Below are 70,934 nucleotides of genomic sequence, written 5' to 3' on the forward strand. Positions count from 1 at the left end.
CAGGCTAGTGATCCCCCACCCAACTTGGCTGACATCGCTACCGTGTCTAGTGGCCAAGATGGGATGCTGGCAGGTATGGCTGTTGGGTTGGCAGCAGTTTCAGGTGCTGCGTCTTAAAGTGTGTGGAAAGGAGAGAACAGGGCTCTCTGTCTGGTAATACATGTGCTGCCCATGACAGACTGACTCATTCAGGCACAAAGCATATTACAGCCCCATGCACTTGCCCTAAACAAATGGTGCCTACATGGGATCCTTATCAATGCTGGTACCTCGGAAAATGACTTTTGGTTTCTTTATGGGGGAGACATGCAAGTCTCCTACTTCAGCTCTTTTGCTGCAGCAGAATTTAATGGTTTGGTGACATTCCCTCTGCATATAATCACTTCAAAAGTATATAGGTTAGAGTACCCTATTGTCATGCAAGTTCAGCATCTCTGGAGTGGTTAATATGGTAATACTTTCAGTGCAGTTCATGTTCAAAGCACGTTAGAGACATCTAACAGTAAAGGGATATCTTAAACTGACAAGAGTAAAGCTCATCTCCATAAAAATCAACCATTGTAACATAGATGAAGTACAGAAACTAGGGACCTTTGCTTGGATCCCCTAGAATCTTCTGAGGCAGAAAGCAAGATGGATTTGTGTAAGTTTGGAAGGATCTGGAAAGTAGAAAATCTCTGCGAAAGGGAACAGAACTGTAACTGAGGCAGTGTTATCTTGGGCTGGAGACTGACGAGAGATGCAGAAGCTCTAAGAAGTATGAACTGCCTCATGCATCTCTGACGCCTCATGGGGACAAAATTAATATTATCATTTAACTATTTCACTGCTGACCATTTTAGCAGAAACATATTTGGTATAGGATCATGAGCAGAGTGCCTTCACTTCCTCCTCCTCCCCACAAACCTTTGTTTTAAAAGAAAAGAAAAAAAACACTTTAGCAACACATTTTAGAAATTTATTGTAAGCTATTCATGAAAACAGTCAAAAAGATAAAATATTGCAAATAAAGTCAGTTCACACAAACTAGCTCCATCATCCCACTTGTAAATGAACAAATCGCTAGTAATTTGTTGAACAAACCACCTTATTTGGATCAATGTAGTTTATTTGTCAGACTGCATAACCATCAGCTGAGTTGATATGACACCTTGGGATTGATCTTGCTCCCTTTTGAAGTCAATAGGAATTTGGCCACTAACTTCAGCAGAGCTGAAGCAGGATACTTATGGCATTATCAACCTAGTGCAAGGGTTGAACCATAGCCACTCTTGCACAGAATGAGATTCTGAAACAATTCTGCAACTCCAATATTAATTTTACCTTGATCTAGGGATCCCAAAATCCCTGATCATGCATTTGTTACTCAGACACTACTTCCACTGAAATTCGTTGGGAGTTTTTCCTGAGTGAAGAATGTACACTCAGAGCCTAAAAATAAGGTCTTAAATATGGCTATAACCAGGCACTCTGTTTTAAGGCATACTGCATGTTTATAATGGTATTCCATTTGCAGTGTAAATAAAATGCATTTTAGAATTTGAGTTTTAGAACCAATTTGCTACAGATCATTGTGTGTGTGTGTGTGTGTGTGTGTTCTTCGGTCATTAGTATCTTCTTCTGAGTGTGAGATGTATTTACACAATCAGATTGCAGTATTAAGTGCTTTTAGGTTTTTTCCTTCTCCCCTTTGAAAAATCTGAACAATTAAAAAAAAAAAAAGCAGTAGCCTAATTTCTACACAATATTAAATGTTTTAATAAATGGCTTTCCTGCCCCTTTACTGTGGTTTTTAAAATTTAAAATGAAATTTTAGAGGATTTTGCTTTATGAATAAAGTGAGGGCATTTTAAGCCACTTTTTTTGTTGTTGTTGTTTTTGTTTTTTTTGACAACTGTTGACATTGGCTTTTTGATAATTAATGAAAAATGTGATATTCATTTAAAATCAGAGAAATCTAACAATACCTACATTCAGAATCTATTTATACATGAACCCAGAAGTTTGACTGGACTTGTACCTCTAACTGGCCCAGTTTGACTAGAATTGCACTGGATTTTAGAAACCTGTCCCAGGAACTTGCAGGAGTGGATCTGCATAGGTAAGAAGACACAATGGAGATTCAGTAGGCAACACAGAGGGCAACAAAACAGGCTGGCAGGAAGCACTGCCCAACCTAAGGCAATCAGGCATCTGGCTCCAATTGGTGGAGGTACATGTGAGAAGGAGGGTTAGAAAGTGCAGACATGGGAAACCAATGGACAACCTCTCCTTCTCTAGTCACAACCTGGAGTAGATTTGGTGAAGAAGTAGTAACGTAAGTGCAGGAAGCACTACTGTGCTTATTAGAGCTGGCTGCAGGCCTGTGCTACTGTTATCTATTTTCAGGGACGGTTTAGGCATCAGAGCCCCATGCAAGACCCATTCAACCATAACCAAGCCCCAGCATGCTGACAGCAGACCAGAAAAGGGAAAGAAGTTTCCATAACACTAAATAAAAGTCAAGGTCACAAGCCAAAGCTCCATTTCCTCCTGGGCAGCTCTTTTAAGCTGCTCTGACAACAGGGACCCTGGAAAGGGAATTGTGCTGGCAGTGGCACTTGGGAACCAGGCTTCTAGCACTACCACTATTTCAGAGGACTAGCTGAGGTCTGAAATATTAAAGAAGAAATTATGATTCCTTTCCCTCAAGATGATGGGTGGGGGCAAGCCTACTAAGCAGGCAAGAGGGGAGGCACTAGCCTAAAATTAATCAGAATGGAAACAATTCCCCTGGCAGCTGTGGGCACAATTGCTCCCTCATTCCTGGGCAGGTACAGGAGAATTATCCCAGGATTTTTTCATTTTTGATTGTCTGATACTTAAGCTGGTTGCTGTTTATGACAGCCATTTAATGTATGACTCTACTGCCTTCTGTTGGCTAGGCTCCTTACATCTTTTCAAATCATCCATCTGCTCCTCCGCTCCCCTCAATAGTGGTTATCAGCATCAGCCATTCAGTATCCAATGGCTACTGACGGCCACTATACATTACTAGGCAATTCCAAAAACTGGCTTCCTCACATCCCTCATTTAACAACAGTCATTACTACTTTAAAAACAGGCAGTTAGAATACTGAACTGCAGGAAGAAAGAAGGAAATATATCAATGCATATAACAAAACTGCATTTAACCAAGCTATCCAGTGGAACTGTAATATCCACTAGCCAAGTATTAGATTCCAGCCTAAGACACCACAGATAGAGATGAGTCCCTCTTGAATACTCAACTAGTAAATCACTGCTGGCACTACCCCTCTCATTAGCAGGCATTGAAAACACTTCATCTTTCTTTGCAACCAATTGGCTGTGTAAGGAGCCATTGGCTGTGCTTGCTGAAAGCTGATAACCAACATCAAGATGTTAGACACATGTATCCAGGTATGCACCCCAAATAAAATTCAAATAGAAAAGATTTCCAAAGCAGGCAGAGCAAACAGTTACAGCTTTAAAATAGAGTGCTCTGTGGGGACACATGCTAGTGGAAGACATCTGGGCTGAACTAGTGGATTCAAGTCCCAAAGGGTGAGCCAAACATGTCCAGCTCACTGGGCATGGCTGTTTCAAAATCTTATCTTGGGCTACCATCATTCCACTAGGTGCAGGCGAGTCTCCTCAACTGCCATTCTCTGCAGGCCTGGCCAGGTTGCTGGGCTCCTTTACATGCTGTAAGCGAGGGGACTTCTACCACCTTCCTTGGGTGATTATTTCCCAGTCTAAAGTGATCTTGGCATCAGGAAACTTTTACTAACATGAACCCTGAAGTTTTCCATTGTTCCATTTCTCCCCAATACTCCTAGCTATTGCCCCTTCCACCACCTTAAACAAATCCTGACCCATCTCCGTGTTTACACCTGCCACTGAGTTGTCATTTGATCAAGAAATGCATATTTAACTTTTCCCCCAGTCCTCTACTCCCTTGGGTGGCTCATCTCTCAGCTCCCTGCAATTTATTGGCAGCTTTCAGGTAATGAGGTGTTCATCCCAAATGTAAGTGCAGAAACTCCTGGATCTTCCCCCAGGAGTGTTCCTGTGCATGGGCATGTGCTCTTCTCTCCCCACCACCCAGAATGGGCAACCCTAGGACACAGTCCAGGGTTACTGAGCAAAATGGCAAAAAGGGTGGATCGATTCGGTGGCCTGCTCCTGGATAACTCAAGAGTTTAAAGTTGTCCTTCCCATGTTGGCGCAGGCGCTCAATTGCCATCTTGGCAAATAAAGAGCTCTTCCAATTGCGATCATCTTCTCCTACCACCAAGAGAAAATGACCTTCTGCTTCTTCTAGGGGGATGAGGCAGTGGGAATTAGCTGGATCCATTGGGTCATCCAGAGCGTCAAAAATATCAAACACACCAGTCTCAGAAATGCTGATCTTGCTCATGTCAAAGCGCAACCCAGGCAGAGTCATCTCACCATAGTGAAGAGCAGCGACTGTATTGGCACTACAGCCAGAGATACAGACAGCAGCCACCACCTGCGGCAGGAAAGTAATCATGGAAAATGCCAGTTCTGCCCCTTTCCCTGTCCCGATTACTCCAATCCCTGGCCCTTTCACCTGCAGATAAATAAAGAGAGGGAGAAAGGGAGTGGAGGCAAAGAGAAGCACATGCATTAATGAGACTGTGGTGGATTCTTCCAGGAACATTGTACAAAATTAAGTTCCTGGTGGAAAATTACAAATGGGAACTGTTAATGCAGACCAGGATTATAATCCTGTTTCCCCTGTTTGTGTCCGATTTTTCAGAGAACACAAAAGGTGCGAACTCAGGTAAAATATTGTGAACTCTTGCACTCTAGGGTATAACTATTCAGACCTGGCCAGCAGAAATTGCTATTTCCTAGAGTACCATGTAAATTAATGTACTATTGTTCTTCCCCCCCCACACATATTGCTACCAACACAGAACTGTTGATGAGTCTTCTCTCCAATCCCCACATCCAAACGAATGCGGCTACAGGAATTTATCTCATTACACTCACCTTTGGGTGACGCTGTAGAAATCTAGCTGCCTCCTCAAAGTATTCGAGGTGCAAATCCTTCATGACAGTGGGCAGATCCTCAAAGTCAAAATAGGGCAGAGAAAGAGCAGCAAAGCCATGGGTGGCTAGGAGACTGGATCTGAACTCAATCAATCCACCTTCATCACCAAACATGTCAATCACTCCTGGAAAGGGGCCGTCCCCTACAAAAATGAGAAAAAGAACAACAATATTGTTATCAGGCCAAGATATTAGAGGGAATATATTAAAGAATGAACTGCAAAATACAGTAGGCACAATTAATAAAAATTTTTTTATTACCTTTCCACTGGCAAGATATTATCAGTACTAGTGATACTTCCCATTTCAGCTATATGGTACACCTGCTCAAACAAGTAAACGTACTTTTTAACTGCACCCAATGTGCTTTCCAAAGGCTTTGCCTTCTCATCCTGAAGAAGCAGCTCATATGCTAAACCAATGTGTTGTTGCAGCCAGTCTCGTTGGCCCAGATCCTCAAAAGTATTTAGGCAATCAATGGAAGTTAGGAGCCCTGAATGCCTTTGTGGATCTGGGTCACAATTACTGCTCAGTGGCATGCATTTATTTTCTAGTCATGTTGCTAGCATGGTAGAGAGTGGATACCTGATGAGTTTAGACCAGGGGTAGGCAACCTATGACACGTGTGCCAAAGGTGGCACACAAGCTGATTTTCAGTGGCACTCACAGTGCCCGGGGTCCTGGCCATCGGTCTGGGGGGCTCTGCATTTTAATTTAATTTTAAATGAAGCTTCTTAAACATTTTAAAAACCTTATTTACTTTACATACAATAGTTTAGTTATATATTATAGACTTATAGAGACCTTCTAAAAATGTTCAAATGTATTTCTGGCACGCTAAACCTTAAATTAGAGTGAATAAATGAAGACTCGGCACACCACTTCTGAAAGGTTGCCGACCCCTGGTTTAGACTTTGGCCTAGGGTTTAAGAATACTGTCCCCTGGATCTGTGAGAAGCACAAGCCATCTTGGTATTTTTCTGACTGGCCATCTAAGCAAATTGCTTAGAACGTTTAAAATTAGACAAAGCACTGAAAATATATTGTAAGGAAAAATCAGGCAGAGCAAGGGCTGGACTAGATGAGCTAGTTCTCTTTCATTTCCAACATCTATGATTCTAACAGTTCTCACTTTTCCTCAGCAATAAAGTTATTCATGAAAGCAGCAGATTGAAATGGAAATCACTGAGCAGTTTCATTGCTGCTACTATCAGCCCTCTGAGCAGCTGTGAAACAGACAAGTATGTCAATTTCACCCTGATACTGCTTGAGGAATGAGGAATCAAAAATGAGGAATCAAACATAAACAGCTAAAGCTCTACAGATGTTTCCACCTGAACCTCCCCCCTATGTTTTACAGTAGTCTCTTGCTAGTAAAGTTAGCCTTCTAACAGAAGTATAATTCATTTTAAGGTCATGTATTCTGTCCAACTCCTCTGGGATTCTCACAGTGCAAGCCATGGGTAATCACAGAAGCATTAATTAAACTAAAAAAAAAAAAAAAAAATTGGTAAGTTGTAGGTGGCTTCTGTCTAACCAAAAGGAACATTTTTTTTTTAGGCTGCATGAGAGGAATGCAGCGGGATAACGGCAAATTTACACAGCTTCTGGCCCAAAATTACAGGCCAAGATTTTCATAAATGGGAGCCATAACTGAGGCTCCTGAGGCCTATATAAACGTCCTGACTTTCTGAAACGCTGAGCACGACGCAGCTCTCTGACTCAAACATCAATTTTACTGTAACTTTAATGGGAGCTTCTGAGTGCTCAGTTCTTTTGAAAGTCAGGCCACTTAGGGAAATTGACCAGAATAGCTATTCCAGCATAGCTCCATGTGTGGCCACTCTATTCCAGAATAAATGTGTTTTGATTCCAAAATTATTACACTGATTTGGATACACACTAATTATTCTGGAATAAAGTGACTATTATTCCATAATGGTGCCTATGGAGCTATGTCAGTCAATTTGCCTGTGTAGACAAGCCCCTATATAGGTACTTAAGTATGGAATTAGGAGCCTAAATTCAGGCATCAATTTATGAAAATCTTGGCCATGGATTTCTTTAAAGAAAGCACAGGTTGCAGATGGAATCTGCTTTGGCCCTGATAAGTGCCAATAGACTGGGTTGTGTAGCAAATTGAATGGAACACAACTCAAAACAAAATATATTTATCTCCAATTTTATTGCTAGCAGCAAAGAAACATATAGCTTTCTTCAGTTAGAGAAAGAATCGCCAATTTACCTCATACAGACTGCAGAAAATACAGGAAAAAAACAAGAATCTTAGGTCCTGATCTTGCTCAAATTGAATTCAATGGCAAAAAAAAAATAATGATTTCAATGGGCAAAATTGGGGCTTTAATGAAGTACACCTTACCATTGACAACAGCAGGACAAATTGCAAGAGAGGCAGACCTTTTTATAAAATGTATATCTGACTTCCTTGCTCCATCTGGGTGCAGAAAATGAGGAATCAAAATAGAATAGTAAACCTGTACATTTGGATGTAGTTTTCAGGAGGGTGGCAAACATTTTGCCTCTGCTTCTGTGAACAAGTGTTAAATGCAAGATTTTTCCTATTCCACAATGGTACTAATGACAAATTTAATAAAAACAGAAGTTAAAGATGAAGTGTGTCTTGTGAAATATAACAGAATGTTCCCATTGGGAGGGAAGATGAAGGATATAGTAAAACATTTTAGATGCATTAAAAGTTTTTGTATTATACATTTTGGAAACTCTTGAAGGTCTGAGTATATGAATAAGATACTCAATTGCCACTGCTTGTGACTGAGGGCACTATATAATTCAAGCAAAGGTACTATCTAGGCTACATATGGTAGCATCACGAAACAGGAATTTTTAAAGAGACAAATTTAGTCCTAGGTTGCAGACTTGTGGCTACCACTAAGTTCAGTGGAAACCCTGTGCATGCCTGTAAAGTGGATGTGGTTCTTAGCAAAATACCCTGGTTTCAATATTGGTGAATCGACAGTGCTGACTAAGGGCCTCCAAAGTCCATTCAGATCAATCTGAGTCTTTCTGCTGACTTCAATGGACCTTGGATCACCCTCTAAATTAACCAGAGATCATGATCTAGGCCTCAATCTAGCAAAATGCTTCCTTTATAGTATAAAACTCATGAGTAGTTTTGGTTCTGACATAAAAGAGAGAGATACATGGTATGCATGTATTTGCTATACTGTCTTCAGATGGCCTGCATATTTATATGCATTTAATGAAGAGAAGTGTCGGATAGGGCACAATCCTACTCCTGCTGGAATCCATGAGGGATTTGCCCCCGATTAACTGGGCCCATAACTATCTCCAGTTAAGAAGAAAACATGACTTCTCACTAATTCAATCACCCTTCTACACATTTTGGGAACTCCACCACACTTTACCTTACTTCAGAGTTATGGGGAATCCCAGATGCAGATGGAGTGATGAGCTGATCTATAACAACCGCCTTTCTTTTGCTCTGTTATGCATTAATAAATTGTCATCTTTTGCTTTTACCACTCTGTTATAATAAACATCTAAGATATACAGCAGGATAATTTATAGTAGTATATACCATGGGTTAGTCCTTTTCATTTTCAGCATTCATCTTATTCTTGTGAACTTAAAAAAAAAAAAAAAAGTAAACTACTGCTGCAGTATGTGTGTGAGGACATGGACTATTTTACAGTCTTGTTTTGTGCAAACAGAAATCCTGTGTGATTGTCCTCAGATAAATTATATTTTGCATTTATATCATGTCTTCCACTTATTTAAATCAGCTTTTTGGAATAAAAGGCTTCAGAGCAATTTCTAGACTATTTTTACACAATGAAATGGCCCAATCTTATAAACCTCTATTGAACTCTTGAGTCAGGAGAAATATGCTTTCATTCTCCCACATCCTCACTAATGAGATGAGATAGTACTTTGCACTTAGAAGCACCTTCTGTCAGTGGATGTCAAAGCCCTTTACAGAGGCGAGTGATTGTCATCATCCCACTTTACACGTAAGAAAAGGGAAGCCGCCGGAGATTCAATGCCTCAGCCCACAAAAGGCAGAGCTTCCCTCACTCACCTGAGGGTAGGAACAGGCTGCCTCTCACGCTGCCCTCTTTCAGCCTAATCCTTCGCACACCGGGGGCAGTGAACCATCTCTCCACATTGGCCTTGGCTAGGACCTGCCCCGGGATGGTGCCAGGATGACTGTGCCCTTGGTGGACGGACACCTCCACCTTCATAGGAGTCTTAATCTGCTTCGGCACGAGCCTCTGGTAGGGTCTCTCCATGCCGGCAGGGGAGAGGCTCCAGAACAGCCCCATGGGCTCCACCCCAGTGTAGTCCCCTCCCTGGGAGGTGTCCCTGGACAGGTCCACCTCCCCGCGGCTGTCCGCCAGGTAGTGGGCGCAGGAGTCGAAGAGGCAGCCCTGCTCGTTCACCACGAGTCCCCTCAGCGTCACCCGCTGCCCCGGGGCGAGCCCCAGCACCTTGGTCGCCACCGGCTCATCCGCCAGCCCCGCCGCGGGCTCCACGGCCACGGTCGCTGCCCCCCTGCTGCCGGAGCGCGGCCCCGGGGCCCGGCACTGTCTGGGAGGCCGCAAGCAGGCGGCCCAGGCCCTGGCTGTGGCCACTCGCCACATGGCGGGTAAGGGCAACCCCGCTCGTCGCCCCTCTCCGCGCCACCAGCCACGGGACGGCCCAGAGCCGGGCACTACACAGCAGCCTCTGCCCCGCTGCGGCCGGGCCGGGAGACCTCCAAGTCGGCCTCAATCGATCGCAGAGACACAGCGCCGCCTCCGTCCCGCCGCAGAGGCTCTTCCGGGGACGCCGCTCCCTTCTGCCGGCCGGGAAAGCCGCTTCCTGCAGCTGGGGGCGGAGGGGGAGCGTGCCCGCGCCCAGCCCCTGGAGTGAAAAGGAGAAGACGTGGGGAAGCCGCAGCCTAGATATCCCGCCGGACGGGGCGGGGAAGATCTTCGGGAGGGAATTTGAAGAAGACGGAAGGGGAAAAAACGCCCCCAGCCAGGCGTCCAGAGTAGCCAACCTCCTCCACAACTGCTAGGAGCTTAAGCCTTAAGGAACAGTGTTAATTTGTGCCCGAGCTGAGCCCAGCCACCTCTAGGCTTGACATTTCATAGCCCTGGTACCTCCAGGCTTGCCACGTCAGTTATTAAAGTAAAAAAAATTGCTTGAGACCCAGCACACGTTTCAATACAAATTAAGCACTGCTAAAGCAAAACCCTCTCAGGTCATGGCTACACTACAAGATTATGTTGACCTAAGGTAGGTCAGTATACAGCTGCCACAGTTATTACATTGCTTGTGTGGGTGTAGTATTGGCTCCTTGTGTTGGGCAATGCCTGTCTTCACCAGGAGCGCTTGAATTGATTGTATTGTCAGGGTGGGGCACTGTGGGACAGCTCCTGAAAGCCATTAACAGTCAAAGTCAGCAGTAGTGTCTACACTGGCACTGTGTTGAGCTAATTACATCGACTGTGACTCTACACCGGCTGCGGAGGTGGTGTTACTAAGTCGGTGTAGAAGGGCACTTACGTCAGCAGGAGTGAAATTTAAGTGAAGACACTTCCATAGCTAGATTGACGCAAGGCAACCTAATTGTGTAGTATCAGAGGGGTAGCCGTGTTAGCTGAATCTGTAAAAAGCAACAGAGGGTCCTGTGGCACCTTTAAGACTAACAGAAGTATTGGGAGCATAAGCTTTCGTGGGTAAGAACCTCACTTCTTCAGATGCAAGTGAGGTTCTTACCCACGAAAGCTTATGCTCCCAATACTTCTGTTAGTCTTAAAGGTGCCACAGGACCCTCTGTTGCTAATTGTGTAGTGTAGACCAGGCCTCAATCAGGCATAACTGTGCCAAAGCCAGGGCCAACTCGAGTTTTTTTGCCGCCCCAAGCGGCAAAGGGAAAAAGAAAAATCAGATTGAGCTGCCGCCGAAGAGGAAGAGAGGGAGTGAAGGACTCGCCGCCAAATTGCTGCCGAAGACCCAGACGTGCCACCCCAACAACGGACGGACTGCCGCCCCTTTCTATTGGCCGCCCCAGGCACCTGCTTCCTTCGCTGGTGCCTGGAGCCGGCCCTGGCCAAAACACAAATGGGGAGTGAGATTCAGGCTTATCCCTAACTTGAAAAGCAGAATAGATCCCTCCCAGCCCTGAGACTTTCATTTAAGATTTTTGTTTGTTTGGGAGAGTTCTGCCTTCTACTCTTTGAGCTCTTGAGAATAGCAACATGAATAAATCAAAAGTACTGATACTAAATTTTTCCCATTTCAAACCACAAACCAGAGGTTGAGAGGGAAGAAGTTGAGCTGCTTAGGTTTCCGAGAAAAAGAATATTCCTCTGAGAAGGAACTGACACCTAGAAACGTCCAGCACTGAAATCCAAAAACCCAGTGATCAATGTAGCAGACAATTTAGGATGGAGAAAGGTCTTACCTTACTAATATTTTAAGAACTCAATTTATACCTGTAAATAACCAAATATATAAGGATGTGAACAAAATTCAACTTTCATATTGTAGGAAGTAGAAATAGGACAAAAGGAGGAAATCTAATGTAGGAAGAGGCCTTGAGCCATCTTTCCTCTTACTTTCAGCCTATAACCTTTGGCTCTGGTGTCTCATTAAGAGGGAAGACAGGTGTATGATCTTTTAAAACTAGCTGGAGGCTATTATGAAAGATGGAGCCTACACGCAGGGTCCAGGGACAGCACCCTAAGAAGAATCCCAGACTCAATATTCCTGATATTTCTAAGATTTAGAAAAAGCAGAAAAAAATGCTGGTTCTTTTATTTAAATGTGTAATTGTTTTTAAATGTTTAACTTCTCCATGAACTTTGACTCTAGAGCCATTTGGACATATGCATTCTTTCACCCCTGGAGCATTGAACTATTTATGAACCCATTGTTTTACCAACCAAATCTCTAGTACCCTCTTTCCCACATGAGAGAAGACTTTAGATTCTAGACAAGTGGTCATTTACTTCTGCCACCCACATCTATTTAGGAAATCTCAGCAGCTATGCACTTTCCTGGAATGTGGTAACATGGGCAAAGCTGCAGGCCAGCATTGCAGGCTGCGTAAAAGGCTGCATTTCACCAGCTTTTGAACATTGCTGATAGGCCACATTCAAATTTCACCTAATCTCTCTCTACCTTTATTACATCAATAACATGGGATTTGAAGCCTGAGGCATTTGCCTTGTCACAGAGTCATATCAAAGCATAGCTACTCTAGGTCCATGCCTAGGACATCAGCTTCTGGAGTCACAGTCAACCTGTGGAACTCTGCCAGAGGATGGTGTGAAGGCCAAGACTATAACCAGGTTCAAAAAAGAACTAGATAAGTTCATGGAGAATAAGTCCATCAATGGCTATTAGCCAAGTTGAGCAGGGATACAAAACCATGCTCTGGTGTCCCTAGCCTCTGTTTGCTGGAAGCTGGGAATGGACGACAGGGGATGGATCACTTGATGATTACCTGTTCTGTTCATTCTCTCTGGGGTACCTGGCATTGGCCACTGTCGGAAGACAAGATACTGGACTAGATGGACCATCGGTCTGATGCAGTATGGCAGTTCTTATGAGAGCACAATCTCACTCTCATTTAAAAAAAATTCTTTCTAGTTTTCACATGTGCAAGAGAAACTTGAAAATGTGAACAAAGTATAACTGGCCTCTCTGAGCATGCAGACAGCCTGAAACAATAGCTCCAGAGAGTGTGAATGTAATGCCTCGTTCATCTTAACTCTGAAACTTGCTGCCACTCCAAGGAAGGATGGAATCCACGGGCAGGACCATCGCACGGGGACAACATGTGAAGTGTGGCTAGGGCCACTGATTGCTTTAATTCAGACCTTCCTCTTTATTCTGTAAGGTGGCTGGTTGGCCCTTCCTTCTTATACTCATCCAGCACCTTTACTTGGGCCTGCCAGATTTGGAAGAGCAGCCCTCCAAACACCACTACAGGTTAAGCCCTTCTCCAAGTTTTCTGCTGCTCACTCCAAGACTTCTGCAACCACTGGAAGATCACTCACAGGCAGTGTTTTCCCCAGGAATTGAAATTAGGTGGGGTGTTCAAATTTACGGGGGGCGGGGTCAGGGCCGATGAGGGGTGAGACCGTGAGGGTGAAGGTGGGCTGTATGGCACCATAGTAAAAACTGAAAAATGTTTCATGACCATTTTATTAGATTTTAAAATCATCACACAAATTAAAGTTGGCTACTCAAGCCTTCTATGAAGCACTACCTTCTTGGTTTCTTGTTATAATTTTGCACAACTCTGTTAATGAACTTCTTGAATGCAATGCATTCATCTTTGGTGGCTTCTTGTGTGTCCGGTACTTCCATTCCTTCAACTGATATGCTCATTAGTTCATTCACATGATCAGGCAGAAGGCGACTTCTTTCAAAACACAAAATTCTATTCAATGATGAAAAAGAACGCTCAGCTGTAGCTGTTGTGACTGGGAGTAGCAAGAGATGAATTCCTACTTCTTTCAGCCCAGGAAACATAGCATAAAGATCGGATCGAGCCACTAGTGATGATAAAAAAGAAGTTGACGTCAAATCTTCATTCATTCGTCGTATGATACTCCATTCTGTGTTCAAATTCTCTATTCTGTCCTGAGCACATGGCAGCCCCATTGCTGATAGTGCCTCACTCCACTCAACCGTCGGTGTTTTATAAGACAGGGATCTGTAAAAGCTACGTAGAGGTTGAGTAGAATCTAGACGTCGCTGTTGTAGATTTTTAAGAATCAAGTCTGTGTCTTAAACGCTTCTTGTCCTCTTCACTTAAGGATTCAATATAAATGCCTTCATTAGTCAACTTCTGGACTGAAGTCTTTGCTTCTTCCAGTACTTTTTCAATTGATAGCTCTCTGGTTGATCCAAATGTAGCTTCTATTGCTGGACAAAGATCTACTACTGTGGTAGCAGATGCCTGGATGGCATTGTTTAATGACCCAAGTGGTTTCAACAGTAGACTTACAAGAGAGAGAATGGCAATAGTCTTCTCTGAACGTAGTAGCAAAAGTAATCCACCAGCCTCACTACTTAGATCCATCCCATCTTGGTAGATACTTTCCAAAGCCAGTAATAACGGCTGGAGTAATTTTAAGACAACAGCCAAAGATCGCTCATGAGAAAGCCAGAGGATTTTCCCAGGTTAGACTAATTTGAACTTCAGTCCCAGTGTATCTTCTATATTTTCCAAGATATTCAGTCTTTTTGGACTCTTGCTGAAAAAATAATATAATGAAGACATTCAATTTATAGCTTTTTTAATGTCTTTTGAAGAGTCTGCAGCTTGTACTAGCGCTAGTTGGAGTACATGATCTCTGCAGTGTGTATAGGCGAGATTAGGGTTACACTTTCCTCTGAGCAAAGCTTGTGCTCCACCATGTCTTCCAGAGAAGTTTGCAGCTCCATCAAATGCACAAGCAGCCATCTGTTTGGGGTCCAATTGACATGCATTTAACTCTTCTAAGATGTGGGTTGTCACAGATGCAGCCAATCTTTCTTCTATAACTTGAACATCTAGAAATGCATCTACTGGCCTACCACTGACATCAAGATAACGTACACAATGACTTAATACTTGATGCCCATTTGCATTGGTGCATTCATCAGCCATGTATGCAAATTTTTTGAATGTGGTGAGAGAGTTCTTCACTTTTTCAAGTGTTGAGTCTTTCACTGTTGCACCATACGCGTCTAGCCAGTCAGTTGAGTTTCTTGCAGAAAGATAGTGAGCATTTACTGGTCTTGTTCGGAACCAGTGTTCAACTTCAGGATGAACAAGTGACAATGCACTTAACATTGGCCTCCAGTTTGTAGTGTGTGGTATCTCTTGCTTAAATAGAAAGTATGATGCCATGGCCACGTTTGTTCGCATGAACTGTGTTGTGTCTCCAGCATTCTTAACAGCCTCATTAACACTCACCAGTGTTGTCCTTGGTCAGTGGAGACTCAGAGTTCAGAGGTGCTTTCACATGAGTTCATCTCCCAGGTGGGGAGCAAGAAGGTACCTTGTTCGTTCCTCCATCTGCTCATTGTTCGGTCTGGCCACTGTTGTTCATTGTGCCACCATTCACTCCATCGCTCTGTTGCTAATGGCCCAGCACCATCACCTTCTGCTGCCACCTGCCACTGTGACCTCTGCGAGTTGATCTCTTGAGGTTCCACCAGCTCCCAGTGATTTCAGCTGAGCTCTCAGTGGGGGAACCTCGCTGCTAGTGCAGACTGGGATGTCTCTTCCACAGAAACACTCTCCCACAGCAGGTCTAAGCACTTAGACCTGATTATCAGTGATTTCAGCTGTAGTGGTCACTTAACAAAACAAAAGACTATCTATGAAGCCTAAACAGCTCTGTCTTTAAACAATGGAGAGAGACAGGTCAAATAGTACTTGTGATTCAGGCAGACCATCAAGCAAAACACCTGTCCCCACCCTCCCTCTTGATGTCCTAAATCAGCAAAGGCTAAGTACAGTTCTACTGTCCTTTACTCATACACGAATAACAACATTTCTTTATCCCCCGCATTCAAGTGATTTGTAACCCAACCCCAGCCAAAATCTATCACTTGGGCAACGCAGCTCTATTTGCTGGATACCTAGGTAGATTAGATGTGAATGTAAATACAATCTGGTCCTGAAGCCTTCCCCCCCAGCCCATCACTAGCTGTCAGGAAGAGCTCATTTAGACTTTGCTTATAAATCATAATTTGAAATTATTAGGTTGGCCAACATCACCGAAATGAATGGACTGACATGGTCATAAAAAACAATAGCTGTATAAGGAAGCTAGTCTATGTTCATATTTTTCAAATCTATTATACTTTTTCAGATACACGTATTTTATGATACACTTTATATGCTCTTAAAGTGTGTATTGTTTTAATTTCAATTCAAATTTCCAAACAATCACTAAATTGGCAACACTGGGGGCACATACAGCAAAAAACCCCAGTGGCAGTGAGGCTCGGATCCTGGCTCAGCTGACTTGGTTTCACGCTATGGAACTAAAAATACCAATGTAGGCATTCCTGCTTGGGTTTGAGCCCAGGCTCTGAGACCTTCCCCTCATGCCGGGTTTCAGAGCCCAGGCTCCAACCCAAGCCCAAATGCCTACACTATTATTTTTAGCCCCATAGCATGAACCCAAGTCAGTTGACCAGAGCTCAGAGTCTCTCTGCCATGTTGTTGGGTTTTTTTTGCTATGTAGATGTACCCTAAGAAATAAATGTGCTCAGGATTCATGCTGACTTGGACTGACACATGTGAGCAAATCTCTTCTCCAGTTCAACTTAGATGGGGCTACTATAATGTGGGTGCATAACTGGCTGGATAACCGTACTCAGAGAGTAGTTATTAATGATTCCCAATCCTGCTGGAAAGGTATAACAAGTGGGGTGCCGCAGGGGTCTGTTTTGGGACCGGCTCTGTTCAATATCTTCATCAACGACTTAGATATTGGCATAGAAAGTAAGCTTATTAAGTTTGCAGATGATACCAAACTGGGAGGGATTGCAACTGCTTTGGAGGATAGGGTCATAATTCAAAATGATCTCGACAAATTGGAGAAATGGTCTGAGGTAAACAGGATGAAGTTTAACAAAGACAAATGCAAAGTGCTCCACTTAGGAAGGAACAATCAGTTTCAGACATACAGAATGGGAAGAGACTGTCTAGGAAGGAGTACGGATCTAGGGGTTATAGTGGACCACAAGCTAAATATGAGTCAACAGTGTGATGCTGTTGCAAAAAAAGCAAACATGATTCTGGGATGCATTAACAGGTGTGTTGTGAGCAAGACACGAGAAGTCATTCTTCCGCTCTACTCTGCGCTGGTTAGGCCTCAACTGGAGTATTGTGTCCAGTTCTGGGCACCGCATTTCAAGAAAGATGTGGAGAAATTGGAGAGGGTCCAGAGAAGAGCAACAAGAATGATTAAAGGTCTTGAGAACATGACCTATGAAGGAAGGCTGAAAGAATTGGGTTTGTTTAGTTTGGAAAAGAGAAGACTGAGAGGGGACATGATATCAGTTTTCAGGTATCTAAAAGGGTGTCATAAGGAGGAGAGAGAAAACTTGTTCACCTTAGCCTCTAAGGATAGAACAAGAAGCAATGGGCTTAAACTGCAGCAAGGGAGGTTTAGGTTGGACATTAGGAAAAAGTTCTTAACTGTCAGGGTGGTTAAACACTGGAATAAACTGCCTAGGGACGTTGTGGAATCTCCATCTCTGGAGATATTTAAGAGTAGGTTAGATAAATGTCTATCCGGGATGGTCTAGACAGTATTTGGTCCTGCCATGAGGGCAGGGGACTGGACTCGATGACCTCTCAAGGTCCCTTCCAGTCCTAGAATCTATTAAATCCTTTTTATCTATTTCTATGTACAGGCTTTTTGAGGGAGTGGATCTTGCTTGTGTTGCTTGTTTGTTAAAGGACTGATAGGCCCCTCATGTCATTTAATGTAACAGCTTACTACACTGAATACAAACTTACATATAAGAAGATGACAATACAGTAATAAGCCTGCAAAGTCAAGCACTCAGAAGTTAGGAAATGAGGCAGAAGTCCAGAAGAAAAAATAGTATGATCATAATATATGCATGGGCAACACTACTTCTGACATTTCATAACTTCCGAGTGCTTGATCTTGCAGCCTTAATGTTCTTTTAATGTGGTGGTTTTCTATATAATTTCCTCGGTTGTTATTTTTTAAAAGCAAAGTACTAAAACAAAAATTCCATCATGTGAAGCCATATTAACCCCAACATAGGTCATCAACAGGATTATAACTTTTAGATCCACCACAGCATAGATCTCTATCACTTGCACCAATGGAGTAATTGGTTATAGTAGTAGGCTATTATCCTGTAGGTGGACCAGTCACTAAAGAGGCATGGAACACACTCTTTGTTAATGGGTTTGACAGCTATTTGCTGACAGCAGAGTTTTGTTGGGACTCAGGAATTCTGGACTGTATTCCATGTTCAGAAATGAGTGCATCTCTAGTGGTTATAGACCCTTCTGCTCCATCTCCCCCCACCTGGCCCCTTCTGTTTCTATCTCCCCTGCTTCCATCTCCTCCCACAGACTGTGTTCTCTTCTCATCCCTCTGAATTTGAGCAACTCAGGCTGCACTTTCCTTTCCCTCTACACAGCCAATGCTGCAGCAGTGGGGTCACTGAGATCAAAGGAGAGACACTCCCTGCTCTCTGTACTTGTGTTTAGTGCTACAGCAGGCAGGAGGAGCAATTTCAGGAAAAGTCCTGCTCAGCACATGCAACCTTGGAATGGATCATGCTCAGTCTGGTCAGCACAAGGAGCTGTATGGGGAAGGGGTGTGCTCATTGCAGAGAGAATCTTTAAAGATTAATACTGTCAGCCTCTAACAAACCTCTAATGAGCATGTGCAAACTTCAATTTCTAGAGGCTTATAATTTAGCTAAATTGGGCAGATTTTTACAAATCAACAAGAGGCATATCCCTGATACTAAGGTGATCCACCTGCCAAATTTTGAGTCCCTGCTCCAAACCATTGAGGCACTACAACTTCTGAATAAAGCAGTTGTAATATTTTAACACAGGAAAACCAAAAGAGTTCCCTACTCTTTCTTGGAAATGGCTGACCCATTTTAGCTGAAACAAAAATCAGACTGAGGCAGATGACTGGCACAGAAAATCTCAGTCCAAACAGTTTAAGTCTGGCAAAGTTACAATCAGTTGAATATAGGGCCTTATAATGGAATGTGTTAGACAACCTTAACCTGTGTCGCTGCCAGCACTTCCTATAATACAACTGCACGAAAATCCTCAAATATGTATTTATTTAATTTTAATGATAATGAAAAAAAACCTCCATAAAACACTGAGTTGGTTTTACAGTCAATCAATTTTAGCTTGGATTTGCAAGGCACTGGATTTTGAAACTTATCAAACCAACAAACAGTTTAAGTAAATTTAATTCAGAAGCAACAGACAATATTTCAATTCAGTTGCTTATAATCCAAGCCATGAGACTAGAATGAGAATCATATGTAATGGCTAAATCCCCACACAGTAGGCTGAAAGTTAACTCTACTGTGCACTAATCCTCAACTTGTGGGGTGTGACTTGCAAGTGGGTCATGTCCCATGGGCTGAGAAAACAGAAAACCCTCTGGTTCTCTAAGGTCCAGCAGCAACCTGGGCAGTGGAGAGGAGGAACAAAAAAATTCAGCTTAAAGATTTATTCACTCAAATTCCCTTTCATACTCACTGAAAGATTCTTTTACCCAAGTAAACTTTAACAACTAGTAATTTTATCTGTAAAATGCACCTTATAGCCAGGTGTGTCACAGCTTGCCTGTTACACATTGTTTACCACTGAGGTGTTTGTGGAAGAAGGCTTGGATTTTCTGCCAAGCATCCACTTGTGCCACAGAATGAGCTTTGGGCTCACCTCCCCAGATCACAGGGTTGCCAATCAACAGGTGCATTGAGGCTGGGCACATTGGGGAAAAGGGTGGTTCAATATAATGCCCTGCTCCAGGGTAACAGACTATCGCAGGCTTTTCCTTCCCATGAGCCTGCAAACGATTGGAGGCTTCAGTGGCAAAGAATTCACTCTTCCAGTTATGATCATCTTTGCCAACAATGAACAGGAAGTGCCCCTCAGCCTTCTCCAGTGGGATAAAGCTTTGACGGTCAGGTCCCTCTAGTGGGTTATTCAAGACATCCACAATATCTGCAATCCCAGATTTATCAATCTTGATGCGCTTCTGATTGATGCCAAGAGGTGGAATGGTGATATCCTTGTAACGAAGCACTGCACCCACATTGGCCACAGAGCCATTGATGGTGACAGTGGCAGTAATGCCTTTTAAGAAGGAAGCCATGGAGATACATAGGTCACCACCTTTAGAGATTCCAAGTAACCCAATTCCAGGACCTTTAACCTGAGTGGGAGAGAAAGAGAGCTCATTAGCACTGAATGGAAATTAATAATCTTACATTTCTATAAAGATCCAAATGGATAAAAGGTGCTAAGGGCTCAAACTCTGATAACTGTATGAACTTCATAGAAATCTATTCACCCTCTAGTGAATGCTGCCACATCTGGAGTGGGGTAGAGTGACTGTTTTTACATTGCGAAGTGATGGTATTACAGATAACTAATTAATATTAACTCCTAGGAGAAAAGCCACTTACTGAATCAGCAATAAACTTTCCTGTAGTAGCCTAGGTTTTCCTTATAATTCTTCCATCCATGTACTAGCTCAGCCCAATTCTGCATAGTTTATGAGATCACAGCTTGAGGAATGGCTTCAACCTCACTTCTAAGTATAACTCACTGAGGGGGTCCCTTGCATTTTAGCTGGGTTTGAGCTTACTCTCAAAAAAAACCCAAAAAAACTTGCAAACACATTTTAAAACAACTATATTCTAGGTTGTTTTCAGATCTAGTGTGTTAGGGAAAGAGGAGGACATCTATACTGAATATTAATTCCCAGATAAAAACTATGATAAACTTGTGTTAAGACTGAGTACGTATTGGCATTTTAAAGAAAAAACATTTCAGAGATGCTGTTGTACCCACTGGACATGTGTGTTATACTTCCTCCACTGTGCCGAAGGGAAAGAGGATGCAAGTTGTTTACAACTCCCAGCTATGGAACCTGGCTCTTTTGCTCAATCAGTAGATAGATTTGTGCTTAGAACTCTGGAGGTCCCTAGTTGAATCCTGGTGTCAAATAAGATGGCAGTTGTCATACTAATTATCCTCACACCAAGTATTACAAGCCCAGGAAATTCAGAGTTAGGGTTCTACTTAAAGAAATCCAAACATATTAAGATACAATAAAACACAGTTAAGGCACCCAAACAACTTTAACTCCAGTCTATATTGATGCAATACAATAACCATATTATAATTAGTGCACAATAGGGTTTGCAGCCCCAGATGAGAGTAAAACCAATTTTTAAAGATACTGTACATTCAATTTGTCCTCCCTCATAGTGGTCACTGGTGGAAGCCACCCATGACCGGTTCTAGGGGCGGGTAAGAGGGGCAGTTGCTCTAGGTACCTTCTTCCAGGGGGTGCTGGCACAGATTGGCTTTTTTTCCCTCCACTCCAATTGGTTGGCCATTTTTGCTTTGCTGATTGGTTGGCCTTCCCCTCCCCCCCCCCCCTTCTCAGCTGCTTGGGAGAAGGCACCAAAAATGTTTTCCGCCCTGGCCAGCAATGTGAAGGCAGCTCGGCATCCCTCTCATTGGGAAAATGAGAGATGGCACCCATTTTGAAAGGGGCCAGTTCTTCACTGAATTCTCTGTAGAACATCATTATTCTTCTACCGCTGCTGAAGGAGAAACGTTCAGTTAATAATAATGCTAAAAATGAACATTAATCCCGAGAATGTTTCTTCAACTGTAGCTGATGCACAAAACTGTTCAGGAAGTTTGAAGAGTCCACATTATTCTATTATTAAGATAATTTGGCATAGAAAAAGAATTCTTAAAAGGGCCCATTTTAATTATTTTTTATCTCAAACTACTCACAATGTACTTGTAAAGAAAGACATTTATAAGAATTTACTCAAAGAATAAGTGCTGTAATTTTGGAAAGGATACACTGTAATCTTCTTTAAAATACCAGTAATTGAATCCCTGCTCTTAGTTCAAAATACTCAACCGTAATTATGGAACTGTCACTGGTGCTTCCAGAGTACTTTCCTATATAGTTTCCCATTTATAAATGCAAATTCATTACAATAAAAAACTGCATGATTTTGGAGATAAAATATTTGTAAAGGATTTAATCTAACCAGGTTGGCTAACTCCATAATGATTCCAGAGTGCTCATCAAGTGTAAGACACTCAAATATGAACACTTAACTAAAGACTGTGCCATAGTTTACTAAGATTACTCTCCTTCACCACCTGTTTCACCACTAGCATAAGTGGCTGCAACTCCACTGGCTTCAAAGAACTGGAGGTAGGGGTAAAATTATGCAGGCCCTTCAAAAGATGAAGGGCATGGAACTTTAACATGATAGAAAATATAATGGGGGAGGGAGGCACTGACAGCATTCAAAGAGGGTGGGGCATCCTGTGCTCAGTATGGTGGGAGAGAAAGGGGATTTTACCAATAGACTTTTGGGGTAGATTAGAGTGGCTCTAGTGGTTGTGGCTATTATAAACTGTACAAAGACAAGGCCTCAAAATATCCATCACCAGATACTGGAAACAAATGCAGTTCCAGAATACAAAATTTTAACATTTAGTAGTGACCATAACAGCTTCTTAAACTAAAAGGCAATAACTTAGTGTTTGTGGACTTCCTTGAACTGTGGATCACAGAAGCTTGCCATGCATAAAAATACTCTGTCATGGCCAATCTACAGAAAAAATAAAACAAAACCCCTTTTGGAAGCTCGAGAATCTCCGGCAACAGCCCTCAAAAGAAACAAACACAACTTCAGTAGAATTTTATAATGATGTGTAGGTGGGTGGGTTGGGGGAGTGGAGGGGGTGTCAGTAAGACACCCCCCAGGAAATGGTACCAGCTAAAATGCAAAGCTCAAATGGACCAGTCATAGAGGATTACCAATACAAGTTGTTTACAATGGACTTTGATAGAGCTGAGATTTTAAGCACAGCAGCTGTGTATCAAATATTGCTTTACAACAGCCTTATGATGAGAGCTCCCTGTATCATGGGAACACCCATGAATAAACTGACCTGTGAGTGTTGCAACATATAGTTCACAGCTTCCTCAAAATACTCTAGATGGAATTCCTTCATATCTTTGGGGAGATCTTCATAGCCATAGTAAGCCAGAGCCAGTGTGGCAAAGCCATGATTGGCCAGCAGGCTTGCCCTATATTCAGGAAGTCCCCCTCCAGTACCATATATGTCAATGATTCCAGGAAAGGGGCCATCTTCTGTAGGAAACCAAATAAAGGGATGCAATTAGCTCAAAATTCTTCCTTTACATTCCAAATTTCAAACCATTTGGACTTACCTTGCTCTAAAAAAATTTTTTTTTTTTTTTTTTTAAAAGAAAAGCTACAAGATGAAGGTTCACTAGGCTCTCCATAAACTACTAAATACTTCGGAGATTAGAATAGAAAACCTGCTATGTCATGTGCAGGTCTGTATAATAATACATATTCTTGCAATTACTGAAGAAACCAAGGATTATTTGACAAGCCATTATTGATTGCGATTTCCCCGACATGTCTATCTTATGATTTAGGTGCCAGAAATCTTTATTATTCAATAAAATTTACCAAAAAGAAAAAAAATTCAGCCACATTGCAGACACAAGTCTCCAATTCCTTTAAACCTTCATCAGTCTCTCAGTTTGACTCCACCTTGCCCCATACTTAGAGAAGGCCTCAGAAACAGGTGGTTCTTGCAATGGGTCCTGCAGGTAATCAAATCCAAGATCTAGTGCACCAAGGCAGAAGCAGGGCCGGCTCCAGGCACCAGCACCGCAAGCAGGTGCTTGGGGTGGCCAACGGAAAGGAGCGGCATGTCCGGCTTTTCGGTGGCAATTCAGAGGCGGGTCCCTCAGTCCCTCTCGGAGGGAAGGACCTGCCACCGAATTGCCACCCAAGAACGAAGCAGCGGTGGTAGAGCTGCCGCCGATCGCGGCTTTTTTTTTTTTTTTTTTTTTTGCCACTTGGGGCGGCAAAAACGCTGGAGTCGGCCCAGGGCAGAAGACAAGTTTCAGAGTCTTGGACTTCACTGAGAACACGTTGTTACCTCCCTTTTATAATCAGGTGGTGCGTGTTAGCTGGAGTCCCTCCTGTCTTATTAAATATTAACTTTTATCATTTTTGTATGTTAAACACTCTTAATTCTATTATATGCATTTTTATTCTGTGTATCTATTTATTGCCCTACATATATTTATGTAGGGCAATCAATGAATGAATGAATGTCCAGGGAAAATAGCCCTCAAACTACTAAAAGTGTCTACAGAAGTATGTTATAAACAAAACTGGATGATTGATAAGGGATATTTGTTATTGCACATGTTTTCTGTAATGGATTAAATAAGGATCCATTGAAAGACGTTTATAAACTCAATAAGAACTGCTGATTGTCACAGCTCTCAGTAATAATGACCAAATTAGAATTCCCTTTGGCTTATTGATCCTGTAACCCAGGGGTCGGCAACGTTCGGCACGCGGCTCGTCAGGGTAAGCACCCTGGTGGGCCGGGCCAGTTTATTTACCTGCTGACGTGGCAGGTTCGGCCGATCGCGGCCCCCACTGGCCGCGGTTCGCCGTCCCGGGCCAATGGGTCGGCGGGAAGCCGCGGCCAGCACATCGCTCGCCCGCGCCGCTTCTCGCCGCCCCCATTGGCCCGGGACAGCGAACCGCAGCGAGTGGGGGCCGCGATCGGCTGAACCTGCCACATCAGCAGCTAAATAAACTGGCCCGGCCCGCTAGGGTGCTTACCCTGGCGAGCTGCATGCCGAACGTTGCCGACCCCTTCTGTAACCTAAAGATACCATAAAAGAAATCCCATAAGTAATTAGGTACAATGAAAATTTCAAAACAGAACACATAGTGCAATTAATTATGGGAAAGTATTTTCCCTCCAAAAAGGAGCTTCTTTGTCTCACACTCTATAAAAGGACAGAGGTTTGCGGACTTGGATTGGGAACGAACACTGTCAGCATTCCACTGGGTACACAGGAAGGGACCAAATTACCTTCTCTTCACCATCTTTGGGGTGGTAAAGTATGTCTTCCTGTATTCTGTGTAGTGCTGTACTAATCTCTGATTGTTAATCTTTGATTAAACGATTCCATTTGAGCCTATTTGATAATCTCAAATTATTAAATTCAAACACACAACACATTCCTGCAGTGGCCATGGTACAACATGGGAAGAGTTGGTGTCTTATGTACTCTGTATCCAAGCCATTAAGTACAGCCCTACATAGAAAGACCTGTATTCAGATAATTTTGATGTTAGATAAATTTCTGGTTATCACTGGTGAGGTCTGCATGCAAAAGAAAAGGATGCAGTCTTCTTGTCAAGTATAAATGATTAAAAAGTGGTCTTGACTAACATTGATCCCAGGGCACATGAAGAGCAACTGTAGACTTCAGAAAGACTCCAAGGTTAAGAATCTGAGAAATAAAGAGTGAGCATACCCCACCAGTCAAGGCTGCTAATATAATTTCTGGCACTGTCTCGGCTTGATTGAGTTTCAGTCCATCCCTCATCTTTGCCAGAGTCTATGTTAATCATGGCCTAAGATACTTCACCAAACTAACAAGTCAAAAAAGATGGAAATATATAGAAAACTAGTTATTGAAGGCATAGCTCAACCCTCTTTATCCCCCATACTTCCTCACTAACCTCCTGAACAGCTCCATTGTTGAGCAAGAAGGATAATGAACTAGAGTCCCCCTCCCCGCATGTGATAGCCCTCAGGCATATGAGCAATTCTCCCTTTCGGAACTTGGCTTGCAGAAAGTAAGGAATGCAGCCTGGGAATCATTGCAAAAGTCTGCAAATGTATTGACAGTTTGTGATCAATAGCATTCAGGTTAATTGACAGATTTAAGAAATTCAGCATGGACACCTTTGGGAGCCCAGCCAACCCCATAATGGCTGTTTCATACTATATCCAGGTCAGAAAAGTCAGTTAGGCCTGGATCCACAAAGGGCCTTAGGTGTTGCAATCCTTATCTTTTAATACTTTGAAAAGTCACTGGAATCCACAAAGCCTGAGTTAGGTGCCTAGTCTCAATGAATAGGGAGAGACAGGCACCTTAGAAAGCAATCTTCAAAAGCCAGCACACAAGGAGGGGAGCCACGTGTTAGCCAATGGGAGATGTGACAAGAGGTGTGTGTCCTAAGCACAACCCCTCTCAGGGCGTTAGGTGCCTATGTCCACTAGCCCTCCACAGCTGGGAACCCCTTTCTTGGAGTTAGGCCATGTTGGTGCCTAACCTGTTTCTTGCAAGCAGTTTGGATGCTTACCTACCTCCGCTCAAAATGGCAGAGGGGAGGAAGAGGAGGTGGACTCTCTTGTAACTGTTAGCCCAGTGATTATTATACTCACTCAGGATATGGGACAACCTGGTTCAATTCCTCTCTCTGCTTGTCGAGGTGAAGGGACTGGAGGGGTTTTATCTCATCTCAGGAGAGTGCCCTAACCATTGGACTATAGAATGATTCTCTCTCTGGATCAATTAATATTTAAAGGCTTTGACAAGAGAGACTAAGACCAACCTGCATCAGAATATCCCATAGTTCAGCAGTCCCCAAACTTTTGAGGGTCATGCCCCACCTTACCCCGTCCGTGCTCCCGCAGAAGCTGGGGCCAGGAGCGGGGCCGTGGCGGATGGGGGAGGATGGACCCGGACAGGGTTAAGGGGGCTGAGGCTGCAGCTGGGGATGGGAGCCAGGGACACGGCTGGGGGGCGGGACTGGAGCAGAGCTGGGGGTGTCGAGGGGAAGGGCTGGGTAACGCTCCCTCCCCACCCTCTGGTGGCTAGTCCAGACCCCACCAGACTGTTCTCCACACACCCTTAGGGACCTCGGGCGGGTTTTGGAGTGTGAGGGCCCGCAGGTCCCTCTTTCTCTCACCACCTCCACCCACCTGTCCCCAGCTGGGACATCCTGCCTGGCTGGGGCAGCCCTCCTTGGTGCCCGCCCTTCAAACGTTACAGTCACAAGTAAAGGTAAATGCCACACACTTTGAGGACCTCTGCCATAGTCAGTGGTTAGGACACCATCAGAGAGATGATAGATCCCCATTCAAATCCCTTATCAGGCAGAAGGGTGAACTGAACCAGGGTCTCCCACATCTTAGGTGAGAACCCACAGGATAAAGGTGACCACTGCTGCTGCCGCCGCCGCCACCTCCCTTCCTCGTTGTTTGGTGTGGCATTAGCCATGCTCCCAGTATGGAGTGAGTGAAGTTATGAAGGTGTTTGGAGGACTGCATCCTTGGCTCAGCCTCATTGGTGCTTAGATACTATAGCGATGGGTGTGTGCCCTAGGTTAGGGGCTCCGTGGGCCATAGGGCAGTTCCTGTGCTACTCTTCTGAGAGCCCCGGTGTATGAAGGTTTATTTTGGAAGCTGAAAACTCCTGTGTGTGTGGTAACAGGAGTACTTGTGGCACCTTAGAGACTAACAAATTTATTAGAGCATAAGCTTTCGTGGGCTACAACCCACTTCTTCGGATGCATAAAGAGTGAACCATATATTGAGGAGATATATATACACACACATACAGAGAGCATGAACAGGTGGGAGTTGTGTGTGTGGTGTTTATACGGATGTCGAATGGAAGACTGAGGTCTAGTGGAGTGACATTATGTGCGGCTTTGCGGGAGGGGGCTGCACTTTAATGCGAAGCCCGTTTTTGAATGGTTCTGGGCCACTCGCTTTTGGCGCGGGGCAGGGTTGTGTGTAACATTCAGCAGCAGTGAGAGGGGCTCCCCGGGACTCCGTCTGGAAATGAGGCGGGAAATCCCGACGCCCTGTGGAACGCGCGACTCAGCAGGCTGAGGGGCTGCGCCCTGCCCGGCTGCCGGTGGAAGCCCCGAGGAGGGAGGCGTAGGGGCAGTGGCCGGTTACTCACCAGGAGGCAGGAAAAGTGTGGCCCGGATCCTCCCCTCTCGCACCGGGATCCTCCTCACCCCGTCCCGCAGGAAGCCCCGCTCGTGGGCACCCCTGGCCAGCAGCCGGCTGGGGAGGGGCCCGTGGCCCTCGAACACCTCCAGCTCCAGGCAGAAGGGGCTCTGCACATCCCGCTTCACCAGCCGCCTGAAGGGTTTCTGGGGCTGAAGGGACCAGAACAGCCCCATGGGCTCCAGGCCGGAGAAGCTGCCTCCCAGTCCCGGCAGCGCCGGGGAGCGGGTGACGTCCAGCTCCCCGCTGCTCTCTGCCTGGTAGCGGGCGCAGGACTGGAAGAGCTCGCCCCCCTCGTCCTGCAGAGACAGACGGAGAGTGACCTCCTGTTGCGGGCACAGCCCCTGCACCGTGATGGCCAGCGGCTCATCGAACAGGCTGCGTTGGGCGGGCGAGAACTGAACACTGGGCGCCATGGAGGAAGTGGTGGTGGTGCTGGCGGCGGCGGCGGCCCCCAGTGCCCGGGCTTGGCCGCGCCTGAGCAAGCGGTGGCAGGGTCGGAGCAGCAGCGTCTGCGCGCAGAACGTACCAGCTCCATGGAGCGTGACCCGGGCGGCTAATGCCATCGTGCGGGTTCAGGCCGCCCCGCCCGCACTGCGGGAGGACTGATGCACCGATCACCTTCCGCCCGGGGGTGCGCTTGGGTGAGTGCTGGGGAGTGGGGACTGGCTCTAGTGTAACACTGACGGCAGCTTCCTTCCTCTCTCCGCTTCGAAAGAGCCACTATGAAGGACCTCATTTATACTGATGAAAATTGTAGTAATTTGTAGGGGTTGATTCCTAATATTGATGCAAAAATGGTTATTAATAAAATTGTTGTAATGAATTCTTATGTTAGGTTTTTATAAACTTGCCTGTGCCTTTATTAAAATATAAATACTTAAGTATTTGAATATACATGGTGCTTGAAGAAATAATAGCTTACATATTTGTCTTAGTTACTTGTTTTATTAAATGAAATATTCAGGCTAATTAGAGAAACAGAAAATTTCCTCTTTCTCCCAATAAGTGACAGGTACAGAAGCTTCCAGGAGAATACCTCATCCTTACCCATAAATCATCTTTTCCAGGTTCAATTATAGATTGGAATGCAGTTTATAAATTTTCTTGTAATGATTTAAGTAGGATATTGAAATGCTATTGTGATTTAAAACACCAGAATGGTTTAGACTATGTACAGTAACTCCTCGCTTAACGTTGTAGTTATGTTCCTGGAAAATGCAACTTTAAGCAAAACGATGTTAAGCGAATCCAATTTCCCCATAAGAGTTAATGTAAATAGAGGGGGGTTAGGTTCCAGGGATTTTTTTTTCTCCAGACAAAAAACTATATATTATATAGATATACACACAGTATACGTTTTAAACAAACAATTTAATACTGTTCACAGCTATGATGATTGTGAAGCTTGGTTGAGGTGGTGAAATTAGAGGGTGGAAGAGGGAGGGATATTTCCCAGGGAATGCTTTGCTGCTAAATGATGAACTAGCACTCGGCTGAGCCCTCAAGGGTTAACACATTGTTGTTAATGTAGCCTCTCATCAAGGCAGCACGAACAGGAGAGAGGGGAGACAGCATAGCAGACAGAGACAGACACACACCTTGTGTGTGGGAGAGAGAGAGATATGCACACTACCCCTTTAAGTAAGCTGAACCACTCTTAAGTGCATCGTCTTTTTAAGTGGATCAGGAAGTTGAGACAGCAGCTGCTGCCCCAAGCTCTCTCTGTCTCTCTCCATCAGTGTCCCCTCCCTGCTCTATATAGAGAAGGGGTAAGCGGGGTGCAGGAGCAAGGGGGAGGGGGACACCCTGACAGCCCCCCTCCTTCCCCTCCTGCACAGCAAGCAGGAGTCTCTGGGAGCAGCTCCAAGGCAGAGGGCAGGAGCAGTACATGGCAGTGGGGGGAGGGAGAGCTGAACTGCCGATTGATAGCCTGCTGGGCGGCTGCAGCACAGGGAACTTAGGGGAGCGGGGAGCTGATAGGGAGGCTGCCGGTCCACCCTGGTTCCAAGCCCCCACCAGCTAGCTGCAACGGGCTGCTCTTCCTGCAAGCAGTGGACAAAGCAGGCAGCTGCCAAATGACGTTAGAAGGGAGCATTGCACAACTTTAAACGAGCATGTTCCCTAATTGATCAGCAACGTAACAACGAAACAATGTTAACCGGGATGACTTTAAGTGAGGAGTTACTGTATTGCTGAAAAGGAGACATTTGCTAATCTTTGTAAACAAAGGCTAGGTCTACACTAGCATTTTGTCAGTAAAACTTTTGTCAGTCAGGGTGTGAAATGAGTTTCACCGACAGAAGCGCCAGTATGGACAGCGCTATGTAGGCGGGAGACGCTCTGTCACCGACATGCTGCCGCTGGGCAGGGAAGGGGTGGGAAGAGGTGGGGCAGGGGCAGGCCCTAATTGGAAGGGGACAATTAGCTGTCTGATTTAATGCATGGTTCTTTTCATATCAACCCTTTTTTTTTTTTTTGGACAGTATTTCTCAAATCAGGACACTTGGTTATTCTTAACTTATCAAGAATTTATTAATTCACCCAGAAACACATCAGCATACAATCAACAGTTCATCAGTCCAGTGTAATCACAATCAATCTTCAATGTAATGAACACAAATACAGTCTTGCAAGTAATCCAAGATGATTGGAGAGCACTGAAGAACGGAATTTACTCTTAAAAAATTAGCTCTAGGGTTTGTCAGTTGCCCTCTTAAAGTGTATCTGCTCTTTTCTACCTATAGCAAAAATATCCACTGAAAATCCAGAAACTTTAAGACAAATAATTCTCACACTTACAGCTAACCAAACTCAGGGATTTCAGTGGGGCTGCATGAATGCAGCTGAGAGCAGAATTGGACCCCTTATGTGTAAAAGGACATGTCAAATCAGAGATGTTACAGCTTGCTATGTGTTATGCTTAATTTGCCATTCAGATTCTTGTTGAAGAAGGTTTGGATCTGCTGCCAAGCATCCACCTGTGCTTGAGAGTGAGCTCTGGGTTCACCACCCACGACAACCAGGTTGTTCACAAATTCACATGCTGCCACTGGACATAGAGGGAAAAAGGGGGGTTCAATAATATGCCCTGCTCCAGGGTAACTGGTTATCTCAGGCTTTTCCTTCCCATGACCCTGCAAATTATGAGAGACTTTATTAGCCAAATACTCACTTTGAAAGATATGATCATCCTTGCCAACGATGAAGAGGAAGTGCCCCTCAGCCTTCTCTAGTGGGATCAAGCTTTGGCAACCAGGCTCATGAAATGGGTCGTTATACATGTCCAAAATATCTAGAAATCCAGACTCTGTGATCTGATACGTTTCAGGTCATAGGAACAGAGGATGGATGGTCACATCCTTGTAATGGCCGTCGGGGGGTGAACTGATCATGGAGCCATTGATGGAGACAGTGGCTGTGATGTTCTTAAAGAAAGAGGTTATGTGGAGACACAGTTCATCTCCTTTGGAGATTCCAAGTAGCCCAACTCCTGGACTCTTTACCTGATGGATAAAGGGAGGGAAATTCCAGTGAGCACTGAGCTGAAAACTAAATGATCTGGTATTTTTCTTTTCCTTCTCATTCTACTAGATCCCAGATTTCACACTGAGTGTGTCTCCAATGTAGAAATCTATTCAGCTATCACTGAAGGGCAGACAGCTCGGTATGAAAGTGTTTAGTAATGCAGTGTAAATACATACAAGTATATACAACAGGAAGTGAAGAATAATCCAGTATCCTGTTGAAATCACAAAGGAAATTCAGCTGGCAGAATGGAATTTCTCAAACTGGAACATAGTCAGGACCCTGGGGTTTGACTCTCTGATTCTTATGAAAATGCTGTGGCAGGGCCCCAAAAGTTTTTTATGTAGTACCAAAAAATTTTTGTGTAACATCAGAATGACAGTATCTCTGTGTCATCATATCTCCCCCTATACTCTGCTGGATTCAATACGGACTCATAGGGAAGTTGGTTTGCACTTATACTTGCACTTACACCTGCCACAATAACAAATGAATACAATAACGATGAGGAGTCCGGAGGCACCTTAAAGGCTAACAGATTTTTTGGGCATAAGCTTTCGTGAGTAAAAAAACACTTCTTCAGATGCATGGAGTGAAAATTACAGATACAAGCATAAATATACTGGCACATAAAGAGAAGGGAGTTATCTTACAAGTGAAGAATCAGTGATGACAAGGCCAATTCAGTTAGGGCGGATGTGGTCCACTCCCAATAATTGATGAGGAGGTGTCAATACCAAGAGAGGGAAAATTGCTTTTGTAGTGAGCCAGCCATTCCCAGTCCCTATTCAAGCCCAAATTAATGGTGTTAAGTTTGCAAATGAATTGTAGCTCTGCAGTTTCTCTTTGAAGTCTGTTTTTGTAGTTTTTTTGTTGAAGGATGGCTACTTTTAAATCTGTTATTGAATGTCCAGGGAGATTGAAGTGTTCTCCTACTGGCTTTTGTATGTTACCATTCCTGATGTCTGATTTGTGTCCATTTATTCTTTTACGTAGAGACTGTCCAGTTTGGCCAGTGTACATGGCAGAGGGGCATTGCTGGCACATGATGGCATATATCACATTAGTAGATATGCGGCAATGAGCCCCTGATGGTGTGGCTGATGTGATTGGGTCCTATGATGGTGTCGCTAGAGTAGATACGCGGACAGAGTAGGCAACGGGGTTTGTTACAGGGACTGCTTCCTGGGTTAGAGTTTCTGTGGTGTGGTGTGTAGTTGCTGGTGAGTATTTGCTTCAGGCTGGGGGGCTGTCTGTAAGCGAGGACTGGCCTGCCTCCCAAGGTCTGTGAGAGGATCATTTTCCAGGATAGGTTGTAGATCGTTGATGACGTGCTGGAGAGGTTTTAGCTAGGGGCTATACGTGATGGCCAGTGATTTGTCTTTAAGTCTTTAAGGTGCCACCGGACTCCTTGTTGTTTTTGTGGATACAGAGCAACACAGCTACCCCTCTGATAAATGAATACAATGGATCTGATTCACTGCTGGTGACCTGCACCTTTTGTATTCATTTATATTTGTGAAAAATGGATGTAAACCCTTCCATTCTGATGTTAGGACTTGGGATCCACATTTAAACTAATGTAAATGATTACAGAATATGCAAGTAAAGGGCAACGCTCAAGTAGACTCTGTGACCACAATCAGTGATATTACGGGTGTAAGTCATGATGGGCAGTGCTAAATTTTTCTACTACACAGAATCAGCTCAGGAGCCAGTCTTTAATGTAATTCATAGATTTTTAAGGCCAGAAGAGACCACTGTGATCTAATCTGATGCTCTGCTTTACACAGACCATAGAATTTCACCTAATAATTTCTGCATCAGCCCCTAACTCTTTACTGATCTGGACCATGTCTTTTAGAAAGACATGGAATCTTCCTTTAAAGCCTTCAAGTGACGGAGAATCCACCACATGCCTTGGAAATTTTTTCCAATCATAAATGCCATTATTATCAAAAATAAGCACTTTATGGGTTTAATCTGAATTTTTAACCAACTTTTTATGCCTTTGTCCGTTAGGTTACTAACCTCTCTAGAGTTAGATATCTCCTTCAGCGTTCCCTTTGAGAAAATTAATTGATTGAGCTTCCTAAATCTCTCAGTGAGGCTGATTTTTCAGATTCTGAAATAGTCTTGTGGCTCTTTTCTGAACCCATGGCAGTCGACTCCCCATTCTCCCCAGGCAATTCACTTGCCAGATTGCCAGGATAGCCAGATGACTGCTTATTGGGCAGCTTTGGGAGCCAGCTTTCCTGGGAGTCGAGCAGCCTGGGGAATTGGGAACTCGGGCAGCCTAGGGTGCCCGATGTCCAAAGAGCCATCTCCCCAAGCTGCTTATATATTATAGTATTTTTTAAAATTTAGTGTTTAAAATATATAATACCAAGTACCAAAGCAATTCCCATAGAATAACAACAACCCACTCTGGTCATTTGTAAGCGGTGTTAAAACTGGTAATTAATTATTAACAGAAAAGTGATTCCAGGCTATTAAACCCAGCTGCTACTTTAAATAGTAGTGAGCAAAACAGCTTAGTTTATTTGCTTGTTCAAAATGTTTCCTGTTTGTACTTCTAATTAAACATTTTGATCCTTTGAACAAGAAAAGAAGCCAAGATGTTTTACGCAGTACTAATTAGAGTAACAGCTAGTTTTAATGTCCTAGAAAAACAATTTCTGCTTTTCACAATTACCAAACCAATTACCAATTACTGATTAAAATATCAATTACAATTGACCAGTGTGGATTGTTATTCTATACTTATTGGTTTAATAGATATGGTAATTTGTGTTATATAAAAGAAATGTTAACATAAAATATTCAAAAAAGATTCAAATAATTTAAAAATAAAAATACTAATATAAAATGTATAATAAAATATAAAAATGTAAAATAAAATATAAAACATTTTTAAAAAGTCAAAATAAAAAAAAGTATTTTGATTTTTTAAATGAAATGTTTTGATATTTTCAAAATGAAATGTTTTTAGAAATTTTATACTTAGGAAATTTAGAAATTGCTACTTCTTGCTCCAAATCAGAGTGAAAAGAAATTTCAAAATGTTGGAATTTCCTTTGGCATGGAAATTCTGGTTCTAATTCCAGTCATTAGGCCACGAACTACTGACACTGTGGAAAGATAATTGATATCAGAGAGGACAGATCTGAGGGCAGATTGCAGGAACTGGTTGAGGGCTGTACGTGTCAGGGACTGGCAGATACTCGTTAGTATCAGCTTGTCAGAATGAGTTAGAAGGCAGGTCCCTGTGCAATCTGATGGCAATCTCCTAAAAGCTGCTTTGATGAATAGGCTGTGCAGTGTGTGTTACATGAAATTCCTCCTTAATTCTTTTATCACATGTTATATACTGTCACCCAAGGGCAGCTTATAAATATGGTATAGCCTATACACTCAGCACATGCTCTGAAGTGTATATTTTAGCATACTCAAACATTGCAGAATTAGCCGAACTGATCCCCGCAACCCAGAGCAACCACCAGCAATTGTAAAGTGTGGACAGGAGTATTTCATTTGCTTGCTCCTGGTCTTATTACTATGGGAGCTTTACCATTGATTTAACTAGGAGTAGAATCAAACCCTAAAATACATTCAGAGTTGGACAGTGGACAGTTTAACATGGACACCTGTGCTAGTGACCCTTGGGCATGGTTATGCCATGAATGCATGTGTATGTAACCAACAGTACACATATACACCTCTACCCCGATATAATGCGACCCGATATAACACGAATTCGGATATAACGCGGTAAAGCAGCGCTCCGGGGGGGTGGGGCTGCGAGCTCCGGCAGATCAAAGCAAGTTCGATATAACGCGGTTTCACCTATAACGTGGTAAGATTTTTTGGCTCCCGAGGACAGCGTTATATCGGGTTAGAGGTGTATTTGCATTCCTCACACCTCTTGTATAGCTGGATCCGCCCATTTTTTGCCTCACTTTGACTTCTGGGTTGCACTTTCCCAACATTTATATCACTAAAGTGACTAACCTACATTTGTGTAAAAATAACCATCCTTTATAATACTAATAGTTTGTCCCCAAATAACTAAGTACTTCAGATTGAGGTTGCCGTAGTAGCAATGAGCAGGAACACCAACCACTGGAGTTAGAGATACGGAAAATGTACATTTTTGATTAATAATATATACACTTCTATGGTGCGTTTCATCTGGGGATCTGAAAGCATTTTACAAATACCAAATTATTACTCTGCAAAACCACTGTAGATACTTTTTCTCTGTGTGCAGCTAGCTCTGAATCAGCTCTAGATAGTCATACCTTTACATCTCTTCTTATGGTATGATGCAGTACTGGGCAGTGTTTGGTCATGTGATGGGCTCAACTGTAAGGTGAAGTTTAAATGAACCATTAGGAAAACTGTTCATACGGGACTGAGGGAGGTAGGGAGATGAGTAATTCACTATGGACTTTAGTAGAGCTGGGATTCTGAACAGGCAACTAGGGATATGTCTACACAGCAATTAAACACCCAAATCTGGCCCAGGCCAGCTGACTCAGGCTTGCAGGACTTGGGCTGTGGGGCAGTGAAGTTGTTTGGGCTTGGGCTGGAGCCCAGACTCTGGGACCCTCCCGCCTCATGGGGTCCCAGAGCTTGGGCACCAGCCCGAGCCCAAACACCCTACTCCACAATTTTACAGCCCATGAGCCCAAGTCAGCTGGCCCAGGCCAGTTGTGGGTATTTAATTGCTGACTAGACATACCCTATGTGCCAAAGGGATTTCTAAAGCAGAATCTTATGAGAGCTCCCTTTATCGGAAGGAGCATTGCCAAGTGTTCCTACCTGTGGGTGTTGCAGCATGTAGTTCACAGCTTCTTCAAAGTACTCCAGATGGATTTCAGTCAACACTTTGGGAAGATCCTCATATCTATAATAAGCCAGAGGCAGTGTACCAAAGCTGCGACAGGCCAGCAGGCTGGCTCTGTATTCCCACAGACCTCCTCCACGTCCATATATGTCAGTGATCCCAGGAAAGGGACTGTCTTCTGGAGAAGAAAAGATAAAAGGATGGACAGCCTTAAAATTCACTCTTTGGATTCCAAATCTTAAACACAATTAAGAGTCTGCTTTGGTAATACAACAAAATACCAATTACTCAGATGTAGGAATATGGCAGAAGATCTAGAGTACTGGAGAGTCACAGGAAGTGAGCATGGATCGACAGCAGTACATTTTACCTAGTACATATTGCAAATCCTTGCATGGTAGATATTATGATAATAAACTGTAGTGTACTGCAACATTTTTCCTAGCGACTACTGGGAAGGTGTCAGAGGCAGGTCAGAGGCCACAGAATGCTACTAAATGTATATGCTCTCTGGGGGAGGCCCTTTACTGAAAGAAGTTGTATTGTGACGTGCTGTCCACAACTGAATGAGTGGCAATATGCTCCTGTGCAACAGTAGAAGTATGTCTTTGAGCTTGAAAGCGTTAAATGGCTTAAGGGGCTACTTGTAATGAGTCATTTCTGAGCCTGATGAGCCTGAGCCTCATACATGTTCCTGATCCTGATTACCTGAGGGTTCCATGTCAATCAACCAGGGCTAAGCCAATCCACAGCCAAAGGTCTAACCAGATGACCCCAACACCGGGGATATAAGCAACCAATGAGAGCAGTTACTCCTGTCTGCTCAATGTTGCTACGTTGCTGGGAGTATCCCCCACCACTTGGTGGTTCTGACAGACTGCTCTTGTTCCTGCTCCTGTTCCAGCCTGTGTCCGCTCCTGCTCCTGTTCCACCACCAGCCTGTACCTACTCCTGCTCCTGCCTTGCTTGTGCTCTCACCCCTGGCTGCCTGATCACTACTGCTTTGACTATTAGACCTGACTGCCACTGCTTCAACCACTCGGCCTGACCATTCACTTCTGAGTTTCTGATAGTTTGAGCAGTCTGCCCAGCTCCAGCAGCTGGGATGGAGACCCCTGGAATGTCCATCACTGAGATGACAGAGTTGGTCCCAGAGCTTTTGGGGTCAAGTTGCCCAGTTGCATCTGAAGAATGCTTCCCTCTGTTCACAGATCTCAGCAGCCATGGTAACCCCAGTCCTGCTAGCCATGCTGACTTTAAAACATGGCCTGAAGGTTCCATAGCAAGAAAGATTTGATGGGAACCACCAGAAAGTCTGTTGTGTTCATAACCACTGCCGCCTTTTGTTCCTGAAGAGTCCTGCGATGTATCCTGATGGTTGGGCCAAGGTGGGACTTATTATCAGTTTATTGATCAATGAATCACTGGATTAGGCCTTCCTGCTCCTGGAATGGCCACCCCAATCCTCAGTAACTTTGACAAGTTTATCCATGCCTTCTCCATACTATTTGATGATCAGAATCACTCCTATACCACCGAAGCTGCCCTAGCATTTCTCCATTAGGACTATTGGTCTATCTTGGCCTGTGCTGCCCATTTTCAGTGTCTGATTGTCAATACAGAGTGGAAAGAGGTGGCACAGTTATACCATTTCTGCTAGGGTCTGAATGACAATGTGAAAGATGTACTGGCAGAGTTCGAACCTCCCACTAGTTTGAACTTGTATATAGAACTGTGCCTCCGAACTGACAGTTGTTTGTTCAAACGTCACCAAGAAAAGAAGAGGTCATACCCATGACTCCTGTTTCAATCCAGCCATTGCCTCAAGCTGTCCCAGAGCCAGACCCTATGCAGATTTATTTGACGCAAAGACTCCTCACAGATCAGGAGAAGGAGTATCAGTGGCAGAATAGTCTTTGCCACTATTGTGAGGGGCAGTTTCTGAGTGCCCCCTTAAATCCAGACCTCCAGCATACACAAATATGGTTGTGTCCAGTCCCATTAGATGGTTTATAGCTGGACGTAACCTCAGAGTCGAGTCTTCAACCAGGTCTGCTCTTCTGCCCATATGCATCTTGGCAGCCACGAACTGTCATCCTCTGCACCCACAGTTCTTTCTCAATCTCTGGGTCCCAGCTACAACTAAGGTGAATTGCACCCAGCTTGTGCTAGTGGATCCTGGTGCCTTTAGCAATTTCATGTATCCTGGATTCTCTAAGACTAATCAACTGCTGGTACAAAGAAAGCCCAACCCAGATCTAGTGGAAACAATTGACAGTAGCATGTTTTGTCCTCTGGTCCAGTTACCCAAGAAAACGCCCGCGCCGCGGCCACTCGGAGTCTCCCCCTCCCTCCCAGGCTCTCAAACCTCTCAAACAGCTGTTTCGCGCGCCGCTGCTCCCCCTCCCTCCCAGGCTCTCAAACCTCTCAAACAGCTGTTTCGCGCGCCGCTGCTCCCCCTCCCTCCCAGGCTTGAGAGCCTGGGAGGGAGGGGGAGACTCCAAGTGGCCGCAGCGCGGGCGCCGCTTCTCCCCCCCCCCTCCCTCCTAGGCTTGAGAGCCTGGGGGGAGGAGGCAGGGCTGGGGATTTGGGGAAGGGGCGGAGTTGAGGTGGGGCCGGGGGTGGGGTAATTAAAAAACGGGGGGGGGGGGGAAGCCAAAATTGTTTTTGCTTTGGGCGGCAAAAATCCTAGAGCCGGCCCTGGGAGCTGGTCAGCCTGCATGAGGAGGATGAAATATCTATATAGCACTATAAAAGCTTGCATGGTGCTTTCCAGAAATAAAGTCACTATTCATGTCCCAAAGATCTTACAATGAACAGAGGAAATGACAACAGACAAAGAAGAACAAATGAAGGAATGGGGGGGGGGGGGGGAAATACCAACAAACAAGGTATGAAATGTTTTGAATGAGTGAACACATTTTTACACTGGAGAACAAGGCAAGGCAAAGGAGGAGAAATGGATAGCACTGAAGTGGAGGTCAGATAATTGAAAGAAATGTGTTTTTTAAAGGAAAGATTTGAAGGTTGAAGGCCTGATTCTCTGTTCTGCCCTGTCCCCCTTTACACTTCTCGGGTGGCATTAAGGGAGCAGAAACTGGCATAAGAGGGTTGCCTGGCTTGAGTAGACCTGCTAGAATATCTCTGTGCTGGTACCTCCACAAGCCAAGTGTGTGTTGGGGGTGTGGAGTGGGGCATGCTGGGGACTGACTGGAGCATGTTGTTCTCAGGCTATTTACAGACAACACACAGACTGTCAGGCCATTGCAATTGCAGTAAGCGTGTAAGTGAGAGGTCAGCGCCTTTGCAATGAAAGGGGATTATATAGTTGTATTCATTCTGGACAAATCTCTTCCAGTATTATCTCTCTTAGATAAGTTATTGCTGTCCTCTGGGTTTCCCAATGTACTTTTGTCTTCTTTCTGCCCATCTTTTGAACTGTAACCTACTTAAGGAAGGGACTGTCTCTCTATTTGTAAATGTTTGTAAACTGTTGAAACTTCACAAATAAAAAGTAATAACAAAAGTGAGGCAAGTTTTGTTTTAAAATAAAGTAGGCCCATCTTGAAATTAGTCTAAAAAAAATCAAACAGTTATTCTATCTTATTTTTTCACTTGTTAAGGGCTGACAACATGTTCAGCACTACACAAGATACATAATATAAAAAATCTCTCCCCTGAAGAACTTACAATCTGTCGTAGGATCAAAATTTAACACAATGCTGTGGGGAGTGGAGAGCCAAAGATAATGTTCTCTGAATGAGAACTTATACACTGTGTTTATGCTAAGCACAAATATTGTCCCATAAAAAAATCAGATTTATGTAGGAATGCTGATTGGAGCTTATATAGTGTTGCATAAAAGGCTCTAACAGCAATTAATAAAAGATAATGTAAAATTGAAGATTAAAAAAAAATCCCTAACAAAATGAGGTAGCTCTCAATAATAAGTGTTTCTGTTATTTAAAAATAGGGAGCTTTATTTAAAAATGAATAACTGATTGTCTATAGGGACAAATGACACTTGGTGGAATTGAAGTACATCACCAGTTGCCAGGCAACTACTGTAAACAGCTTGGGGGTGGGCCTTTGAGATCCAAAGAAACTGAGATTTAGCATGCAAGGAATAGCTGATTGTGCCTGTTTATACAAGACCAAGACTGTAGGAGCCATTCTGTAAGGTAAATACAAAGTCTTTCCTGCCTTTCTAGGTGGTGATTTTTGGTTTTTGCTAGCTTCAGTAGAGTTCATATAGAATATCAGTGGAATCAGACAGCATATGAGTCAAACAGCAAGTGCTGACTGATAGGGAAAATAAATCAGGTGGGGTATGATGGTTCATGGAATTGGTTATGCACTGAGTGTTTCATCTCAATGTTTCTGGTTCGAATCCCACTGAGAGTAGTAGTGAACAAAAGTTGTTGTTACCACTGGGTGGATGAAGTGGACTGTATGAAATTAATTTGAAGGACAGAGATCCTATTGGACAACTGTCTGTTACAAAACCACCTTTCTAAATGGAAGCATAGGCAGAAAGGCTGATGGAGTGGGGATACTTAGCAGTCCCTTCAGGTTTGGGTGAGGCATCCTGATGGGGTGGGAAAGCTTCCATGACTCCCACCTGTTCTGTGGACAAAGGGAGCCCTTCATTTTCCAAGGCTATCAATTCAGCATCTTTGCAAGCAGGAACAACTCCCTATAAAAGGTCTAAAAAAGACAAAAGATATGTCTGTGTGACTCTTACAGCATGGAAGAGCAGTGTTGATTGAGGGGTGGGGTGGGAGGAAGGGCAATAAAATATGGTAGGACTGAATGAATAATGTAAATGGAACTAGTCTTTTTTATTCCTAGATGGGCGCTTCTCTCTGTCAGGGCAGGATGATGTGGGAGTAGTATGAATTTCATCTGCCTGTGCTCTGCCTGTGATGTGGAATGGCTGTATCAACGAGTAAAGAGAACAAGTTAATGGGAAAGAGTGGATCTTTGCTTATTTTCTTTTTCTCTCTCTAATTCTTTGTTCCATTCTCCATTCCTTTTCTCCTTTGTCCTTCCTTTATCATTCACAGAAATGTAGGCTCCAGTTCAACAAAGCACTTAAGCACATGCTTAAGTCCATTTTCAGTGGAGTTTAAGCATGTATTTAATTGCTTTGCTGAACCTGGCAAAGGAGTTAATTGTACCAGATCTGTCAGCACTGTTGCTGACCTGCTGCCCTATTCCCATGCCAAATCAGCTTCATACCAGCTGGTGCTAGGGAAGTGTGTCTTCTAGAAATGCAAACTGAATGCATCTTCAGTGTTAAAAGATGCTTCAACTGGCAATAGGGGAAGTTGCTATGGTGGAGCTCCCCTTTCCTGCATGATGGAATGGGATAAACTGGGGTGGCCTTCTTCTTTGTAACATTCATTATTTTGATGGACTCCAGCAATGCCTTGGAGATATGAGATGCTGATGTATTAACATAGCTCTTCAAACTGATCTTTATGTTTTAAAGTGTTTTGTCAGCAGCAGCACTGAGGCGTTTCACCGGTGCTGGCAGGATGAAAATATCAGCCTTTTACAAGAGCAGTAATCCATTCCCTCTTAATGCTGAACTGAGGGTCACAGTCTCTGAGGACAGTGATGACCAAGCTGGGCGCTTGGTGTTGCGCAGCGGCTCTACTGCGAGCTCTCAGACTACAAAGGCCTCCACGCCCTTGCAAGACTTTTGCCTTTCCAAGCAGCACTATAGGCTCTACCAGAAAAAGTACTCCTTGAAGATAGCCACAGACCTGAGGTTCTCCAAGGAAGTTGTGAAGCACAGAGGACTGCAAAGCCTGCACTATAAAGAGTGTGATTTCAAGGATCTCTACAGTACTTCTGACATCATCCAAAAGCCAAAAAGGAAAGAACCCACGGCTAAGAAAGTAGGGCAACAACCATTCAAGCTTTGCCCTCTGAAGCAACCACCTTGCCATATGAAATTGGATTTTTCCCCACCTAAGGACACCAGGATTAAAGTCCCCATGGAAAAGAGACTGCAGAGCACCAAACTGGACAGCTCACTCAGAGAGTCATCTCTGCCGCCTATTACTCCTTCTCTTCCTTGTGAATCTCCTGCCTCACAGACATTCCTGACAGAATCCTATGAAATGTTATCATCCTCCATGACCAGAAGACAGGCAAAGAGAGTACCCATGGATAACATCCAAGAATCAAAGAGCGAGGCCCGGGGATGGGAGCAAATGCTATTGGAGAAGCTGAATAGGTCCACAGCTCAGTGGATTGTGAATCAGCAGACTGCCTGGGGTGGTTGGATTCAGAATGTCCATGGCTTCAAGAAACAAAAGTTTGACTGGAACAGAATCAGGGATGAACTCTCTTCTGAAAGCGAGTTGAGATTATTGGATTCAATTCAAGCAGAAGAAGATGCCGTGGAAGTCAGTCCCCAGAGCCATGTGGAGAAGAAACCAGAGACACTGCTTCCAGTTTATTACAGGTGAGAAGGACTCATTCAATAGGTGTAATAGTGCAGTACATGCAATTCCCTCTTTTGGCTTAGAACTGAGTGGCAAACACATTCCCAGTTCTGTAGAAAAATGTCAAAGTTTTGGAAAATGCTTTGAAAATCCCAAACCAAGAACTTCTTTGAGGAACTGGGAGTGCATTTTGTTTTGTTTCAGAAACACTGAAACAGGAATGTATTCGTGTTTCTGAAACACAATATGTTCCCCAGGCTCCCTGGGAGCTGTGGCTTTGTGGCAACCTACCAAGTAAGCTGCTGAGGCGCCTGGTAGCTTGGTAGCCAAGGCTCCCAGGGCTTCCCAGCTCCTCAGTTGCCTGCCTGGTGGGCTGTCCAGGAGCCAGGAAGTCCTGAAAACCCTGGGATTTCTGTCTGTCTGGCAGCCACCAGGCAGGCTGCCGCAGAGCCAGGAACCCTAGAAGCCCAGGCTGCCCCGCTGTCATCCAGTTAGCCTGCCCAGGAACCAGGGAGGCAGGCTAGCTGGGAGGAAACAAACAGGTTTCTGTGAAAGTTTCATAAAAATTGACACATTCCCACAAAATGTTTTGATTTCAATAAATTCGCATTTTTTTGACAGAAAAATGTTCCATTGGAAAATTCCCAGCTAGCTCTACTTAGTCTTTTCAAGGTGAGCTAATACCCACATCTTTCGTTGTCAGGCTAACATTACCCTTCCCTTTCTCCCATCTCCTTATCTTATTATTTATATTGCCATAGCTCCTAGGAGCCCCAGTCATGCACCAGGACCCCGTTGTGCTAGGCACTGCACAAACACAGAACATAAAGACGAGCCCTGTCCCAAAGAGCTTATAATCTAAATATAAGACAAGAGACAACAGATATAGACAGAGGTGTGTGTGTGTGGAGGGGGAGACTGTGAGGAAACAATAAGACAATATTGGCCAGCATGATAGGCAGTGCTCTCAGCACACCAACAGCCTAACTGCGGGTAAGTTTTTTTTGTATGTATCGTGGCAAAGGAAAGTTTTGAGGAGGGTCTTGACAAATGGCAATGAGAGAGTTTTGCAGATGTTTATGGGGAGCTTCTCCCAGATGTGAGGGGCAGCACGGGAAAAAGCATGAAGGTGTTTGAAAATTTAATCAGTGGGCAGTGGAGGCTGGCTTCACAGGCCAATCGGAATCAAGCCTCAACAGCTCAATAGCGAATAAGAGATGATAGAAAGGGTGGGATTGACTGTGAAGGGCTTTGAAAGTGAAGACAAGTAGCTTATGTTTGATTCAATAGAGAAGGGGGAGCCAGTGTAGGGATGCAAAGAGAGGGATGACATGGTCAAAGTGACAGGCTAGGAAAATGATCTTTGCAGCAACATTCTGAATGGATATGAGCAGGGGAAGTTTTCATTTGTCCAGGCCAGAGAAGAGCATGTTGCAATAACTGAGATGCAAGACTTCTCATTTAATAGTGACTGCCAGCATAGTATTTTTCCTTGTGTTGGGAGATGGAGGGTTAAAACATGGCTTCTTCTGATGCCATTATAAGTGCTACTGGATAGATCCTCAGTCAAGGAATGGGGTCCCAGGTGAATCATATAACCTGGTTATTGCTCTGAGACATATAGTTCTAGCAGGTTTGGGTGGCTTACTGAGGACCAGGTCTGTTACAGATGCTGAGCTAGCCTCCTCCAAGAGGTGCTTTCAGCCTGGCTGGCAGTTCCATGCAGAGGTACTCTGCAGAGGGAAATGGGTTCACTGATTCTACCCACCCAGATGATGGTAAAGTGCTGTGATGGCAGATGGCCAATGGAGTGACGCAGATGAGCTTGAAGTTGCTCCAGGGAACAGAAATGTTTAAAGCAATACTCTTAGTCTTTGAGACAGGATGGCCTTTCATCTGGTGTAGTGACAGTGCACACTCACAAGAAGCCATCCTGACCAGCAGTTTATGGTGGTCATTTTCCGCCCCGACATGCATAGGTATCCTGGTAAGGATTTAATTTAAAATCCGTCTTAAAGAGACCTCTTCGTTTCCCCCAGAGTGGCTAGCAAGGGCTTACATTTGTGTATTTGATATGATGCCTATCACCTATCTGAGCATCTCCCAAAATTGTGAAGTGCACACAGAAGATAAATGTATCCCCATCTCTCCTCCCAAGACATCAGGGACTTTTTTTTTCTTTGTGAGAAGGCAAGGAAGTGAGTGCAGGGAATGAGGTTGTGGAATGCGCATTAAACAGTGAGCAAAAAATATCAGATTGTTGCACACCAGCCAAACTGTGCTGAATGAAGCAGAGGGGAGTGAGCTGTAGCAAAAAAAAAAGTGTTTGTGTAATGAAGCAGCATATCAAAATGAGATAGGTAATGACCAAGGTAATGTAAGCATTCCTGGAATGCCAAGTTCAGAGCTATTTGAATATTTTTAGAACAGCATACAATGGATATTAAATGCAATTTTTGATAAATACAGCAAAAGGGCATTCTTGCCCATACTGTCCCCTTTCCCCCTAATTGCTCCTGCTATAAGCCAATGCTAGGCTAACAGCATGTTTCTTTTCTTTCAGGGTACCTGCTTACTGCCCGAGGGTGCTTTGGACAGATGACCCAGTTGGTACTAACAGTATAGCTCATATAATAGGAAAGAAGTGTCTTAGACCAGCATCATCTTTGAAGAACCGGGAACGGCTGAACTCCCGTGTTGGGAAATACTCCTACTCCACTAAGAACGCCTTTGAGCAGGAGCTCTACTTTGGTAATGTGAACCAAACCTCCTACCAATTCCTATGCATGATTTTATGTGGTGGATAGATGATCTGGCCAGGCCCGAGTACACAGGAAGCAACCTGGAACCACAGGATTAGTGACTTTGAATCAAGTGTTATGAACTAAAAAATATGGGCAACTGTTGTAAAAGCTGTAGGAGTTTCTTGATTTAACTATATTAACACTTTTAATCCCAAAGGACTAGTGCCTCATAATGAAGTGCACTCTATGTGGGCCACAGCTTGAGCCCATCTGAAAAACTTGTTAGTGTAGAATGCGGCAGCCTGCTTGTTTGCTGCTGCACGCAGAGAGCTCTCTGCACCATGAGGGATCCTTGACTCTGGAACTCACTCGCTTCATTGGTCCTACAGATGACTTTTTTAGATACACTGAAAGGTCTGTCTATTTTCCTGGGCTTTTGGGGATGGGAGAAGGTGGAGAACAGAAAGTATTAAGAATCGGGATAATCTTACATTCCTTGATATTCTATCATTTGGCAATTGAGGCAGATTTGAATGGACAAGTTGTTTGTTTGGATGTTTGTTGTTCCTTGTGTGTATTTTAAATAATCGAACAAGTGCCTAGAGCTTGAGATAAGAAGTTGTTAAAGGGGCACCATCAATTTAACCAGACTTCTGTCCAAAATCGAAGATCACTATAACAAAAAGAGATTAAAGAAAATGTTTTCTCTCTTCAGTTTGTTCATGATGTGTATTTGGCAGCATTTTGTGAATAGTCCGATCCACTGTTTCCTATGGATGTTTAGTCAGTTTTCCCCGCAGCTTGTGTGGGTCTTTCATACAGCAACAGTGGGGAGAAAAGCATTTTACAGAAACAAGAAAAATGTGATTGTAAAGCCAAAGAAATTGGCGAGGGCGGGGCACTGGGGCAGTCCCTGAAACTATTTTTAACTTGTTTTTTGGTGTTGATGGTGAGTCTTCCATTAAATAATTTTGCCATGTTCATGCTGGTATTGCTAACATATGAGCCCTGTGCTCTTATCTGTGTAGACCCTGTGAAGTTGTGATCTGCCCCTTCATCCACAGGATAAGAGAATTCAGTGGGAAAAGACCTTCATCCATATTAAAAGGAGACAAAATAGTGGGTAGCTAGCCTACTAGTTGTGTGTTGCTGGAGAGAGATCTAGCTTCAGGAGTGACCCCCGGTCAATTGACCTCTGGGCTGGCTTTGTTGCAAAGTTGATATGCTGGTCATAGTTGTGAAATTAATTGCTGAAATGGACCCAACAGCTCCAAAGCCACAGCTACATTGTAACTGATTCCTACAATTCTCCCTAGGCTACATTGTGAGGGCCCTCCCAGCAGCAACAATAGCTGTTCCAGAGCATTCTCAGAGGTACTGGGAGAAATAATGGATTTATCCCTCTCTTTATATGTGTTTCTGATCTACAAAGCCTGACAGTGTATATAGACAGTGAAGCTCTCCAATTTAGTTATTTGTACCTGTGTACATTTAGGGACAGTCAAGATTGTCCATCAGGTAGCTGAGAGGGGAAAGGATCATTTCATCCTGGAGAATCACGATGAGTACCACAAACACCTCCAGCAGCACTTCCCGAGACCTCCAGAGCACTGGAGTTTCAAGCCACAGAAAGGGGCAGGTAAGAGACCTGTGCCAGCCTGGGGGACACTAAATAGAGAACTACTTCTTAACAAGTAGACCATGACTCTCAAAGGAGATAGTTTAGGGGAAATCACTCCCGTTTCTTGTCTCTGGCTTTCCATTGAAGTAGACTTGCATGGTTACTTGCAACTGAGTCCTCCTAAGCAGTACCATGTAAAGCAATGTGGTGATTTTGTGGTATAGTCTTTGAAGTGCCAGACGAGCTAGTGCGAAGGATTCTAGGGTACATTGAGCAGTATTAGTTGAGAGGAGCTGAATGTGGGATCAAGGGATGAAAAAGGATGAGTACTCCTGCTGTAGGTTAGACTTCTCAACTCCATTTGATTTTTTGAGGAACCTCCACAGGTCAAATATAGATTCCTGAGGTGACAGTCTTTTGAGCAGAGAATTTGGCTTTCTGTAGCCAGAGTCTGTTGAAGTGGAGGGTTCCTTTCAGCAAGAGTTTTTTACTCATCCACTCTTTTACAGCAAGACCCCTGTCCCTGTATCAAGTCCTGTAATAATATATTATCGTGTAATTGAAAATTGTATGCATACCCACAAAGGGGCAGTATTAAGGTTACATAGACACTTCCTAACTTTTGAGTGCTTAAGTTTGCAACCTTAATAATGTTCTTTTAATGTAATAATAAAAAGCATGGAGGAGGAACCCACAATAAATTATATTATGTGCAACTGTAAAGACCCCCCCACAAGAGTCATCAGCAGACTTTGGACCCTAGGACCTTTAGATTCACAGCACAGTTCTCTACAATTGAAGCTAAAGGAATAACTCCTTAGCTGGAAGCAGCAGTAGACTGTTATCCTCCATGAAATAGCTACTTGAGGAGGATATTTAAGCACAGGAAAGAATGGGTTATATATGCAGGAGTAGCTCCCTGTTACAGCCACATATCCAAGTACATAGATTTGGCAGATTCTTTCAGAGAGGCAGTGCAACTAAGTGGATGTGACTTGGATCTGTATATTAGCGACCTGGGTTCCGTTCCTTCCCTGCTCTGTGACCTTTTGCAATCTTTCACATTCCCTCTGTAAAATGAAAAGGGACTGATACAGACTTCTCTCTTACAGTAGAGGTATGAGGCCATACTCAATAAAAACTCAAGTTTGAAAAATTATTAACGTCAGTCAGTAGAAGAGGTGGATCTAGAACTTATGGTTTTCTGGACAGTTCAGTGTATCCTCTGCTATGCCAAAGAATATTTCAAGGGGGACAAGTGGTAAGAGGAGAAGAAGGAGGGTCAGGGTTTTTTTTCTGTCTTATTTGGAGGAAGATAGTGTTTTGAGACCCCTCCAGAATGATGCAGGAGGCTCATTGAAACCTGGAAGCACATGTAGTGCAATTGGAATGTTCATAAAATTAAGGACAAGTCTTGAACAAGTTCTACTAAACGTATACAACTGGCAATTTTCAGGGGCTTGTAACTTGGCCAAATATGGACAAGCTTTCATGGGGACAGAGGAAACACCTCTCTAATCACATGAGTATCCCTTGCACTGCTTCAACCTGTGCTGTACCTGTTCTATGAGTGTATGGAGGCTTCAGTCTTCCGAGCTATTGAACAAACCCTAAATTCACCTTTTTTTTTTTTTTTTTAGAAAAATGCCTTATCTACGTTTTTGGAAAATACACTGTTTGAGATATAAGTCTTAATTCTACTCAAAGGGGGCAGCTTCCAAGTCTTCATCCACCCTTAAATTCCCTGTGTTAAAGTATCCAGTGTCCTGCCTTTATATCTCTCCATCCACTTAGATTTTTGTCTCATCACCCTACCGATTTACTGAAGTAAACACAAGATCTCTCTCTTTCTCCCCCTCCCCCCTATTCTGTAAGGGATTTTTTTGTTTTTAAAATATTTAATGTCAGTGAGGCTAGTGAGAGAAGGCTAGGTACAAGAAGTGGATCGTACAATTTATTTCAAAAGCACTGAGGTTTGTGGTCTTTCTTAGCTGATTGTTTTGGGCAAGGGATAAAGTGGGCTGGTGCTAATCTGTTTCTAATAATGTTGTCTGAGCAGCTCGGAGGCCTGTGAGGGGAGCCTTCCGTTGGATTGCTCTGCCTACCCTTGCTGATGACTTTGCACAAAAGGGCCAGGAGTCATCTCCTGCAAAGGCCAGGAGAGGGAGAAATGAGCACATGGAACCTAAAGAAGTCCTGCCTCAGCATGTACATATCCTCAGAACTATGCTGGAGCAGTGGAAGAACGCCTGGAAGCTGAGTGAGTAGATGTGCTTATTGAAATTCCAGTCTTTCTAGTCTATAGTGGCTAAAGGTAGCCATTAGTCTGCTTGGTGGGTCATGCAAGAGGAACTGGCAGTCTCTAATCACCTTTTTTAAACTCTTTCCTATTCATAGGTCTTTAACAATAAATAATATCTTTAATTCCAAGAGGTCATGTAATCCAGTCCCCTCAGTGTAGGATTGTTCTCTCCTGTATAGTCTCCAATGCTTTGTCCAGTTCAAAATGAATCCAGAGGTGAAGTTTCCACCAATTCCCTTGGGAGACATTTTCACAGTTGGGTAGATCTGTTAAAGATTCCAGTTCTTTGTTAGCGGAACACATTTTCTTCTGTCTCCTTCCTTTCTATTGCTCAGCTCCCCGGTGGCAGAATGCAACTATTGAAGGCTTAATGAGGGCCCTTACAGATATACATGATGTCATTCGGGTCACAGCTCTAATAACCTGTGCCACTGCAGTGTTGGAGCGACCCAGACTAGACAGTGACAGTCAGGAGTCAGGTGAGAGAAGCCTAATTTGACATTGTTGACTTACACTGTTAATGTGAGGAATCAGATTGTTGTTATGAAATATAGTTTATGAATGAAAACAAGGGGAATGGCCTGACCCCTGAAGTTACTGAATATTATTGGAAGCTGTGTTATATGACATCACTGGCAGCCAATAAGAATGCTCCATTTGGGCCTAGTCTTTTAAAGTCATTTCATAAATGACATGTTTTAAGTACCCTAAATTCAAAGGGTTTGATTAATCTTATTTTCAAATATATGCAAATTCTGAACACGTCCCCTCGGCTCCAGATGTGATATCCTGCATATATAGAAATATGAGAGGCGCATGGTCTCGTGGTTAATGCACATGGGTGGGAGTGAGGAGATAAGATTGCATCCCCAGGTTTGCCACAGACTTCTTGATGTGTCCTTGGGCAAGTTACATGCCCTCTCTTTGTCTGTGTGTCCATCTGTAAAATGGGGATGAACATACTTTGCTACCGTTCCGTGGGTTGTGAAGCTTAATTCATTTTTGATGTGAAATGCTTTGAGATCCTCGGGGGGGAGGGGTGTTTGAGAAAGGCAGAGTATTGGTACTGCAGTATATTTGTAAATCGAACATTTAGTCAAACATTCCATATGGCAAATGCATAGAAAATATGTTGCTGTTTCTGTATGGGTAATAGAGGGAGAGAGAGAGAGAAGCTGCTGTCTTATTCAGAGCTCATTATTTTCTGAGTTGTAGGACTACATGGCATTGGAAAGGCCCCAGTTATTCAGGATGTGCCTGTGGAACTACAGCCTTTGCTTAGAAAGACTCTGAGGGATGAGAATGCCCATGTGAGAATGGCAGCTGCCGTGTGCCACTACACCATAGGGATGTGGAACGATGAGGCACAAATGATCATGAAGGAAGCTCTGGTACATGGTAAGTGGCTTTACTGCTGCTTCCCTCTGTTGTTTACTTTTCTCCTACACCTTCATCAACTGAAAAATCCCTGCTTTGCAGCTACACACTTCAGCCTGAGAAGGCTAGATGCCGCTCCCTCTAGAACCAGCCAGAGCCATTCAGTTTATTAGCAGAGTGGGTTACCGGAAAGCGAGGGAAGGGGGACTGTCCCAGTTTGGAGTGCACTGCCTCTGAACATTACATGCCCTGCCAGCCCCCAGGAGCCTGGTACTGGAATTGATAACCTCTGTAAGATAGTGTAATGTGCTAAACCACCAGTGCTTCCATGCACCCATTTCATGTCATTCTGATTCAAGACAGAAGGGAAGTGATCTGGTTGATCCTTGAAAGACATTCAGTTCCTCCTGGGCTGGGGCTTCGCAGCTGTTCCGCTGTGCACAGCAATACTACATTACATTTTAGGCAGAAAATGAAGAATACTGTGTCCAGCTGACACCCTGCAGAGATACTTTGGAAAGAAGTTTGTGGCCCCAGCAACTAACTGCAGATATTTTGGGTGACTTTCCTATGAAGAGAAACAGGTGTCTGTTTTTTATTAGTTTTTGCTCTAGGAAAAGGGGAAACTCCTTTTAAATTAAAACAACAAGGAGTCTGTTGGCACCTTAAAGACTAACAGATTTATTTGGGCATAAGCTTTCGTGGGTAAAAACCTCACTTCTTCAGATGCATGCTCCTTTTAAATTAGTTATCTCAGGAGTCTGGGTGCATGTCACATTTCAAAGGTAACATTGTGGTTAATGCTCTATCATTTCTAAGAGGCTTAGTTGAAGCAGTGGCACTCGCTTGGTGCCATTTTCTGGACTAATGTTTTATTAATAATTCTGTTGACCCAAGCATGAGTCACAGTTTGGAGCCTTGAGGGTGTTCCAGTTGGGAGTAGAAATTGATGATGGATTCTGGTGGTGGTTTTTTTTAATCTTGTTGTTATTTACTAGTAATGTACAAAGTCCTGCTTCTCCAAACACACGAGGAACCACAGGCGTCAGCTTCCTCTGGGCCCCGGGGTGCTCAACCCCCCACTTCGCCTCAGGCCCTGCCCCCACCCCATCCCACCTCTTCCTGGCCCCACCCTGCCCCAGGCCCCTTTTCCCACCCAGTTCTGCCCCCTCCCCCAAGTGTGCCCCGTCCCCGCTCCTCCCAGGGTCATACATTGTGCTTGTCCATGAGGTCTCTGTCTCTCCCAGTCTGTCTTGCTTCAGTTCATCTTGAGTCTCTCTCTGGTGTGCTCTGCTCAGCACCAGGAAGGAGTGTTTAATGACTACACTAGGGAATTGGTAGCCAGGATTTCCCATTTCTATTGCTGACTCTGCCAGTAACTTGTTCTGGGCCCTTGTACTGGATGATTAAGTTATGTGCCTCTGTTTACTCTTAAATAAAATGGGACTGATACTTAGCAACCTCAGAGGGGTATTGTAGACTGTAGTTCATTACTGTTTGTAAAGCATTGGGAGATCTTATGATTAAAGATACTAGGTAAATGCAAAGAGCTGCTATGGATTGGGCTAAACCTTGTTATGGGTCAGGCATTGCTGCCGCCTTCCATTCAGAATAAATGTAAAGAAGCCATTGTAACTTGGTAACTGAAACAATAGCAGTAGCATCCAAAACACAGGCACATGGAAACACTAAGGAGAAGCTGAATCATGTAACCTAAGGGTCTTAAAATGCCAGGACTAGGCTTTGATTGGTGAAATTGTGTGTGTGCAGTCATTAAACACTCCTTCCTGGTGCTGAGCAGAGCAGTTAGGCATCTTCCCCGCTAAACATTAATGCTGCTTATCCCCTGACATTGATGGAAAACTTATTGTATGGGCCTAACATGTAGATCTACTACTGGATTTATCATTTGCAACAGAATTTAGCAACAAGGATTCATTCAAGGTTGGTCCTGGTTAACCTTAGGAATCATGACATCACTGCTAGAAGGCTAGACTTACACTGTGTGGCATAATTCCCTTCTTCCCTCCCTCCTACTGTGAGTTTTTACATCAGAAACAGGGTCACAAAGAATCCCATACAATTCCCCCACACCACAACTTCTTGTAACCCCAGTAACACTTCCTGCCACCCAATAAGAGGCCTCATTTTATTGTACCTCATGGGGCATATCTCCCTTGGGAGCACATCAGAGTTGCTTAGTCAGCCTCATGGGGTCACTGTTGAGTGGCATAAGATATTTCCACCCTCATGACTTGCTTGCCAACTCTGCAGGACCTGGGTGGTGAGAGCCTGGGGGCTTTGCCCAAACTTGGGGTATTGTACAACGCAGTATGGAACATTAGTGCTGGAGGGAGCAGGGGGTTTGAACTCTCAGTGCTTTGAGATGTACTAAAGAAAGTGCTATGGGAAGAGCATCGACATCATATATTCTGCTGTACAGTAACTTCCTCTCTCTTTCCCCTTGTTGGTAGGTAATTCTGAAGACAGCTGGGCAGCAGCACAGTGCCTAGCATTGGAGGGCATTGCCACTTTCCCTGTAGTAAAAAAGATCCTTTCCCAGATGTTTGATAAGAACGATGGCACCACAGAGGAGCAAGCGTGTCTTCTATTAACTCAGCTCAGCGAACGCTCGGTAGGTACCATTGCTGGGGAGGAGAGAAGCACCACAGAAAGAGAGGAAGGATCTGTGTGGCTGGGATCAGCCTTGCCTTCTGGCTCTGTCTCCCTGGGTGAAATTCACCCCATGCAGAAGTCCAGCACAACTTAACTCCTTATCCTGAACCTCTGCACAGGGGTGACTTTCACACTCTACAAGAAATGTTTGGGCAGAGTCTGTTCTGCTATGGTTTATTTCTTACTTTATTCAAAGCTCTATCTCAGGTCTTCTCAGGGTATGTCTACACTGCATGCTCCTTTCAGCGGTGTGTAGAATACATACACTGCATGCCCTCCCCAAGCGTGGGTATAAATAGCAGTGTAGATGGTGAGGCACTGTTTAGGCAAGTAAAGACATGCCTGAACCCTGTAAGTTCCCGGGTATGTACCCTACAGGGCTCTCTACTTGCCCAAGCAGTGCCTCCCCTGTCTACATTGCTATTTTTAGCAGTGTAGTGTCCTGCTGCCTCCCCACTTCTGGAGTCTTTCTCCACCCAGGGAGCTGTCAGAGCCTTTCCCTGCCACAGTGAAAGACTTTGGCAGCAGGGAAAGGCTCTGGCCAAGGGGAGGCAGTGGGGAGAGGCTCTGGCAGCTCCTCAGTGCTGAGCCTTTCCTTGCTACCTGCCTGCTGCTGGAGCCTTTCACTGACACGTGTAGCTACATACCGCAGTTTGGATGCAGCCTGCTTTTCACTGCGGCATGCAGTTACACATACCTTACACACCGCTGCAAGAAGTGTGCAGTGTAGAACATAGCCTCAGTCATTTGAGAGCAGGTGCAACTTGTCTCTTGGTTCTGCATTTAATGTAATTTATTATTGGATAGGAAAATATAGTAAAAAAATAAAATAAAAGTAAATTAAATTGAAAAACCAATTTTGCTATTTATCCATCTGTCACTCCCCACAGCAAGAGTTTCTGCTGCTTTCATTTCCCAGGCCCTAAAAGATACAAAGGTTCATCATTTCCTTCCCCCAACTGTCTGTGAGCCATGGCCATGATGCTTCCTTTACGATAAAAGAGATTCTAGCAGAGTTCTAACCGTCTTTCATCACTCTCACTTTGGTCTTTCTAAAGAAGCCAAAATCCTCTTCTCATTTGTCATGATGGTTTTATTGGGGGGGTTTATAAGGTGATTTTTCTATACAGTGTATCATAAAACCCTTCCCTCTTTAGCCAACCAAGAGTCAGTCAATAGTCTTAGGCAAAGTAGCATAAGGCAACATTTCTATCAAATACTGTGGGCAGCCCTTGATCTTTCTGGGTGAGCCTGAGCCTTCTCCACTAGCTCCTCCTTTGTGATCTAGATGCTATGCCAGTTCATACTGTGCTTGTTTTACCCTGCACTGTTTGTAAACAACTTACCCCTCTTCCAGAGCCTGGTTTACTCCCTCCTGGCAGCCAAACTGAACAGCTGTCAGTGGAAAGATCGGATTTTGGCTTGCAGAGCGCTCTCTCGTATCCGTGGGTATGTAAGCCAGGTAAGTCTTGCCTCAAGCTTCCTAGACATAAGTGACTTTCAAAGTCTGTTAGCATATTACAGCTGTTCAAAGTAGTTCCTCTCCTCCCCACCAACAAAATGTGCCTCCTGCTAGCAACCTGGCTAAGCCTTTCCCAAATTGTCCCTTCAAAAGCTGGAGAGGCTGCCTCCTATATCTGTGTAACACTGTCAATTTCTGTAGCAAATGCCTGTCTCCAAAGAGGCCCCAGACACTGGTGTTGCACATCTTGTGCTGTGGAGATCAAGAACTCAGCCCTGGTCTACACTACGAGTTTAGGTCAAATTTAGCAGCGTTAGGTTGATTTAACCCTGCACTCGTCCACACGACCAAGCCTGTTTTGTCAACTTAAAGGGCTCTTAAAATCGATTTCTGTACTCGTCCCCGGCGAGGGGTTTAGCTCTAAAATCGACCTCGCTGGATCGAATTTGGGGTAGTGTGGATGCAATTCGACGGTATTGGCCTCCGGGAGCTATCCCAGAGTGCTCCATTATGATCGCTCTGGACAGCACTCTCAACTCAGATGCATTGGCCATGTAGACAGAAAAAGCCCCGGGAACTTTTGAATTTCATTTCCTGTTTGGCCAGCGTGGCGAGCTGATCAACACAGGTGACCATGCAGAGCTCATCAGCACAGGTGACCATGGAGTCCCAGAATCGCAAAAGAGCTCCAGCATGGACTGAACGGGAGGTATTGGATCTGATCGCTGTATGGGGAGAAGAATCTGTGGAGGCAGAACTCCATTCCAAAAGATGAAATGCCAATATATTTGCCAAATTCTCCAAGAGCATGATGGACAGAGGCTACAACAGGGACACACAGCAGTGCTGCGTGAAAGTTAAGGAGCTGAGGCAAGCCTACCAAAAAACAAAGGATGCAAACGGTCGCTCCGGGTCAGAGCCCCATACATGCCAGTACTATGTTGAGCTGCATGCAATTCTAGGGGTGGCCCCTACCACTACCTCACCACTGGAGTCTCACGCAATAGGGATGAGGATTTTGTGGATGAGGAAGATGAGGAGGAGGAAGAGGAGGTTGAGGATAGCGCACAGCAGGCAAGCGGAGAATCCCTTCTCCTCGGCAGCCAGGAACTGTTCATCACCCTGGAGCTAATACCCTTCCAACCCGGGCTTCCGGATCATGAAGCCAGAGAAGGCACCTCTGGTGAGTGTACCTTTGTAAATATAATACAGGGTTTAAAAACAAGCGTGTTTAATGATTACACCTCTACCCCGATATAACGCGACCCAATATAACACGAATTCGGATATAACGCGGTAAAGCAGCGCTCCGGGGGGGGCGGGGCTGCGCCCTCCGGCGGATCAAAGCAAGTTCGATATAACGCAGTTTCACCTATAACGCAGTAAGATTTTTTGGCTCCCGAGGACAGCGTTATATCGGGGTAGAGGTGTAATTTACCATGCCAAGCCAGTAGCAAATAGTCTGGAATCTTTGCAGAACAAAACATTACAGCGAATGGGCCCGGGCTTTGGTGGCATTCAAACAACATCCCTGCTGTTAGCCACGCGGTGGGGGGAGGCCCGTTCATGTTGAGCTGTTCGTTTTTGGCTGACAGGGATCTTCCCTGATACTAGCCATGCGGTGGGCGGGGAGGGTGAAGCGATCATCCCAGAGAATTGGGTCGGGGGGGAGGGGCTTGGATTGTGCTGCACATTCACCCTAAAACCGCAGCCCCTCCTTTTAAATGGCCAACCCAACGGGCTTTGCTTGGTATGGGAAAGGAGGGCGCTGCTGTTTGAAACCGTTCCCACATGTTATGAAGGTTGAAGAAGCCAAAACCCTTTGCCTTACCATGGCTGCCTGCAAGCCGAATTCTGTTGCCCAGCCGAGCGTATGTGATGTCTCACACCAAACCGGCAGGCACTCAATATAAGAGGCAAAATGTGACCTTGTACCAAAAGCACATGTGCTATATAAAGTGAATCGCTTGATTCAGTGTGAAATAGTCTTCCCTTTGTTCTCTAAAATGTATCTTTTTGAATACTACTCTCCCTTTTTTTCCTCCTGCAGCTGCAAATGTTTCTACGCTCCCCGTATCATCTCCGTCCCAGAGGCTAGTGCAGATTAGAAGGCAAAAAACCCGCACTCTCGACGACGTGTTCTCAGAGCTCATGCAGGCCTCCTGCATTGAAAGAGCTCAGCAGAATGCGTGGAGGCAAACAATGGCAGAGTCCAGGAAAGCGTTAAATGAATGTGATAAGAGGAGGGAGGAGCACGCTGAGAGGAGGCAGGATGCAATGCTGAGGCTAATGGGGGAGCAAACTGACATGCTCAGGCGTCTGGTGGAGCTGCAGGAAAGGCAGCAGGAGCACAGACCACCGCTACAGCCCCTGTATAACCGCCTGCCCTCCTCCCCAAGTTCCATATCCTCCTCACCCAGACGCCCAAGAATGCGGAGGGGAGGCTACGGGCACCCAGCCACTCCACCCCAGAGGATTGCCCAAGCAACAGAAGGCTGGCATTCAATAAGTTTTGAACTGTAGTGTGGCCTTGTCCTTTCCTCCTTCCCTCATCCACCACCCCACCCGGTGCTTCCCTCCTCACCTACCCCTCCCAGGCTACCTTGCGAGTTTTCCCCCTATTTGTGTGATGAATTAATAAAGAATGCATGATTTGAAAACAGTAATGACTTTATTGCCTCTGAAACCGGTGATCGAAGGGGGGAGGTCGGTTGGCTTACAGGGAAGTAGAGTCAACCAAGGGGGTGGGTTTTCATCAAGGAGAAACAAAGAGAACTGTCACACCGTAGCCTGGCCAGTCATGAAACTGGTTTTCAAAGCTTCTCTGATGCGCAGCGTGCCCAGCTGTGCTCTTCTAATCGCCCTGGTGTCTGGCTGCGCGTAATCGGCCGCCAGACGGTTTGCCTCAACCTCCCACCCCACCATAAATGTCTCCCCCCTTGCTCTCACAGATATTGTGGAGCACACAGCAAGCAGTAATAACGATGGGAATATTGGTTTCGCTAAGGACTAACCGAGTCAGTAAACTGCGCCAGCGAGCTTTTAAACGTCCAAATGCACATTCTACCACCATTCTGCACTTGCTCAGCCTATAGTTGAACTGCTCCTTACTACTGTCCAGGGTGCCTGTGTATGGCTTCATGAGCCATGGCATTAAGGGGTAGGCTGGGTCCCCAAGGATAACTATAGGCATTTCAACATCCCCAGTGGTAATTTTCTGGTCTGGGAAGTAAGTTCCTTCCTGCAGCTGTTCAAACAGACCAGAGTTCCTGAAGATGCGAGCATCATGCACCTTTCCTGGCCATCCCACGTTGATGTTAGTGAAAAGTCCCTTGTGATCCACCAGTGCTTGCAGCACCATTGAAAAGTACCCCTTGCGGTTTACGTACTGGCTGCCAAGGTGATCCGGTGCCAAGATAGGGATATGCGTTCCGTCTATCGCCCCACCAGAGTTAGGGAACCCCATTGTAGCAAAGCCATCCACTATGACCTGCACATTTCCCAGAGTCACTACCCTTGATAGCAGCAGCTCAGTGATTGCGTTGGCTACTTGGATCACAGCAGCCTCCACAGTAGATTTACCCACTCCAAATTGATTCCCGACTGACCGGTAGCTGTCTGGCGTTGCAAGCTTCCAGAGGGCTATCGCCACTCGTTTCTCAACTGTGAGGGCTGCTCTCATCTTGGTATTCTTGCTCTTCAGGGCAGGGGAAAGCAAGTCACAAAGTTCCATGAAAGTGCCCTTACGCTTGCGAAAGTTTTGCAGCCACTGGGAATCATCCCAGACCTGTCTCACCAGTCTGTGCTTGTCTCACCAGTCTGTGCTTGTTTCCCAGGCCCAGAATCAGCGTTCCACGGCATGAACCTGCCCCATTATCACCATAATGTCCAAATTGCCAGGGCCCATGCTTTGAGAGAAGTCTGTGTCCATGTCCTCATCACTATTGTGATCGTGCTGTCGTTGCCTCCTCGCCTGCTTTTGCAGGTTCTGCACATACTGCAGGATAATGCGCGAGGTGTTTACAATGCTCACAGCAGCAGCGGTGAGCTGAGTGGGCTCCATGCTTGCCATGGTATGGCGTCTGCAGGAGAGCAGAGTTTCAGCGGAAGCGGTGGAGGACGACGGTTAGCACTGTGCACATTTCCCAAGGAAGAACACACGTACCCGGGAGCCCATAACAGACAACATGGAGAAATTTGCTATCGAGGCAAGAGCAGGAGAGCAGAGTTGCAGCGGAAGCGGTGGAGGACGACGGTTAGCATGGCGCACATTTCCCAAGGAAGAACACACATACCCAGTGGCGTAGCCAGCGTCTAAGAGGAGGGGGAGCAAACATAAAAAAGGCGCCCCCCCTTGGCTCCTCCTCTGGCCACGCCCCCCTTGGCTCCTCCTCCGGCTGCACCGCTCCTCCCTCCCCCATGGCTCCTCCGGCCCTGCCGTGCCACCCCCGTGGCCTCCCCCCTCGCTCCTCCGGCCGCGGCTGCCGGCCGCCATGCTGCGCCCCCCCCCCCCACTCCTCCGGCCGCGCCCGCCGCCCCCCCATGGCTGCCGGCCGCGCTGCGGGCCCCCAGTCTGCGCCCCCCCTCGCTCCTCCGGCCGCGGCTGCCGGCCATGCTGCGGGCCGCATGCTGCGCCCCCCCGCTCCTCCGGCCGTGCCCGCTGCCCCCCCATGGCTGCCAGCCGCGCTGCTGGCCGCCAGCCTGCGCCCCCCCCCCTCGCTCCTCCAGCCGCTTTTGGAAAGGCGCCGCTTATGGAACATGTGCTGAGGGGAAGCAGCTGCTTCCCCTGCACCCCGCTAGCTACGCTACTGCACGTACCTGGGAGCACATGACAGACAACATGGAGAAATTTGCTATTGAGACAATAGCAGCAGAGCAGAGTTGCAGCAGAAGCGGTTTATGACGACGGTTAGCAGTCCTACTGCACCGTCTGCTGCCAGCAGCACCCAGGACATAACAGCGGCGGTGTCGGTGAACTGAGCTGAGCTGAGCGGGCTGCACGCTTGCCGTGGTATGGTGTCTACACAGAAAAAAGGTGCGAAACGATTGTCTGCCATTGCTTTCACAGAGGGAGGGGCAACTGACGACATATACCCAAAACCACCCGCAACAATGTTTTTGCCCCATCAGGCATTGGGAGCTTAACCCAGAATTCCAATGGGCAGCGGAGACTGTGGAAACTATGGGATAGCTACCCACAGTGCACCGCTCCGTAAGTCGATGCTAGCCACAGTAGTGAGGATGCACTCCGTCGACTTAATGCGCTTAGTGTGGACATATGCAATCGACTATATAAAATCAATTTCTAAAAATCAACTTCTATAATAGCGACTTAATTTCATAGTGTAGACATACCCTCAGAGCAGCAAGGTAAGGGCTCAGCTCTGCCTTTAGAACTAAGCCTAGAGAACTAACTTGTTATGTATTTCAACCAATCAGATCAGCTTCTGTCTCTGAGGATCTATATCTTAAATAATATGCAAAAACTAGTATTAGGGTCAAGAAATCAAGGACTTGCAAGACAAAAAATTCCAAACTCTAAGAGTTAACATTAGTGCTTAAATCTGCCTCCTCGTGCACGTGGACTATCTCCAGATTTGGGCCATTCCTGTTTCTGGGGCTTCTCACACACAGGTGGCTGCTGTGAGATGTGGGGTTGGGGAGAGGGATCCCCTTCCCCAGTCTGCAGAATAACTCTACAGACATTCTGTGCAGTAGATTCTGACCCTCTCATGCAGCCTGGGAGCCCTCCACACTCATGGAGGAAGGGCTGGATTTGCCTCTAATCAGGAGGGTCCAGTGGATGACCTATCCTGATTAAGCCCCTTCCTGATTATCCAAATACGCATTGATACCTTTCTTTTGCAACTCCTGCCAACACCACACACACAAAGGACAGTGTCTATGAAGCTCCAGTTAGTCCTCACTAACCTGGAAGAGGGGAGCTCCATATTGTCCTAGAAAGCCCGAGAAAGGCATGTTAATGGAAATAGCTGAACCCAACCAACTTAATATTTTTTCCTTATCAATATTTTCCCCGGGCCCATCTTCCTCATTGTGTTTCACTAAAAACACATCATTGTTGGGTACAGTTGATTCCATAGACGATTTAGAACGGGTGATATACAAATATGAACATCAAATAAAATTAGATTAAAATAATTCCTTTGTCCAAAGATATTTGGAAGAAAAAGGAAAGTTTAATTCTTCCTGGTGGTTTGAAGGGGCTGATTCTGGAAGGGGCTGAGCACCCTCCACTCCTACTGAAGTCAATCAAGTGGAGGGTGCTCAGCTGCTCTCAAGAGGTGCACAATATCTTGCATGATTGGGTCCTAATGGAACTGGCTTGCTGTGACCAGAGTGTATTTTAGATATAGAAGAAATTGATCCTTTTTTTGACCTTCCACAAACGAGGAGTTGTCCTGTAGTGACACCTTCTGGGCAAGTTAAAGATACACATTTGTGACTCTTCTGTACTGACTACTCACAGATTTGTATGGCCTTGATCCTGCTCCCTTTTAAAGTCAGTGGCAAGACTCTCACTGACTTCAGTAGGAGCAGGACTGGGCCTTCTTACTGCCCATGCTTCTAGTACTTTCTTCTCAGCTGCAGGTTACACAGTTCAGTCAGGACACTGCTCTTCGTGACAGCTGCTGCTAAAGGAAGCAGCTCTCTATTTATGTTCCTCTAAAAGGAAGGTTTTACATAGCAGAGTAGAAAATATCAACTAATTGTGTTTTAATCTAAGCAAAATGGTGGTGATGTGATCTCTTGTTAAAGGATCACCTCGCTAGTGTATTCAGGCAACAAGCCAGCATGTCTGATGCCAAACCAACAATACCCAATATGCTACTGTTATCAAATATGGAGGGAAAACACCTACTTTGGTGCCAAGATATGGATGCTGTTTTCCACTCAGAAACTGTTGTTGGCATTTTAAAACAAAAACAAAAAAAAACTTCAACAGAAGCACTGAAGTAAAAAAAACAACAACCCAGCAATTGTTTTCCTTGTTTGTTATGAAATAGGCATCATTTCTTGTTATGACTTTCCTCAACACAACTTCACAACAAATATTGATGTTTTTTCCTCCAGCTTGGGGACTAATAGCATAAGAAAGGCTTTGGAGTTCTGCACTGAATGATTGCATTAGCACGAAGGAATAGAGATCTGTGTCTGTACAGCACCTAGCACAATGGGGTCCTAGTCCATGACTAAGGCTCCTAGGCACTAGGGTAATACAAATAAATAATTATTCCATTCTGAGCCGGTACAGCTATGTGTACATCTAACCCTTTTTATTTTATATGCAATCCATTGACTAGAAGAACTCAGATTTAACTTTATAAAAGCATGTTCATTTTAACAAGAATGGTGATTAATTCTTCAGTGTTTGGTACACAGTGACTTGTGTTGCTAAAGAAAGTTATAATGGCTTTTTCAATAATAGTCTATTTACTTATAGATTTAAACAATGTTCTGCTGGAAAATTTCTGACCAGCTATAGCGAATGTTAAAGGTGTGCACAGTCTATTTTCAGGAGCTTAGTTAACATGCTATTATGTCTTTTACTCAATGCCTAGGGACTTATGTGATAGGCACAGGTTTCAAAATTGGTAAACAAATAAAATGTGGCCACAGCCCCATTCTGCCTGTATAACTGAGAACAAGGCAATCAACTGCAGAGGGTTGTTTGGGTTTTTTTGAGGGGCGGGGTGGTGGAACTTAACCAGAAGTTTCTAGTCATCAGTCAAGTGCTAGCAAATATACGAATGGCCATACTGCATCAGAACAATGGTCCATGTAGCTCAGTATCCTGTCTTCCGACAGTGGCCAATGCCAGGTGATTCAGAGGGGATGAATAGAACAGATAATTATCAAGTAATCCATCCCCTGTCACCCTTCCCAGCTTCTGGAAAACAGAGGCTAGGGACTCTTCAGAGCATGGTTTTGTATCCCTGTCCATCCTGGCTAATTGCCATTGATGGACTGTATCCTCCATAAACTTATCTTATTCTTTTTTGAACCCTGTTAGTCTTGGCCTTCACAACATCCTCTGGCAAAGAGTTCCACAGGTTGACTGTGCATTGTGTAAAGAAATATTTCCTTTGTGTTTGTTTTAAACCTGCTGCCTATTCATTTCATTTGGTGACCCCCTAGTTCTTGTGTTATGAGGAGTAAATAACACTTCCTTATTTACTTTCTCCACACCAGTCATGGTTTTATAGACCTCAATCATATCCCTCCTTAGTCGTCTCTTTACCAAGCTGAAAAGTCTCAGTCTTATTAATCTCTTCTCATATGGAAGCTGTGCCATACCCCTAATCATTTTTGTTGCCCTTTTCCAATTCCAATATCTTTTTTGAGATGGGGCGACCAGATCTGCACACAGTATTCAAGATGTGGGTGTACCGTGGATTTATATAAAGGCAATATGATATTTTCTATCTTATTATCTATTACTTTCCTAATGTTTCCCAACATATTGGGGTTTTATTTTTGATACAATCATTTTAATGCAAACTTGAGACCTGATCCTGCAAGGTGATGAGTGCCCACTGATGTCAGTAGGAACTGGACATTCACCACCCTGCAAGACTGAGTTCCAAGTGTGGCCCTTGGGTTCTTGGCTAGAGTGAGCCTGGATGGACTCAGACTTCACCACATACTGTTGGAAGGCAGTGCATTAAGGGTGGGATTTGTAAAGCACTCAGTGTTGGCCTAATTTTGCCCAATATGAGTTCCGCCATTCACTTCAATGGCAGCAGAATTAGGTCTGTGCCAAGCCCTTTTGAAAATCCCATTCTAAAGTAGTGTCTTTGGAATCAAAGCCAATGGTTGATTAATGCTGAAGTGAGTCAACCTCAGCCCTTGTGATGATCTTATGTATAGGACCTGAAGAACAAGCTTGCACAGCTGATGTGGAACGACTGGAACTTGGAGGTGCGCCAGGCAGCTGCCCTGGCACTGGGGCAGATGAAGCTTGGGAAAGAAGTCCACGACCAGCTCAGGTGAGAGTTAACCATCTTGGCAGATTTGCTATGGGGAAGTGGAGATCTGAACTATTATCACCCAAATTTCTTGGTCACTTTTTCCATCAGTGTAGCACTACCTAGCAACAATTGCACTAGTATTTCCTTTGCTAAATGGTGGAACCTAGTTAGACACTAGATTGTCAATGGACTACCCACAGGGCTGCTACAGTACTATATAATTTGGAATTATGGTATATTCTGTAATCGTAATCTATGACTGTAACCAGGCTTTCAAATACATACTGTATTTAGGGGCTTCTTTATTTACAATTACAGCCATAATAATTGCAAGCGCATCCCTTTGCATGTGTACGTCTGTTCTTGACTTGACCTAGAAACTCTCATGGGAAAGCAGTTACTGTATATATTTGTGCATAAGATATTTACATTAAAATTTCAGCCCACTAACATGGGCTCAGCCTATAATAGGGCCCAGTACTGTAGATCAATTATATTGATCCATTTACCACCCCAATCGGTAAGCATGAGAGAGCGAGGTGATGGCAGAATTAGGGAATAAAACTGTGGGACCCAAGGCAACATTGAAAGCCAGACAAGTCATGGGTCAGCAGCTGAAAAGAGAGAGGAGTTTGGGGCAAGTTTTGTGGAGCCCACTTACATGAATCACTCACTTTTGTTAGATTCTGTCTTACAAAATGATGGGCTCTGTCCAGTTTATATGTGGGTTAGCTTATATGTGAATATATTGGTAAGTATTCACAGGCAGCCCTTCTATACTCAGAGGAGACGCTTGCCAGCAGTAAGGAGTCTCTGAATGTTCACATTGGGCATAACCAGTGCTATAACAGGCCTGATCCTATGTGACGTGTTAAATATAGGTCTGTTACACGGAGTGACCCCTGGAGTGCTGGGACTCATTACAGTGGGACTAAAGGGCTGAGTCTTTTTTTTTTTAAAATGGGCGGTGAACAGGAGAGGAACCTTCTAATAGGGATGTAATGAATAATAATGCCCAGTCAGGATAATCCTCCCATTTTTGTGTGCATCTGTCTGGACCATGCAGACCAGGCCCAGCAGTTGTTTATTCAAAATTCCTTTGTGCTCTCAGGGTGAAGCTGAACAGAGGTGATTGCCGGATGAAGGTGGAAGCTCTCTCGTTGATTGGCTGGCTACGGCTTATGACAGCGAAGTTGCTCCCGGGCTTCCTTCAGTGCTTCTCCAATGACTTTGTTGCAGTCCGAAGAGAAGCTTGCCTTACAGCTGGCGCACTCAGGATCAAAGATGAAATGGTAAGTAGTAATTAAAAAATAAATAAATAATAAAAGCCCGATAAAGATCCTGAACACAAAGGAAAAACAAGATTTTTCCCCCTTTATTAATGCTCATTCTAATTTTTGTGTCCCTTGTTCAAGATGGAATGTGCTTATGTGCATCACTCACTTTTGATAGTTTCTATCTTACAAAATGACAGGGACTGATGGCACTAAAGAGTTAAATTATTGTGGGTTGTGAGTATTTCTTCCCATATACAATAAGAAAACCATGTATCTCTAAAATGTTGGGCAGAAACATGCATGCTGGGAATCTGCCCACAGGTACATAAAATGGATCTAGTGGACAATAAACCCAGGGCCGGCTCCAGGCACCAGCTTGCCAAACAGGTGCTTGGGGCGGCCACTCCGGAGAGGGGCGGCACATCCAGCTATTCGGCGGCAATTCGGCGGACGGTCCCTCATTCCCGCTCAGAGCAAAGGACCTCCCGCCGAATTGCCGCCGCAGATCGCGATCACGGCTGCTTTTTTTTTTTTTTTTTTTTTTGCGCCGCTTGGGGCGGCAAAATCCCTGGAGCCAGCCCTGAATAACCTCTTTGTGCCAAAAAGAACTGCCTCCTCTCACCCCACTTACACAAACCTTCACCCAGAACGCTAATCAAACGGGAACTTCTATAAGGCTTGGAAAAGTTTGATTAACTTTTAGAATCATAATTTTTTCAGGTTTGCATTCAATTCTGCAGTCCCTGGTTAGAACCCAGAGCAGAACCCTGGAAGTGAGGCTCTTGGTACAGTATGTGTGTGTCCCACTGTAAAATCAAATGCAGGTGGTGGCCTTCAGTTGCAAATTAAAACAGGGAAAAGAAACCAGACTGGTAATTCTAGCACTATCCAGGCAGGTACTGGATTCTGCAGGAAACAGTGCCCTATCTGGAGGGCCATGGGGGCTTTTGCTAGAATAAGTGACTTCCTCTAGAAATTAACACTCATGAGGCCACACTGCTCATGAACACAAACCTGGTATGCCCCTGCAATAAAACCCAGTTGGAGGGGTCTTCTGGCTCTTCTCCCCAAATCACCATCTCTACCCTGTATGACTGTGTGTCTGTTGGGTCTGGTATTGTTTTCACTTGTGCCTTTAGGCTGTTAGCTCTTTAGGACAGTGATTTGTTCATTATCGGGTGTGGGTCACATCCTGTAAAGTATCACACATTTATATGATGCTATATAAATAATAAAGCATGATGATAATATCTACTAACAGCTGTATCCTTCCACCTCAGGTGCTAACGTGCCTCTTTAAGATGATGCAGACTGACCCGCATTGGAAAATCAAGGCTTTTGCCATCAGAGGTATTGTAGTTAGTTGCTGAAGACCTATTGCTTTAATAGGATATTTTTTGTTTATTGTAAAAAGTGACAAAGAGTCCTGTGGCACCTTATAGACTAACAGACGTATTGGAGCATAAGCTTTCGTGGGTGAATATGCTCCAATACGTCTGTGAGTCTATAAGGTGCCACAGGACTCTCTGTTGCTTTTTACAGATCCAGACTAACACAGCTACCCCTCTGATACTTTGTTTATTGTGAGGATTTTAATATTTTAGTTTTTTAAATTATATTTAAGATTTCAAAATCTGCAAGTTTAATGTCAGACATGGCACATGTGAACAGACAACAATTCTAATGGTAATAGAAATACTAAAGCAGCATCTTTGAAATAGAATACTAGTCTAACAAAGTACACAAATTCTGAACCTCTGCTACGTGACCAGCAAATAGTAGCTTTTAACATTTTAAATGTAACTACTTCCATGGATCCCATACCAGGAGAAAAAGCTCCTTCACTGGTGGATTTGCAAATGGGGCACCGTGGTAACCCCAAACTTCTCAATCCACTAAGAGAACCAATCCTTCCAATTCTCCAAATTCCTTAATAACCAATATTTAAGTATTAGGGTCCAGTGCAGTAAATGAACTCAATCTGCTTTGCATCCTCCCTCTCTCCCTTCTGCAAAAGTTTTTAAGTGGTTTAGAACATCACGAGAAGACTTGGATAGATTTATTTTGGTTTTTAAAAATACATTGACTCGCAACAATATTATTGCTGACTGAGAATTCTAAACTGTGCATGTGCCAGGGCCATAAAGCATTAGTCTAAAAAAATCATATGAATGATAATATCCTTCATAATTCTACCTCAGCTTTCCTCTGAGGAGTTTTGGCCCAGATCCTCAAAGGTATTTAGGCTCCTAACTTCCATCAAAGTCAATGGAAGTTAGGAAGTTAAATACCTTTAAGGCCCAAATCCTTAATGTACACAACAAACATTCATTAAGTCTTGCAACCCTACGGCAAGTACTAGCTCCATATTGTAGATGGGGAAACAGACAAAGAGAACTTATGTGGCTTCCCTTTGTTCCAGACACCTCCCAGAAAATGGTGATGGGTGATTGGGCCTCCACTTCTAGAATGCTCACCTATTGGGTTCCTCAAAGTTCTATTCCCCACTGCTCTCTTTTTTCATCATTTCATGAAGCCAAGAGGGGAAGCCTGAGGATCTATGTCTCAGGTCTCAAATGCCAACAATCCAAAGAAAGAACCTTGCTCTACATCTCCTTCACCTGGATGCAAATAAGACCATATTCCAACTATCCCAGTGCCTGGCTAAAAGGCAGCTGGCTGAAGCTGAATGCAGGCAAGATGGAGGTGATATTGCATGGAAGAAGGAAACATTTTGAAGAGTTAGTATCCCATCCCCCTCTATTGAGGCTGTCTGCCTCCAGATTGTCAAATCAGTTTGAAGCCTCGGGCTCCTTATTAATACCGGAGGCTCAAAGAGCTACAGCTGCAAAAAATGCATTCTTCTACCTCAGGCTAGTTAGAAGATTGCACCCAATCCTTTGGCCATGATGATCCATACATTTGTGTGTTGTACAGTGCAGGTTGGATTTACTGCAGGTCACTAAAGTTAGATACAAGATGAGCCCACAAACTTTTTTTTTTTTTTTTTTTTAAAAGCTTCAATGCAGCAGATTATCTAACTCCAGCCATCAAAAGCACATCACCCTGGGGCAATGACAGCTGACAGGGAGCCAGAAGAGCAGCAGCAGTCCCTGTAGGCAAACTCCTATTTTCACACTGAAGCAGGGTCCCTTCCTTATGTGGCCCCCATAGATCCATAGAGTTGCGAGGGAACAAAAATGTACAGTCCTTCAAACCCGAGAAGACAATTCCAAGATAACTTTGGGTTTTTCCATGGTCTGGCAGTGATTTGGGGCGCATACATCTATCTCTCCTAAGTAGTGATCCCCCATTACCATAGTGTCTGAGTGCCTCACAATCTTGAATGTATTTATCCTCACAACACAGACATAGAGAGGCTAAGTGACTTGCCCAAAGTTAGATACAAAGTATGTGGCAGAGCAAGCAATTGAACCCAGATCTCCTGAATCCCAGCTAGTGGCCTAACCACTGGAAAATCCTTCCTCTCTGGGGAATACATAACACAGTTATGATGTTATGGTTGGAATAGATGCAATTTTTAGACATGGAGGATGCTGAGCCTTTTGACTACTATTCTCAATGTCAAAATAGTGTATTTACATATCCCCGAACACCTCCTTTTTCTGTATCTCGGCAGCCTATTATTTACATCCTGTATTACTTTCTTAGAGCTTCCTTCCCAATACGCTGTCACTCAGTGAAATTAGAAAGCAATACATTTAGAACAAATGTTTTTAAATGTTACTTTCAGCACCCTAGAGTCTTGTAGATTTTGATGCCATAGAATGTGCACAAATCAAACTGTGACTGGATTTCTAAAAAGAATGGGATAACATTATGATGGTGATATTTGTAGATGGGTGTAAAGCTAAAATAGGTGTAATCAAATTCCATGCTTCAGGATATAAGCTGATTGCTACAGAGGTAAGCAAAGAATCCCCACCTCTTCCCGTTTCCCAAGCAACACTGCACAATTGACAAAGCACATTGGGGTTTTTTGTTTGTTTGTTTTTTAAACCTTTGTCTGTAGCATGACATATTAGCTACTTGTTGGAGGTTTCTTCTGTCCTGTTTGGCAAATGCTGTGTTCCTAAAATTCCACAAGCAGGAAGCCCTTAGCAAGCCCAATAAATAGAAAGAAGCATATCTGTTAATGCAACCAAACCCCGGCATGAAAAAATTCAAAGAAAAGTGCTTGTTTTCCCCTTTTATGACAGCACTGGGCCAAATAGGCCATGTGACCCCCCAGCTGAAACATCATCTTCTTTGGGCTGTTCATCATGAGGAGGAACCTGGAGTACGAAGAGAGGCCTGTCGTAGCATCATCACCCTCCAGCTGCAGGATGAAAGTGTTCAGGCCATCTTATTGGAGAGGTTGATTCTGGAGCCAAATGAGATGGTCAGAGAGTAAGTAGCTAGGCTCCAAAAGGAAAACATGCTCGGGGCAAAATAAAGCCTCTCTCTCATTATGGTTTTGTCAGTGGATACTCCCCAGGGCTCTGAGCATGTGTAGTGTGCTCTCCTTCCTTCTGAGGGATGCTGCTTTCTTTCCTAATAAACCCTGCATGCTCACAACATATAATTTCCTCCCAGGATGCTCCTTGAGTCAATTGCTAAGGGGTTTCTAAAGACTAATTTGGTCACCCCCCACATTAACCCCTCTCTTACTGTCTCCAAAACCTACCTTTCAAAGTAGCTGATGTTTGCCAGCTGGGGTTGGGGGAAGATGGAAGGAGGCACAAGTGTTCTGTCACACCAGTATTCCAACTCCCTGCACCCACTTCATGAAGCTCTTAGAATCAATATCTGCCAAGACTTCTGGAGATAGTTCCATGGGTGCCATAATTAAACCCCTCCTGTCACTCAGCTTGTCCAGTCCATTCCACACTTGATGTTGGATGTCTTACTAAAGTAGGGAGGATTGGGCAGACTTTTCTATTTGAACATAACTTCTCAAGGGAGACAGAATATAAATACCCCAATTCCATGATTCTTGAACTGTGGTCCATGGACCACTTGCTAGTGGTTTGGGGAGAGTTGGCAAGTCACATGGTGTCAGCTATTGTCTTTGTCCAACATTAAATGAAGCAAAAAAGATTTTCCCAATATTGATTTTTTCCCCGTATAAATGATTGTCACAGTAGTCACTGGTATGTTTTGAGAGCCCAAACAGGAAGGTAAGTATTCTAGGAAAAGCTCTCTATTAAGTTATGCTCTGTGCTATGGAAAACATTTGAGAATTCTTGCCCTAACGGGAATTTGACCATCACATCTCTCTCCTGACGAAAGATGCTATCAGATCATTAAAGACCAGGGTCCTATTCTGTTCTCATTGATGCCAGTTTTACATTAGTGTGACGCTATTGGCTTCAATAGTTACACCATAGCTATACCTATGTAACTGAGATCTGGCCACAAGTGGTCAAGATCATCAGTTTTACTTCTCATCTGAAAGTGTGCCCCAGCATCATGTCCCCTAACATGCTACGGCATTGCTTCAGTACCAACACAAAGGGGGGGGATCCTTAAATATGTTTGTTAAATCACATTTTTAAATACCAATGTATTGAGTTACTAACACTGCTTCCAGCAGTACTTAACAAATCATTAAAGCTGGTTATCTTGCCTCCTTGCTCCCTTCTCTCATCTGCTACCTCTGCAATTCTGTTCTCACTCCCCTGCCAGTCCTCTGAAGCCCAGACCAACTGGTGGGCCATGCCAATGTGGAAACACTATCCCTTCCTTCAGCAGCTCATAGTGATAGCTGCTGCTTGCGCTGCTTCACATGTGTATGTGAGGTAAATGAGAGAAGGCAGCACGGATTGGAGGACTTGGCTGGTTCCCAGGTAGCACATTAACTTCATTGCTCTTTGTAGCTCTTGCTTTT

General features: G+C 44.4%; 4 protein-coding genes across 4 annotated transcripts in view; 1 reads left to right on the forward strand and 3 right to left on the reverse strand.

The window, feature by feature from the left end:
- Positions 1-1,893: 1,893 nt before the first annotated feature.
- On the reverse strand, positions 1,894-9,722 carry LOC135877308 (acyl-coenzyme A thioesterase 5-like). Its single transcript, XM_065402725.1, has 3 exons — positions 9,161-9,722; positions 5,020-5,222; positions 1,894-4,594 (listed from the first exon to the last, which is right to left on the reverse strand). Exons 1-3 carry the CDS (start codon positions 9,720-9,722, stop codon positions 4,019-4,021), a joined length of 1,341 nt encoding a protein of 446 aa, XP_065258797.1. The 3' UTR covers positions 1,894-4,018.
- A 9,170-nt stretch (positions 9,723-18,892) lies between these two features.
- On the reverse strand, positions 18,893-28,355 carry LOC135877604 (acyl-coenzyme A thioesterase 1-like). Its single transcript, XM_065403101.1, has 3 exons — positions 27,708-28,355; positions 22,829-23,031; positions 18,893-20,045 (listed from the first exon to the last, which is right to left on the reverse strand). The coding sequence occupies exons 1-3, from the start codon at positions 28,321-28,323 to the stop codon at positions 19,443-19,445; spliced, it is 1,422 nt and encodes a 473-aa protein (XP_065259173.1). The 5' UTR covers positions 28,324-28,355; the 3' UTR covers positions 18,893-19,442.
- Positions 28,356-30,657: 2,302 nt separating this feature from the next.
- LOC135878192 (acyl-coenzyme A thioesterase 6-like) lies at positions 30,658-36,127 on the reverse strand. The gene is given in 2 exon segments (XM_065403781.1): positions 30,658-31,263; positions 36,110-36,127. Coding segments are annotated over 2 exon segments (624 nt in total).
- Positions 36,128-41,674: 5,547 nt separating this feature from the next.
- HEATR4 (HEAT repeat containing 4) overlaps positions 41,675-70,934 on the forward strand; it is a 43,087-nt gene continuing 13,827 nt past the window's right edge. Inside the window, exons 1-12 of the mRNA XM_065404282.1 lie at positions 41,675-42,612; positions 45,156-45,343; positions 46,832-46,975; positions 49,017-49,217; positions 49,595-49,738; positions 50,475-50,657; positions 53,111-53,271; positions 54,670-54,774; positions 63,667-63,785; positions 64,879-65,059; positions 66,325-66,394; positions 69,265-69,454. Coding sequence (XP_065260354.1) covers positions 41,675-42,612; positions 45,156-45,343; positions 46,832-46,975; positions 49,017-49,217; positions 49,595-49,738; positions 50,475-50,657; positions 53,111-53,271; positions 54,670-54,774; positions 63,667-63,785; positions 64,879-65,059; positions 66,325-66,394; positions 69,265-69,454 — 2,624 coding nt within the window. The remainder of the gene's footprint in view (positions 42,613-45,155; positions 45,344-46,831; positions 46,976-49,016; positions 49,218-49,594; positions 49,739-50,474; positions 50,658-53,110; positions 53,272-54,669; positions 54,775-63,666; positions 63,786-64,878; positions 65,060-66,324; positions 66,395-69,264; positions 69,455-70,934) is intronic.

Source organism: Emys orbicularis, chromosome 4, assembly GCF_028017835.1.
Source record: "Emys orbicularis isolate rEmyOrb1 chromosome 4, rEmyOrb1.hap1, whole genome shotgun sequence".
In the NCBI taxonomy this organism is placed as follows: domain Eukaryota; kingdom Metazoa; phylum Chordata; order Testudines; family Emydidae; genus Emys; species Emys orbicularis.

Coding starts and splice junctions, on each gene's coding strand:
- LOC135877308 (XM_065402725.1), bottom strand. CDS start 9,722: ATGTGGCGAGTGGCCACAGCCAGGGCCTGGGCCGCCTGCTTGCGGCCT. Junction 5,223..9,160: donor CAGCCTGTTCCTACCCTCAG/GTGAGTGAGGGA, acceptor TCATTTTTGTAG/GGGACGGCCCCTTTCCAGGA. Junction 4,595..5,019: donor TTCTACAGCGTCACCCAAAG/GTGAGTGTAATG, acceptor ATTTATCTGCAG/GTGAAAGGGCCAGGGATTGG.
- LOC135877604 (XM_065403101.1), bottom strand. CDS start 28,323: ATGGCATTAGCCGCCCGGGTCACGCTCCATGGAGCTGGTACGTTCTGC. Junction 23,032..27,707: donor CACACTTTTCCTGCCTCCTG/GTGAGTAACCGG, acceptor GGTTTCCTACAG/AAGATGGCCCCTTTCCTGGA. Junction 20,046..22,828: donor ATATGTTGCAACACTCACAG/GTCAGTTTATTC, acceptor TCTCCCACTCAG/GTTAAAGGTCCTGGAATTGG.